Below are 72,089 nucleotides of genomic sequence, written 5' to 3' on the forward strand. Positions count from 1 at the left end.
TTATTGACTCCTGTCTTTACCACCAGTTAGACTTGAGGACATTATTTCTCTTGGGGTGCTCATATTGACACACTTCCCTGCCTCCGCCCAATGTATACATCACCATTTAAACACCCTTTTCTGTACGGCGCCCCCCTCCCCATCCATGGCTCGCACCACCAAGGCTCTGCGGTAAAACTGGTGCATTGAGGCAGTGGGGAAATAAGGACCAGAGCAGACAAAAGACGTGAGTGAGGTGTCGAGCGTGCTGCTTCCTAATTAAACATGTTGACCAAACATGTGCATCACCGGTCACTTCACTCTAATGAAGGTCATTACACAAAATAAACGATACTAGACGGTCAGATAGCTTTGACGCTTTTTACGAATTATTAAGACCTTGATCACTCTTTTTTGCAGAATCGCAAACACATTCCCAAGTATTATTTGCCTAACACATCACATGCTTACCCCTACATTATTTATATGCGAAAAAAGGAAATCTTCCTTAATCCTATTCTCTGTGTCTATTAATGATCATTCATTGACATTTATTCCATTTAGGATATAAGGATAGGATAGACCAGTGATTCTCAAACTGGTACGCCAAAGAAGTCTGTAAATATGTACTGCATAAAGAGTGTCATTGTTGATGTTTGTGCATTGTGTGTCATGTTCCAGTGGCCAAAAACATTGTTCATGGCCTACTGAAATGAGATTTTCTTATTCAAACGGGGATAGCAGATCCATTCTATGTGTCATACTTGATCATTTCGCGATATTGCCATATTTTTGCTGAAAGGATTTAATAGAGAACATTGACGATAAAATTCGCAACTTTTGGTCGCTGATGAAAAAAGCCTTGCCTGTACCGGAAGTAGCGTGACGTCACAGGTTGAAGAGCTCCTCACATCTGCACATTGTTTTCAATCATGGACGCCAGCAGCGTGAGCGATTCGGACCGAGAAAGCGACGATTAACCCATTAATTTGAGCGAGGATGAAAGATTTGTGGATGAAGAAAGTGAAAGTGAAGGATTAGAGGGCAGTGGAAGCGATTCAGATAGGGAAGATGCTGTGAGAGGCGGGTGGGACCTGATATTCAGCTGTGAATGACTAAAACAGTAAATAAACACAAGACATATATATACTCTATTAGCCACAACACAACCAGGCTTATATTTAATATGCCACAAATTAATCCCGCATAACAAACACCTCCCCCCTCCCGTCCATATAACCCACCAATACAACTCAAACACCCGCACAACACGCTCAATCCCACAGCCCAAAGTACCGTTCACTTCCGCAAAGTTCATACTGCACATATATTTCCCCAAAGTTACGTACGTGACATGCACATAGCGGCACGCACGGACGGGCAAGCGATCAAATGTTTGGAAGAAAGCTGCGTACTCACGGTAGCGCGTCTGCTATCCAACTCAAAGTCCTCCTGGTTGTGTTGCTGCAGCCAGCCGCTAATACACCGATCCCACCTACAGCTGTCTTCTTTGCTGTCTTCATTGTCCATTAAACAAATTGCAAAAGATTCACCAACACAGATGTCCAGAATACTGTGGAATTTTGCGATGAAAACAGAGCTGTTTCTATTGGGACACAATGGTGTCCCAATACTTCCGAACAATCCGTGACGTCACGCACAAACGTCATCATACCGAGACGTTTTTAGCCGGATATTTCCCGGGAAATTTAAAATTGCACTTTATAAGTTAACCCGGCCGTATTGGCATGTGTTGCAATGTTAAGATTTCATCATTGATATATAAACTATCAGACTGCGTGGTCGGTAGTAGTGGGTTTCAGTAGGCCTTTAAATAAAACCTCTGCCCTGCTTTTAATGAATACTTAGGCCTACTACGCTACTGTATTTTAATGTTGGTCATAATCAATCAATCAAAGTTTATTTATATACCCCTAAATCACGAGTGTCTCAAAGGGCTGCACACGCCACAATGACATCCTCGGCTAGGATCCCACATCGGGGCAAGAAAAAACTCAACCCAATGGGATACAATGAGAAACCTTGGTGGTACTTGGGGGCCAAGTGTTTCCTGAGGGGGTACTTGGTGGAAAAAAGTTTGAGAACCACTGGGATAGACTTTTATTTGCCCCACAATGGGGAAATGGTGAGGTTGCAGTGCAGATTTCTTCATACAGCAAAAAAGTAAAACTTGAGGAAAAACAATACAATTGTAATATGACATACGTGTACAAAAGACTATCTTAACACCCATATTGCACACCGATAATTTAGTCAAATATAAATACAAGTCCACAACAGATTTCATTTGTAATACAACTTTAATCAAATTAATCCATTATTATTATTATTTTCTGATGGAGAAATTAAATCTACCTAACCCATTGACAGCACAGAATGACTCAACATCCTAGAAACGTCTCTGGCAATGCATTTTAGGCAGTTTATCCAAATTGTATTACCGTGACGCATGTGCAAGTGGTCAGTTGATGCGGTAGTTACAGGCTGCAGAACCAAACAAGCCGCTTTAGAAGAAGAAGTTGACCCTCATGACCCTATTTGCCTTAGTTGACATAAAGTATCAATACGCACATTTTTATTTTTAGCGCAGCACTTTTTTCTCTAGCAAAAACCACATTACTATAACAAAAAGAGTAACATATTAATGTGGATGTTACGGTTCAAACACCTGCTGCCTTTCACTCTGCTGTGCGCTCCGCTGAGCGCACTTCGGGACACGCCCACGGGTGCTCCTCTCCTGCAGCAGCCGAGCCTCAGCGCAGCTGCGTTCACTCTACAATCAACACACCTGATGCTGATGAGAGCTCCCCTGCCTTCTTAAACCAGCGTGTCCTGCGTTCCAGTGCCAGAACGTAGCTACTTGTACCAGTACAGTAAGCCTTACACATCTTAGCTTCCTTGCCTATGTGCTTTCTCGCTGTTTGTGGTTCCCCTCCTTTGTGCTCATTGTGTCTTGTTCTGTGTCGTCATCCAGCAGCCCCTCGTCATTCCCTGGTTTCGAGGGGTGTGTCTTGTCTTCCCGGATCCCCTCTGGACTTCCTGCTGCCTTCCCGGATTTCGACCTCACGCCTGCCCCCGGACAAGTACGCCTCGCTCCAGCCAATGACCACCTGCCTGTCCCCGACCTCCGAGCCTGCCTTGCTCTTTCTGGACTTCCGCATCAATCTCAGACACATTAAAACAAAAATCTCCACAAGCCTCTCAATTATAAACAAAGCAAAACTATACCTCAATGAAATTGCACTCCGTACTCTACACTGCACCTTGGTACTCCCATACCTTACATAATGTGTTGAAGTATGGGGGAATACTTACCACTACACAATTCATCCTCTGATCATATTACAGAAAAGAGCAGTGCGGATCATTCACAACGTTGGTTATTTAGAACATACTCATAATCTGTTTATGCAATCAAAGTTGCTCAAATTTGATGACCTTGTTAAATATAATACACGAATAATCTTATATAAAGCATTTAACAAATTACTGCCGCCTAATCTACAACGTTTTTTTTATAAGACGAGTGCAGGCTCATAATTTGAGAGGCTTTGGATATTTCTTATTGCTGAGAGCTCAAACCACTCGTAAACGTTTTTGTGTGTCTGTATCCGGAGTAAAACTATGGAACAAACTGGACTTACAACACAAGCAATGCCAAACTATTAATCGATTTAAACTATTATACAAACATGGGGTCTGGTTCAAATATAGAGATGAGGGTCTTTAATTTGACCTGCTGCTGTACTCTGTCTCAAATTGTTAACATGTGCTCAATGTTTCCTAACCATTATTGCTATGTTGTCTATTACCATTATTGCTATGTTGTCTATTACCATTATTGCTGTTGTCTATTACCATTGTTGTTATATTCATTATTCCTACATTGTTGATCGAATTATTGTTACAGTGTAATAATTATTGTTACCTGTGGTAATGCCACTATGATACAACATCTGTATTATAATCCTTGAACAAAGTAAGAGTGAAACTCATGTGAATAATCACTGAATGGAGAACTGGGGGTGGGATTAAATAAATTATCTTCTTCCCACTCCCTTTCAGGCAAAACTGGACAAACATGCATTACATACTATACATTACCTTTTGCACTATATTAATTTATATTATTATGTATTGTCAACTTTGTACTTTTTTATGTCATTACCTGAAATAAATAAATAAATGAAATGAATGAATCCCAACACGCACCTTCAACACCACCCAGTAACACTCTACATGTAGACGCTTCACATAGGCACACTACCGGTATATATATTTAGATTAATTACACACATCACTCTTGTATATCAATGAACACGCTGCAAGCTAAACGACGTCCCTGCCTCCGTGCCGTCTCCTTCTCCACTGTACCGTTACAGTGGACAAACGTTTGTTTGTCACTAGCTCAAAATATTAAACTAAAAATTAAAGAACACCCCCCTAGACTACATTGTAGTCTATGTTACTACTAGTGTTTTATAGAAACGTATTGAACAACTAAATGTCTATATTTGTCACAATTAGGAGTTAACCTTAGTAAACACTTCCACACAGACTGAATTCAATTTGGGCTTTCATAGCTGTCAATCACGGTTGTCTTGTACACACAAACATACACAGGAAAAATCTTTGCGATTAAAGGATTTTTAACGGATGCAATTAATTACAGCTGTTAAACACAGCTATTGTGATATGGCATTGTCATTTTTCTCAGTGCTTAAGTTTAGGAGGGGCTTATCTTCGTTGGTTCGATGGCGGTGCGAGGCCAGCAGTGGAGCGTGTGACCCCGGGGAACATGTTTTATCAGTACCATACAGTATCGTGCCTCAAACTACGTTTCGAAAAGCAGTGTGCTACAAAACGTGCCCACTTTTTGGCAATAATCTTGACATCCTTATTTTGATTCATTAAAAAAAAGTTAAAGTGTTTGTAGGTTAAAAGTGTTGCTGATCAATTTAAATGTAATATTGTTTATTGAGTTTATTTAATTTTATTCTTCATCAAATGGCTCGGTCAAAAAATGTTTAGTTTAAATAGGGATTTTTATTTTTATTTTTTTAATACACTTTTAATATGTTCTGTTACAGACAAAAACAATGTTACAGTTATAAAGGTATTCTTCGTTGTAAGTTGATGTAAATTTATTTTTTCCTTCTTCAATGTTAATGAGGATACAATGTTATGCAGAGGTATACTTGGAACAGTTTTATAAACAAATGCAGTGGCGAGCCGTATGTTTCCCACCTAGGCCTTCAGTGATGTCCGACTTCAAAGATTACCTCTCAAAATACCATAATTGGTGTCAACACATGACCATTGCTGGAGAAATACTATACAGGAACACATTTACGCCCTAATCACCTCAACAGTATACAAAACAGGTTATTTTCTGGGGCATTTAAAAATCTATTAAAATGCATCAGCAATTAAAACATTTCTTATGTGGTACTGTCAAAATTAAAATTGAAAAAAACATGTTAAAAGTGAAAAAAAATTGTATTTGAACTCACAATTAGTAGGACCTATTAGACGCCGTATAAGCCAGCGATACCCCTCGTCGTCGGCTTGTTTGAGTGGAAATGGCAAGCATTTCATCGCCAGAACAGCTGAGCTAGCTTCCGGGGTTGGCCGACATCTTCTCACAAGATGTAGTTTCTCTTTAAATATAGAGCGGCTAGAGATATAGAGCGTTTTCTATTCGGGCTCCAGTACTATGGAATGCCCTCCCGGTAACAGTTAGAGATGCTACCTCAGTAGAAGCATTTAAGTCCCATCTTAAAACTCATTTGTATACTCTAGCCTTTAAATAGACCCCCTTTTTAGACCAGTTGATCTGCACTTTTCTTTTCTCCTCTGCCCCCCTCTCCCTTGTGGAGGGGGGCACAGGTCCGGTGGCCATGGATGAAGTGCTGGCTGTCCAAAGTCGGGACCCGGGGTGGACCGCTCGCCGTGCATCAGTTGGGGACATCTCTGCGCTGCTGACCCGTCTCCGCTCGGGATGGTCTCCTGATGGCCCCACTATGGACTGGACTCCCACTATTATGTTAGATCCACTATGGACTGGAGTTTCACAATATTATGCTAGACCCACTCGACGTCCATTGCATCCGGTCTCCCCTACAGGGGGAGGTCACCCACATCTTCGGTCCTCTCCAAGGTTTCTCATAGTCATTCACATTGACATCCCACTGGGTTGTAAGTTTTTCCTTGCCCTTATGTGGGCTCTGAACCGAGGATGTCGTTGTGGCTTTGAGACACTTGTGATTTAAGGCTATATAAATAAACATTGATTGATTGACATTAAATATCCTTCTTGAAAATGGCCTTGCAAATACATATATGCCACCTAATCAACGTTTTGTTCTCCTTCTCTGCTATCCCGGTCTGGCTACGGCGCAACACTTCCCGCTTCCTGCTAAAATGAAACTTGTGAATGGATACTCACTTTGGAATGACAAGTGAGTATCCAATCACAGTCTTGTTAACATCAGGCTACTTGGATAGACTACTGTCAACAACTTCTGATCTGATTGGCTATCGCAACTGTCTCCCAACTCTGTGTTCTCAAATTCATCCGCTAAAGGTCCCGATGAGGATCCAATCACAGGATGCGTAAACGTCACTAGAAGGCTTTACTGACAACAACTCGTGATCTGATTTGGCTATCGCAACTGTCTATCTTGTCGTACAGCATGGCAACATAAACAAGCTGAATTCTGATTGGATACAAACTCAAACTAAAAACAACAGCACTGGAACGGGCATAATATGACATGAAGAGAATATGAATACTTTTAGATATTAAAGGAAAGTAAATAAAAAAATAATTTTATCTTTAGTTATGATCATGATTTTTGGTTGTTAGGCCAGGAGAGAAGGCCTTTCTGGCCCTGAAGGCACACCACTGGACAAATTATACTATTTATAGTTGTGGTGGATATTGGGGGGTGCATGAAATTATTTGTCTTTCCTGGGGGGGGGGGGGGGACTCAACAGAAAATAATTGAGAAGCACAGCTGTATGACATTTTGACAATAAAAGTGCATTGGTGTCCAAATATTGGGTCTTTTTTTAAGTTAAGCAAGAAAGTAACTTGTGATTAATCATGATTAATCCAAATTCAATTGTGTGACTAATCTGATTTTTTTAATTGACAGCATTAATATATATATTAATTCAAAGACAAAGCTTTGTGTTATAAGCAGTGTTGGGTTAGTTACTGAAAACCAGTAACTACTTACAGTTACTAGTTACTTTATTTCAAAAGTAACTCAGTTACTAACTCAGTTACTTACACCAAAAAGTAATGCGTTACGGTGAAAAGTAACTATTTAGTTACTTATTTTTTTATTTTTATTTTTTTTAAGGCTCCCATTAATGCCGTTTTAGCCTTCATTTCAGTACTGTTATTGCACTGGAGAATAACACAATCTATTGATCAACTTGACATGCATTTGCATCACTGAACTCTGCTAATGTGGTCTACAACACACAAAGACAAAGATATGTTTCAAAGGGCCAATTTATTTTGGGCCAGAACAAATTGACAAAACAATTTTAAATAGCTGCAATTTAACATACAAAAGTAACAAATCGCATAATAACAACATGTCACAACATAGCTGTAAACCTGGCTTCACCCAAGGAAGGCACACATGACATGATTATGTCATGTCACTATATACTGCACACACACTGCTATTCACACGTCTAACCAGACGTTTTTCTCTCTCAAGGAATTGTGAAATAAAATCATGTCTTCAGGAGATTAACACTGTACTGAAGCCCATAACACTCTATGCATTTCCCCACTTTTAGTTTAGAGAAAAGGAAAGACTGGCCTGGCCCACTAGGATCCCTCTTTTTGTTTGTGAACTATATAGTCTATACATTTAGAGTGATGTGATAATCAAACACTCTAGAAGTCTAGAACAAAAGAGTATTTAAGAGAATTGACAGAGTGTGTGTACCTTCAGTGCTGAATGATGAGCAGAGGCAGAGTTTGTAGTGTCTTCTTTAGCTTGCTTTCCATGTTTATGTACTCACTGTCCACTGTGTCCAGGAACTTCGATAATGTTTTCGTGTCATTTGCCGTTTGACGCCCGATATCATGCTAATTAGCTGCCTGAAAGCATGTGACCCCACTGTAGAAATAGCCTGCATGTCTTCTTGCACATACGCTGCAATGGCTCTATCAATGTTGTCCTGGCTAGCAGTCCCTCCGTTAAAATCCTTAGGTGGAGGTGGAGGTGAAGTGGCATCGGAGTCTGTGTCTCTCTTTACTAGCTTCGTCGAAGCGTGTTGCTTTTGTAGCTGTTTCAGCAGATTTGACTTGCTGTTTCGGGCAGTAAATAGGATCTTTGATCCAAGACACAACTTACATTTAACTAAAATGTTCTTTTCTTTGTGCTAGACAAAAGAAAAGTAGTAAGAATATCTCCATTATAAGAAACTCGGCTTCGGCTCCGCCATGATGTCCTGTTAGTAAACACAGACACGCCCCCCCGCCCCACACACACCCACACACAGCGCGCCTCTTCTCCCCCTTGTGACACAGGAAGAATCAGAAGGACGACACCGCAGCTCTCCAATAAAACACACTCAGATCTTCTCAGTTTCTAGCCGATGCTATTAAAAAAAAAAAAAGTAAAATAACGCAGTAACGCATCATGTAGTAGCGGTAACTGAGTTACTGAATATAAAAAATAACGCATTAGGCTATATTATATCAGTCTGTGGGTAAAAGGACTTGAAAGGACTCGAAACTCAAAATGCAGGACTTGGGACTTGACTTGAGACTTTACAGTCTTGACTACTTTGGACTTGAATCGGGACTTGCCTGTCTTGACTCGGGCGAGACTTGAGGGCAAAGACTTGAGACTTACTTGTGACTTGCAAAACAATGACTTGGTCCCACCTCTGGTGTATACATATGTAGTATATTACTTATAAGTAATACACTCAGAGGGACAAGCGGCAGAAATGGATGGATGAGTAATTATTAGTGTAAGTTTTTTTTTCTTTACTTTGTGCCTTTTTTGCTCTATTTTCTAAATTGTTGCAGTTTTTGGCGTAAACCAAACTTGTCACGCATACAAAATAAACAAATCTCATTTTTCCCAACCCTGCAAAATGAATACGAACGCGTCACTTAGTGACGTCACTGCAACGTTACTGTGCCTCGTCAGTCATCAGAGTGAACGGACGCCGTGTTGAAGTACAACAGATTGTTTGTTTGTTTGTTCGATTAGACTCACTATGAGCTCAAAACAAAATGTATTCTCCGTTAGCTTTGTGGCTGCTGTGTGTTGGTGTTGTTTTCAGGGAGTCTCTGGGCTGCATTACGTGTTTAGTGGATGTAAACCAAAGAACTCGCCTGTGTTGGGGCTACACGATCAGCGAAAACAAAGTCCAGAGTATGGACGCGTGCTTCAATACACTCAAACGTCTTTTCGACGACAACGCCCAAGTCCTCCAGGCTGGCAGAGTAGGTATGAACGGACGCTTTTTCTTCATACACAAACCTCCAATATAAATGAAGTTTAGAAGAGCAATATCCAAAAAAAATCAATATACTAAACAGTTTTGATTGACATATACACATATACCACAAACCTGTTTCACACCACTAAAGAATTAAGATACTGTATTTACCTGAATATACCTGTTTATAATTTTAAATACAAAAATAAGCTTTGTTTCAATATTAGTTATATGTCACATATTGTTCATTACTCCCAAAAGGGTTATATCAATCTATACTAGTGGTTCTTAACCTATTTGGAGGTACTGAACCCCACCACTTTCATATACACATTCACCGAACCCTACTTTGGTGAAAAATAAAACGTTTGATTTTTTTTTTTCAAATTCAAGACAAAGTTATATGTTTTTTTTTTTTTATTAGTGCACAACATGAACCGTGCATGAACATCACCTTGTTCAAAGAACAAAACCAACACAGTGCATGAACTCACAACAAATTACACACTTGCAAATCAGATGGAAAATTAGAGGGAACATTGTTTGGGGTATCCATAATACTTAGACTTAGATTTCCTTTTTATTGTCATTCAAATTTTAACTTTACAGTACAGATACGACGATAGGGAGAAATTTTTATTTACACGATTGATTGATTGATTGACTGAATGAAACTTCTACTGGTAGATTGCACAGTATAGTACATATTCCGTACAATTGACCACTAAATGGTAACACCCGAATAAGACGTGTTTACTTATGTCGGGGCCCACGTTAATCAATTCATGAATCTGGTGTGTCTTGACCACTGCGGCGGGGACTCTGCCGAACCCCTGAGGCCGACTCACCGAACCCCTAGGGTTCCATCGAACCCAGGTTAAGAACCACTGATCTATACCGCTTGTCTTTAGTGTGGTCATGGGTTAGTTGTAGCCTATACTAGCTGACTTCGGGCAAGAGGCAGACTACACCCTAGACCAGGGGTCTCCCAACATTTTCCACTCAAAGACCCCCATATATATATATATATATATATATATATATATATATATATATATATATATATATATATATATATATATATATATATATATATATATATATATATATACATATACATATACATATACATATGTATGTATGTATGTATGTATATATATATATATATATATATATATATATATATATATATATATATATATATATATATATGTATGTATGTATGTATGTATGTATGTATGTATGTATGTATGTATGTATGTATGTATGTATGTATGTATGTATGTATGTATGTATGTATGTATGTATGTATGTATATATATATATATACTTAGTAAGAACCTTTAATCTCACAGGACAATTAATAGGTTTCGTGTGTGTGTGTGTGTGTGTGTGTGTGTGTGTGTGTGTGTGTGTGTGTGTGTGTGTGTGTGTGTGTGTGTGTGTGTGTGTGTGTGTGAAATGACAGGTAAAGCCTATGGAAAAAAACTGGCCGACATCATGAAAGCAGAGATCCAGCTCCTCGTGGACGAGTTTGACAAAAAACAAAATCCTGGTAATGTTCCACCTAACATACACATCACTCCTAACTGACAGTTTATTGTGGCCCTGTGATGACATTTTAATGTTTATCCTAGATGATATCCCAAGGTAATTTTTAAAAGATATTTGAACATTGTTTCTTAAAGGCATTTTGAATCAGAAAGGAAATTTTAAGATTAATATATTTCTTTAAAAAAAAGTTCATATTTGATGTTGTAATTATCTCTCATCAGTGATATTTTATCGCTATTTTTCCTCCTAAATTATATTTTCATGTCACTGCTATTTTATACAATGTATTTTAACAGTACTCCTAATTGACATTACAACTACTCCTAAATTACAGTTTACAGCACCTCACTTTTCAACATTTTGTTATGCCTTAGTCCAAAATGGAATAAATTCATATTTGTTCACCGACTTTATAGACAATACCCTATAATGACAATGTAAAGTGATTTTTGTAGTTTTTTTTCTTCTTCTAATTTATTAAAAAATAAAAAATCACATGTACAAAAATATTCACAGCCTTTCCTCAATACTTTGTGGGTGCACCTTTGGCGGAAATTACAGCCTTAAGTCTTTTTGAATACGATGCCACAAGCTTGGCACACCTATATTTAAGCAGTTTCGCCCATTCCTCTTTGCAGCACCTTTCAAGCGCCATCATGTTGGATGGGAAGTGTTGGTTTTCATCCAGGATGTCTCTGTACATTGCTGCAGTCATCTTTTCCTCTATCCTAACTAGTCTGCCAGTTCCTGCTGCTAAAAAACATCTCCATAGCATGATGCTGCCACCATCATGCTTCCCTGTATGGATGGTATTGGCCTGGTGCCTGGTTGCCTCCAAACAAGACACCTGGCTTTCACACCAAAGAGTTCAATATTTGTCTCATTAGACCAGAGAGTTTGTTTCTCATGGTCTGAGAGTCTTTCAGGTGCATGTTGGCAAACGTTTTACTAAGAAATGGCTTCCGTCTGGCCACTCTATTATACAGGCCTGAATGGTGGATTGCTGCAGAGATGGTTGTCCTTGAAGGTTCTCCTTTCTCCACAGAGTAATGCGGTTACTCTGACAAAGTGACCATCAGGTTCTTGGTCACTAAGATGAATGCAGGCCAATACCATCCTTACAGTGAAGCACGGTGGTGGCAGCATCATGCCATGGAGATGTTTTTCAGCTGCAAGAACTGGCAGACCAGTTAAGATAGAGGAAAAGATGAATGCGGCAATGTTCAGAGACATCCTGGATGAAAACAAATGCTTTCCATCTAACCTGATGGAGCTTGAGAGGTGCTGCAAAGAGGAATGGGCAAAACTGCCCAAAGATAGGTGTGCCAAGCTTGTGGTATCATATTCAAAAAGACTTGAGGCTGTAAATACTGCCAAAGGTGAATCAACAAAGTATCGAGCAAAAGCTGTGAATAGTTATGGAAATGTGATTTTTGTATTTTTGTATTGTTAATAATGTAGTAAAAAAAATAGATAAATCGCATTGTCATTATTGGATATCGTGTGTAGGATTGAGAAGACAAAGATGGATGTATTCCATTTTGGAATAAGGTTGTATCATAAAAAACGTATAAAAAAAATGAAGCGCTGTGAATACTTACCAGATGCACTGTAAATGATACCTGTATATGAACATTACTCTTAAATAAGGCTGTCCAAAGTATCGATACTTCAATACCAACACACAAAAAAGTGCATCGATACCTGCATTTTTCAGTATCGCCAGTGCCGAATACTGTATAACACTTTGACTCGGCGAGCCGCGTCAATTCTCAGTGTGTGAGCACTGAGTCACCGCCAACGCGTGCTGTCTTAAAAAAAAACTAATCTGTATTTCCATATATTTACTTATTTGTGTAACTCTGTCACCAATGACGATTTGGCGCTTTTGGTTCGCCCTCACTCATAAACACATTATAACGGTAGTGTGGCAGTACAGAATAACTGTAGGTGTGGCGTAATTCCGCTTCACAACACACCTCATATGTGTCTAGTTGGTCAGAGAATAGGATGCAGCAGAAATGATCTATGATGCACTTTAGCCACTTAGTCACTGTATTTAGTGTGTAGAGATACATATTAAAAGTGAAAGAGAGGTATATCTTGTGTCATGTATTTTTTTGGTAATCAAATACAAGTGGTCACGAAAGTATTCACTACGTGTGTGAGGGCGGAGATCCGCCAACACAAGCCCAGGGAGGGTGCAATAACACATATTGCAGAAAACATTAAGACGCTTGCAATATGATTTTTTATCATTTCCTTGAGGGTGTGGGGGTGCATTTGCTGAACACAGCTTTTTTATGGGCCTGTGGCTCATTTTAGAAATAAAATTAAAAAAAAAAAACCAGCAAAAATTTAGCAAAAAAGTAAAACGTACTGGTAATGAGAAAAGGCTGAAATGTTGACTCTAACAAAACACAAAAGATTTGTCTCAAAAAATGTTTCACCCTTTTTACTACCTTATTTCATTACAAATTACATGATTATGTCACACTACTACTACTAAAATAATTATAACAGTATTGTTTGTTTTATATACCTGGAGATGCTACACCACTGCTGTTCTTTTTATCATGTAAAATAGTTCACTAATATTATTTCGGACCATATTTATAAACACAGTATTGTTTTGCTATACTGGGAGGCTTGAGGCCACTTTTGTTCTCCAATGAAAGCTGTTACTGCAATTCAAAATCTCTGCAGAAGCACAGTCATATTAAATACTTGACAATTTGAAACAGTTTTCAATGAAGTAGTAAATTTAAAAGTACATGGGTTCAGTTTTTTTTCTTTTCTTTTTATCACAATACTGAATAAGTGAGTGTCAGGAATTGTAGAAATTCTTAGTTATTGGTATTGACTACAGAAATTCTGGTATTGTGACAACTCCACTCTTGAATAAGCCTTTTAAATATTACCCCTGAATGATATTTTAACCTTACTCTTAAATATTATTTAAATATTAGTGCAAAATAATATTTTAACTTTAGTCATAGATAACATTTGAACATTATTGCTAAATGATATTTGAGCAGTACTCTTACATAAAACACTTAAACATTTCTCCTAAATAACATTAACCTTAAATAACATTCTAACACACCTCTTGAATGATATTTGAACATTACTTTTGATTGACATTATTACATTGCCTGTTTATAATATTCATCCTTGCTCATGTATGATGTTCAATCATTACCTTTAAACACCCTTTGAGTGTTGCAGCTTCATGCTATTTTAGACATCTGAATTATGCCAGCTCACAAAATGAGATGTGAAAATTTCGCAGTATGAGAAATGTTGAGATGTGTGTGTGTGTGTGTGTGTGTGTGTGTGTGTGTGTGTGTGTGTGTGTGCGCGTTCCTCCTGGCTCAACAGACACACTGTATGAGACTAGGTTGCAGACAGCCGCAGACAATTTCATCGCTAAAGCCCACAAACTGCCTCGAGGTGAGATGTGGTCTCCTCCCCTTCCCTTCATCTTTTCATCCATAGTGAAGCCCACATTGAGTCATTATAGCTCCCTCTGATCTCTGTGCACTCACTGTATTAAGCTAGTTATGTTATCACAGCTTTCCATGCGCTGTAGAGAAGACAAGAAACCATCAGGTTGAGCAACTTGTGAATACTTACTGTGCTAATCCCGATGAACTGTGTCCTTTGTTTCAGACAATGGATGCGTCCCCCCGTGCGGTTAGTGGCTCATATCCTCTTAAAACCTTCACTTTGCAGAATGCCTCATGATTGATCATGTAACACTGCAATGCTTCCGCTAGGTTTTCAGGTTGAAGGTGCCATTTATAGCTGTATTAGCTGCAAGTACGATTCCTGCGCATTCCCACTTGACTGTCCAGGTGAGCTGTTCTAACATTACAATGTTTAACTTCTGAGGCTGGGGGGTTGTCGCAATCCAAGCTTGACAGATTCTTACATAAGTCTGATTTCACTCTCACAAGCACCCATTGATCCAAGACATTATCCGCTTTTGATCCTTGAAATGCTCTTAGCACAAAATCAGGATTTGGAGCAAGAGACTGAGGCAAGGTTTAATTTCCACACATCTTTTGCACATAGCCTCCTCGGTTCCACTTTAAGTCCTCGGCTTCTTTATTCTAGGTGACAAGTTGACTCCCACACACTATGGCATCGTCTGAAGCCCGTACAGCACAGCTTCTGTTACTTTGACTCCACTCAGAGACTCGCCTTTAGTCAAATCATTAAAAGGGGCTCAGTCTGCAAAGGTTGCCTGCTGCAGCGTGTATGTATATGGGCCATTTCTCAGAATCGGTGTCATTTGCTTGCTGTAATGCTCTTTTTTCAACTCCTAAATCTTCTAAGTCACATATTGAAGTACTCCAAATGTGCAATAGCCCATCTCAGGCAACTCCATTTCATTTTTGACTAGGTACCAACGGCGAAAATGACTCATTTGAGTAACAGGACGAAAAGTAACAGGAATAAGTTCTAGCATAGAATGATATTTGAGCAATACTCTTAAATAAACATTTCTCCTAAATAACATTAATCTTAAATAACATTCTAACATAGCTCTTGAATGATATTTGAACATTATTCTTGAGTAACATTTTAACATTACCTCTTGATAACATTTTGAACTTGCTCATGAATTATGTTCAATCATTACTTTTAAACACCATTTGAGCATAGCTATTTTAGATGTCCTAATAGCATGCTGACACTATGCATATGCCAGTTATTCTACATTTTAAAAAATGTATATGTATACAAAACCCAAAACCAATGAAGTTGGCACGTTGTGTAAATCGTAAATAAAAACAAAATATAATGATTTGCAAATCCTTTTCAACTTATATTCAATTGAATACACTGCAAAGACAAGATACTTAACGTTTGATCTGGTTTTTGCAAATATTAGCTCATTTGGAATTTGATGCCTGCAACATCTCTAAAAAAAAGCTTGCACAAGTGGCAAAAAAGATTGAGAAAGTTGAGGAGTGCTCATCAAAAACTTAATTGGAACATCCCACAGGTGAACAGGCTAATTGGTAACAGGTGGGTGCCATGATTGGGTATAAAAGCAGCTTCCATGAAATGCTCAGTCATTCACAAACAAGGATGTGGCGAGGGTCACCACTTTGTCAACAAATGCGTAAGCAAATTGTCCAACCGTTTAAGAACAGCATTTCTCAATAAGGTATTGCAAGGAATTTAGGGATTTCACCATCTACGGTCCGTAATATCATCAAAAGGTTCAGAGAATCTGGAGAAATCACAGCACGTAAGCAGCAAGACCGACATTGAATGCCCGTGACCTTCGATCCCTCAGGCGATACTCCATCAAAAACCAGTGTGTAAAGGATATCACCACATGGGCTCAGGAACACTTCAGAAAACCGCTGTCAGTAACTACAGTTTGTCACTACATCTGTAAGTGCAAGTTAAAACTCTACTATGCAATACTAAAGCCATTTATCAACATTACACTTACAAACGCTTCGCTGCTCATCTAAGATAGACTGATTCAAAGTGGAAAAGTGTTCTGTGGTCTGACGAGTCCACATTTTAAATTGTTTTTGGAAACTGGACGTCGTGTCCTCCGGACCAAAGCGGAAAAGAACCATCCGGACTGTTCTAGGCGCAAAGGTCAAAAGCCAGCATCTGTGATGGTATGGGGGTGTATTAGTGCCCAAGACATGGGTAACTTACACATCTGTGAAGGCGCCATTAATGCTGAAAGGTACATACAGCTTTTGGAGCAACATACGTTGCCATGTAAGCAAGGTCTTTTTCATGGACACATTCTGCACGTGTTACAACAGCGTGGCTTCGTAGTAAAAGAGTGCGGGTACTAGACTGGCCAGCCTGTACTCCAGACCTGTCTCCCATCGAAAATGTGTGGCGCATTATGAAGTGTAAAATACCACAACGGAGACCCTGGACTGTTAAACAACTTAAGCTGTACATCAAGCAAGAATTGGAAATAATTCCACCTGAAAAGCTTCAAAAATTGGTCTCATTTCCCAAACGTTTACGGAGTGTTGTTAAAAAGGAAAGGCCTTGTAACACAGTGGTAAAAATACACCTGTGCCAACTTTTTTGCAATTTGTTGCTGCCATTAAATTATAAGTTAATGATTATTTGCAAAAGAAAATTAAGTTTCTCAGTTTGAACATTTTGCAATGTATTCAGTTGAATATAGGTTGAAAAGGATTTGCAAATCATTGTATTCTGTTTTTATTTACGATTTACACAACGTGTCAACTTCACTGGTTTGGGGTTTTGTGTATATATATATATATATATATATATATATATATATATATATATACTGTGTATATAAAGTTAATAATTTTGTACATTTTTAAATGTAGAATAACTGTTAGAAAATTACCATGCACTATGACCATGTTACACTTATTTTTATTTATAAAGAATAAATCATTAAAAGTTAGTTGCGATAAGGAGCAACATAAATGTGTGAAAAAAAGGACTTTTGTGAAATCTATTTTATCGGAAGCAGGGACATGCAACAAATGCTACTTTTCCAGTGTTTAAACTCATCTTTTGAATTGGATTAATAATTTTGAAGTCAGATTAGTCTGCAGCACACTACGTAGTGAATACATTTATTTTACAGTTCATTTTATCATCCATCTCTAAATATTTATTCTGGTGCTGCAAATTCAACCGATTTGGTGGAATGGGCTACATCAGGGGTCTTCAATGTTTTCCAGGCTGAGGACACCCAAACTGAAGTAAAGATTGAGAGGGGACTCCCTACTTATAAAAAAATTGTGTTTTAAACTTGATTAGCTGAATATGTTATTGACCTTGTTATTGTGCAATATTCACGATAGGCAATATTCTCCCGTATGCACGTACGTTTTTTTACATGTTCTTGCAGGCACGCACAATCCTCTTCGGCCCCATTTACGCTGCACACCAAATCTGATTTTTTTTTAGTCTCAAGTGACACAGATCGGATTATATTTTGCCAGTCTAAACGCTCCAAAGTGCTTCAGATCTGATCTTTTCGCATCAGATTCAGGCCACACCAGGAGGTAGTCCAAATCCGATTGAAATCTGGTCAATTTAAATGTGACTTCAGTCTAAACGCAATGCGACCCGTATGTGACTTTTTTCCGTCAGCTTTGGGTGAGCTATAGGCAGCCTGCTAGCAGAAGTAGGATATTTTATCACAACATCCGGTTTTGTCTATTTTTGAGGGCCGAATTTTCGGTGCATCACTGGTCAATAGTGCGCAAATAATAGGCTATATGTAATACGTCAATATATTTTTTGATTCCAAAGAAATAGCGATTGTTGAAGGAGCGTAATTTCTTACTGTCTCTTCAGGATGCGCCGTTTTGTGGGCGGTCTTATTTACGTGCCAAAGCCCTCCTTGACTAGGAATGGCCACATTTAGGGCTTGCTTCACTCAAAGCGTGCATCTTGAAGACAGACTTAAAGGCCTACTGAAACCCACTACTACCGACCACGCAGTCTGATAGTTTATATATCAATGATGAAATCTTAACATTGCAACACATGCCAATACGGCCGGGTTAACTTATAAAGTGCAATTTAAATTTCCCGCTAAACTTCCGGTTGAAAACGTCTATGTATGATGACATATGCACGTAACGTCAATTGTTGAAACGGGAAGTATGCGGACACATTGAATCCTATACAAAAAACTCTGTTTTCATCTCAAAATTCCACAGTATTCTGGACATCTGTGTTGGTGAATCTTTTGCAATTTGTTTAATGAACAATGGAGACTGCAAAGAAGAAAGTTGTAGGTGGGATCGGTGTATTAGCGGCGGACTACAGCAACACAACCAGGAGGACAGAGATGGATAGCAGACGCGCTAGCCGCCGAACTCACCTTAACTTCCTCCGCCTCGGCGACCGCATCTGTGATCGGGTGAAGTCCTTCGTCGCACCGTCGATTGCTGGAACGCAGGTGAGCACAGGTGTTGATGAGCAGATGAGGGCTGGCTGGCGTAGGTGGATAGCTAATGTTTTTAGCATAGCTCTGTGAGGTCCGGTTGCTAAGTTAGCTTCAATGGCGTCGTTAGCAACAGCATTGTTAACCTTCACCAGGCTGGAAAGTATTAACCGTGTAGTTACATGTCCATGGTTTAATAGTATTGTTGATCTTCTGTCTATCCTTCCAGTTAGGTCAGGGATTTATTCATTTTGTTTCTATCTGCATTTGAGCCCGATGCTATCACGTTAGCTCAGTAGCTAAAGAGCTTCGCCGATGTATTGTCGTGGAGATAAAAGTCACTGTGAATGTCCATTTCGCGTTCTCGACTCTCATTTTCAAGAGGATATAGTATCCGAGGTGGTTTAAAATACAAATCCGTGATCCACAATAGAAAAGGAGAAAGTGTGGAATCCAATGAGCCAGCTTGTACCTAAGTTACGGTCAGAGCGAAAAAAGATGTCTTTCACTGCAATCTAGTCCTTCCCTCTAACGTTCCTCATCCACGAATCTTTCATCCTTGCTCAAATTAATGGGGTAATCGTCGCTTTCTCGGTCCAAATCGCTCTAGCTGCATTGAAAACAATAGGAAAATGTGAGGACCCTTTCAACTGTTGACGTCACGCTACTTCCGGTACAGGCAAGGCTTTTTTATCAGCGACCAAAAGTTGCAACTTTATCGTCGATGTTCTCTACTAAATCCTTTCAGCCTAAAATATGGCAATATCGCGAAATAATCAAGTATGACACATAGAATGGATCTGCTATCCCCGTTTAAATAAAAAAAATCATTTCAGTAGGCCTTTAAAGTTAATGTTGATTTTAACTTTCATGTCACGCTGCTGCATGGGAGACATATAGAATAAAGTAACTATAATGTTACTCTAATAACGACTTCTTTATCTGTTCACTGAAGTGTGTTGAATCAGTGTTAATTGTATCTAAAGATGTTTTATGTTACAAAAAAAATCTAAAATTGCAGGGGGAATATAAAAAAAAAGTAAAAAATAAAATACAACTCAGTGCCATAACACCTCTGCAGTTCCCCTTTTTGGTCTATACAAAATATACTGTACACTGCAATATGTGTTAAGGAGTGTATTTATGTCGATTTTCTTATGTTATCATTTCAGCTGAGAATATGACGGTTGCAGAGAACAACAAGACTCAAATGCTATGCAAAGTGTCATTTCCGTTACCAAGCAGCATTGGGATAGTATGGAGGTTTGCAGAGCAGGTAAGTGACTTCTACTGTAAAGAACACTTTTACTAGTTTACATACTAGTCATATTAGGCTGCCATTTTTTTTTTTTTTGCGTAAAATTTTACAGCATATGGAAAAACAATGACTATTTTTTTACGGTAAAATTCTGGCAATTGAGCTGACAGTTTTGACTGTAAAAAAGTTTAGTACTGTTTTTCCCTTTGCAGTAATACACCGTTTAAACTACCATAGACATACCTGCCGTATAGCTATTGAAAATAGAATAAATGGTGAGCCCCTTAAGTTGATACACAATTCAAGAGCATCCGCTAATATAAACAAATTTCTCAACAAAACTTTGTGTGTGTTGGCCTTTCATTTCCTTTATTTGTTTTTTCAAAATCGCTAGCGTGTACATTAATACTACATCTGTAAATGTGCCAGTTTTAGCTGCAAAGCTGTATTGACATTCTGCAACCTCTGCTATCCTATTAAAATTGGCATATGCCAGACAAGGTCAAGATTATGTTCCTGTGGTGACTTTAAAAAAAGCCCCAAAGAGCAATTGCAACAAGACAGAGTCAGTAGGAATGGGAAATCAGACGCAAAACACAAAAACCTGCAGGGCTTTTTCCTCACCATTGAAGAGTCAAAGCTATAGTAATGTTTGTTCTTTGGCAGGTGAAAACTCAGGAGGTGGATCAGTTTAGAGAAATGACAATGGGGGAGGACAATCTTTATTCCATCCCTTCCACCAGGAAGTATCATCAGGGCACTTACCAGTGTGAGATATACTCAGAGAAAACATCTATTGTCAGACTTTACTTCTATCTCACAGGTACTTCATTCTTAACATGCTGGTAAAACTTTTAAAAAAGTTATTAAAGGTGGGAATCTTTGGCCACCTCATGATTCGATCGGTTTCAGATTATTGGGGTGACCATTCAGTTTAGAATCGATTCTCAATTGAAACCAATTCTTGCAATGTATCCATCCATCCATCCATTTTCTACAGCTTATTCCATTCGGGGTCGCGGGGGGTGCTGGAACCTATCTCAGCTATTTGCTATTATATTTATATTAAAACCTTTTCAAAACAGCTTACAGGCTACAAAACCTCCTTTTGGTTGCTGACGTATGACCTATTACTGAGCGACTAATCATGGAGATGCTCAAATTGTTTAGTTTTTTATTTATCCTTGGAAAAAAATTACATAGAAAAATTATGAATACATTTAAAATCAAATTTAATAAGAATCGCAATTCGGTTTTGAATCTATTTTTTGTGCACCCCTACTAGTTATGTTGAAGTGACTACTCTTTTCAAAGTAAAATACAGTATATATAAATATGAAATATAAGGAACTATGTAATCTAAAACCAGACAAAAATGTTAAACGTGCTTCCCATTCTGTATTTTTTCATGTTTTTTCATCGGTTTTGTTAAGAAAGAATATCAGTGACAATAAGCCAAACTGCATACTATTATAATAGTAAATAATAATAGCCATCAACAAGCCTCTAGCATAATTCTGGTTGGATAATTGACCGCTGTTATTGACACACTTGGTAGAGTTTGTTTAAATTGGTTGTGGTGACATATACTGTACATACCCAAGTAATTAACGTATAATTATTTAAACCAGTCTTGGAATTTAAGCATTTTCCCAACTTGTGTGAATATACATTTTTCTGTCTTTCATATTTTGAGTTCCTCGGACATTCCCATTGCTCTGAGTTTTAGTGCCTCCAGTGTGGGCTCTCAAACAAATCATTTCTCTGCCACCAAAGTCAGCCATGCTTACTTACAAGAAGTTAATAGATATTTGTTTTGTCAACTTTGAGCACCGCTTCCTACCACTGACCACAACTGTGTGTGCCGTCACTGGTTGACAAGTTGTATGGATGTTTATGCCATACGCAGGATGTCAAGGTGTTGTGTTTGATGGAGCGTAAAAAAGACAAGTCCATACGGGACGTTAATGCAGAACAAATGCAGACCAAAGTAAAAGAGCTGTAACAAAGTTTAGTAGCAAGCAATGGAAACAGGTGTGTTGAACACATTTTTTTATTATGGTGCTATCTTGGGCAAATGTGTGAATCTAACCATATTTATAGAGCACTATCTCATTTTCCCAGTAGTTCGTTTTGCATGCTACTTGTATGCTCTTCATGTGGCTGTTTTTTCTTCTCCAAGTGACCCCCCATGTTGTAGTCGTACTCGGCCATTCCAGGCTGCAGGAGATATTTGAGCTGTCTCTGCTCCCAGGAGGGAAGTTACACACTGGTGCTCCTCTCCCCTCTCAGCAACACCTCGTGCTCATCGCCATCTGCTTTACATCTTTGCTGCTCCTCCTAATCCTATCCTTAGGGTAAGACCAGGCTATTATTTGCGACTGTGTGTACACTGTACATGCACAATAAATTCCACTTGCCCATGACTGTTTTCCTTCCACACATGTTAGTAGCTGCCATCACCTAATCTTTTTCTTCGCTCTTGCAGGACTCTGTTTTTGTTATCACAGGCAGAAAAAACAACTGTCCCTGAACGCATCAGCGGAATTGAAGATTTAGGATCCATCCATCCATTTTCTACCGCTTGTCCCTTTTTTGGGGTCGCGGGGGGTGCTGGAGCCTTTCTCAGCTGCATTCGGGCGGAAGATGGGGTACACCCTGGACAAGTCGCCACCTCATCACAGGGCCAACACAGATAGACAGACAACATTCACACTCACATTCACTCACAAGGGTCCATCCATCCATTTTCTACCGCTTATTCCCTTCGGGGTCCTGAGAGATATTAGGTACTCTTAACAGCCCTTTCAGATGATGAACAAAGGCTGCAGTTCATTCTTTTTACCACCAGAGAGCGGCAGAGACAATGGAGTAGCGGTTTTTGATCATAGCAAGGTTTATAATAATGATGATGACATTAATGATAGCAAGAGCAATAATCAGACATTTATCTCAACGGGAAAGTCTGTGTACACGCCCTGATTAGAGTTAGAGTTAGAGTTTGAGTTTATTTCGAACATGCAAGCATACAACATAATACATCACAATTTCCAGTTTCTCTTTTCAACATGTTCGAAAAGGAGTAGGAAGAAGCAGAGCTGATTTAATCCTACCCCTTTTCTTTACATAACAGTTGCTGAAACTTTTTTATTCACTTCCTGTTCTCAATTTATTCACAATAACTCCATAGGTAATCACAATAAAAATAAATAAATAAATAATAGTAAGAATTTAATAATAATAATTGGTGAAGTAAGTCATATTTCATGTGATGAGATAAGTAAGATTACTTTAAGAATGAATGAATGGATGGATGAAATAAATTGAGAATGTTTGTCATGGTTCTTTGTACTTTGTAAACACTTTAAGTTTGAAGAGTTTCTTGAAGTGGATCATATTAGTACATTGTTTGATTGCTTTGCTTAATCCATTCCATAATTTAATTCCACATATTGATATACTGAAGGTCTTAAGTGTTGTACGTGCGTACAAATATTTTAAATTAAATTTTTCTCTCAAGATTATATTTCTCTTGTTGAGAATTGTTGTATATTCTTGGGTAGCAGGTTATTGTTTGCTTTGTGCATAATTTTAGCTGTTTACAAATTCACTATGTCGTGGAATTTCAGTATCTTTGATTTGTATGGATTTGTATGTTCTCTATACCCAACATTATGTATTATTCTAACTGATCTTTTTTGTAACACAGTTAATGAATGAAGTGTACTTTTGTAATTATTTCCCCATATTTCTACACAGTAGCTCAGATATGGTAACACTAGTGAGCAGTAGAGAATATGAAGTGATTTTTTGTGTAGAACATGTTTTGCTTTATTCATTATTGACGAGTTTCTTGCTACTTTATGTTGTATATTTTTTACGTGAGATTTCCAGTTCAATTTATCAGTCATTATACATAGACATTTGGTTTCATTTACTCTTTCAATTTCTTTTCCGTCTATTTGTATTTGTGTTTGACTTTCTCTACTACTGTTACCAAATAGCATTTTAGTTTTGCTGAGATTCAACGATAATCTATTTTTGTCAAACCATATTTTTAATTTGTTAATTTCTTCTGTTATTTGTATTATCTCCTGTGTGTTCTCTCCTGAACAAAACACTGTTGTATCATCCGCAAATAATACTAACTTTAAATCTTTTGTAACTTTACAAATGTCATTTATATAGAGATTGAATAATTTAGGTCCTAATATTGATCCCTGAGGTACACCACAGGATATATTTAGCGTTGTAGACGTGTGTTCGCCTAGCTTCACGTATTGTTTCCTGTTCGTTAGATAACTTCTTATCCAGTTTAAGACTAACCCTCTGATGCCATATCGTTCTAGTTTTTTGATTAAAATATTGTGATTAATTGTGTCAAATGCTTTAGTTAGATCCATAAAAACTGATTACATTCCTAAGTACATTTTATTAAGTTCCAGTCTAGTGAAAATGACTTATTTTTCATTCTAGAATAGTTTATATTTGTAGTTTTATTTGACCAATTCTGTAATGTATTTTTTATGTTCAGGGACATGGATTTTAAAATGTACTTCTGACACAAGAATACATTTTTAGAAACCGGCAAATCTATTTCTAATGTGAAAGTTTGTGTCATTCAAACATTTTAGCTACTGCCCGATACACAATTGATTCAGCGTAACAAATTAATATTTGCATAATTTTTATGATGCAATTTAGTATAAATTATTCGTATTGTGTACTGTCAATGTTCCTTGTAGTATCTCTTGGCCACAGGGAGGCAGAAACATGCGCGAAACTGCCAGTGAGATTCTGTGGGCCAGAGTATATTGGACACTAGATGTTTATATTTTATATCTGTGAACATATCTATCATTAAGTTAAAGCTTTTGTGATAGGTGTCCACCCTAAACACTCAGTGTGCCTTTGAGGTCAGGTCAAGAAATAATTCAGTTACATATACATTCAAAGCTGTCATCATTGAAACATGTATAATTATTATTTAATAACGGTGACGCATAACAAACAAACACTTGAATTTGATTTGACTGGGTATTGACTTAAGTTGTTATTGTTCCCTATTTATTCACAGTGACATAACTTTTAAGGTGTGATCAAACCTCCAGTTCTGAAAATGTATTTTAATCATTAATTTTCAATCAATGAAATCTGGAGTCAATTGACATGGCCACATTCTGAGTTTCCTTTCTTATTAAGTTGCTTTAGTAGAATGTTTAGAGTCATTATCTAACAAACAAAGTTTAGTCGATTACACCTCACATTACATCTTGTTATTTCTGTCAGCACTCACATCATTAATAGGCACCAGTGAACATGTTCTATTAGCAGTCATGCTTGACTGTGCTATAACATGCCGACACCATGTTTGATACATGCTGTGGTCATTTGTGAAATCATACGCTGTTCCTTTTTCCATACTTTAACAGTCTAATGATGGTTTCATCTGTTCGAAGAATCTGATCCCGGAAAATGGGGAGCTTTTGGTGCTTTCTGGCAAAGTGGAATCTGGCTTTCCTGTTCTTGAACACTACTAGTGGTTTGCACCTTATTAATTTTGTAGTTTGAGTTAACGACCTTGCCCTGCAGTATTACCGCTTTGCTTTAACTAGGAAATCTTGAATCACACTAACATGCAGAGGTGTGGACTCGAGTCACATGACTTGGACTCGAGTCAGACTCGAGTCATGAATTTGATGACTTTAGACTCGACTTGACAAAATGTAAAGAGACTTGCAACTCGACTTAGACTTTAACATCAATGACTTGTGACTTCACTTGGACTTGAGCCTTTTGACTTGACATGACTTGCTACTTTCCCCAAAACCTAAAGTTTAAAAAGTTATTTGGGAGCGCTCCGTAGCTTTCATTTTGTACGTGTCTGTCTATCAGCGTGTGTGCTGCGTGTCAGCGTGTGTGCTCTCAGTACAACAGCCAATCAAATTAGATCTACGTTGTTTTCATCACACAGCATTCAGCCAATCAAATTGCAGGACAACCAATGAACAAGAGTTGTCAAACAACGCGCCAGTGAGAAAGATTTATACCAAAGTTGGTTTCTTTCGGGTATAAAAACTACGACTTGGTCAACAAAAAACGAATTGCCGTATGCAAATCACGCAGTTCGAATATTACAGACGGAGACGCAACAACTTCCAACTTCGTTCGACATTTGAAGTTGCACAAACAAGGGTAAGTAATGAATGTAAGATAACGTTTATTGGCTAAGTAACATGACTTTTGTTTGCTGTGTAGTTAAATCAGTGAGGCTGTAAACTCACTGCTAACGTCATAACCATAGACATCTTATAAGTAGACGCAGCATCGAACGCTACTGCTTACTGGCGCAGACGAGACGCGGGGCCGCCATCTTGGAGTGGTGATCCGCTCCACTCAGTGCAATTCATTTGGCAGGAGCAATGAACTGTCAGCGCATTTAATTCATTTTACCTCACTGAATACCACTCATTTTCACGCGCTTTTTTGTCATACGTGTAGCTATGATAACGGACACATGTTTTATTATTCATAGTTTGCTTAACAGTAATAGAATATTCTTATATGCTATAAGTGACCAGACGTCCGAGATCAAAACTGGGAATATAAGCCCAGAGAAGGGGGAAAAAACGGTCAGCTATTTTTTAAATTGAAGAAACAATATGATTACGTTATATATACATGCGTATATCCTACATAAACAATGTATGAATACATTAGATATCTATATATCTTATAGACCGTATCTCTGTTGCTGCAGCAGCAGAGAGTTTATTCTGTCTTGACACTTTGTATTGATATTTTGTATTACATTCTTCCCTTAAATGATCATGTTTACAGTGATTGTTATATATGTATTTTTTATGTATGTCGCTTTGGATAAAAGCGTCTGCCAAATACTTAAACATATATAAACACCTGAAAGTCTTTATATCAGCTAAAACCACCAATCTGTTTCACTGGATTCAGAATAAAACCAAATGCTGTCTTACCCAACAATGTTAGTATTTTAATATTGTTACTTGAAGACTTATTCCTGGTTACGATTATACTGTTAAGAAAGTATTGTCTTATATTTTGCCTAAAATGAGAATGCATCATAATCAGTGGTGGCTGGTGAATTTTGTTTTAGGTGGGGCTGAAAGTTTGTAAACCAAACCCCTGTAGGGGCGTCATCCTCCCCCAGAAGATTTATTTGTGATTTTCACATACAAATATTGAAGATCTTTGCTCCTTCTGAACTCTGTGGTAATGTTATTTTCATAAAATACAACCAATAGTACTTTAATGTTAAATCTTACTTGTGAAAAGTAATCCCCCGATTCCTATTTTCAACGGTCTGCTCATTTGAGCAGGAAAACGCTGAACATCAGCCCGGCATCTTTGTTTTCTACCTGTCAACTGTCAGTTTAGGCTGCTCGCCGGCTCCTCATCACCACTTCAAGATGCAATTTGCTCGCGTCACAGCAACCAATACTGCGTCTACTTAAAAGATGTCTATGGTTATAACATCATTTCAAACACAGCAATATGTTGCGTCCACTGCAGTTTGCTACCTTATTCATACTTTTGGTCAAGTGATTTTTTTAAGCAGGGTTGCATGAGGTACCTACATAATAACGTCACGTTAGTCAATGTATCACACACAGTAACATAACGTTAGACGGCGGTCAGCTGCACCGCGTATTTTAGCCACCTACAAAAAGACAAACATAGTCAAATAAAGGTCAGTTAAAATGTATACTATATTAAGAATATGTGTACATAATGCATAGGGCCCTGACATCTAAAAAGTACAACTCTGTTCATTGTTATGTTCATGTATTTGTTATGTTTTTCATGTGTACGCACACATAAACACACATACAGTATGAGATGAGATCAATGATGTCAAGGTAACGTGCGGAGTTCCCCAGGGTTCGGTTCTTGGCCCTGCACTCTTTAGTATTTACATGCTGCCGCTGGGTGACATCATACGCAAGTACGGTGTTAGCTTTCACTGTTATGCTGATGACACTCAACTCTACATGCCCCTAAAGCTGACCAACACGCCGGACTGTAGTCAGCTGGAGGCGTGTCTTAATGAAATTAAACAATGGATGTCCGCTAACTTTTTGCAACTCAACGCTAAGAAAACGGAAATGCTGATTATCGGTCCTGCTAGACACCAACATCTATTTAATAATACCACCTTAACATTTGACAACCAAACAATTAAACAAGGAGACTCGGTAAAGAATCTGGGTATTATCTTCGACCCAACTCTCTCGTTTGAGTCACACATTAAGAGTGTTACTAAAACGGCCTTCTTTCATCTCCGTAATATCGCTAAAATTCGTTCCATCTTGTCCACTAGCGACGCTGAGATCATTATTCATGCGTTCGTTACATCTCGTCTCGATTACTGTAACGTATTATTTTCAGGCCTCCCTATGTCTAGCATTAAAAGATTACAGTTGGTACAAAATGCGGCTGCAAGGCTTTTGACAAAAACAAGAAAGTTTGATCATATTACGCCTATACTGGCTCACTTGCACTGGCTTCCTGTGCACTTAAGATGCGACTTTAAGGTTTTACTACTTACGTATAAAATACTACACGGTTTAGCTCCAGCCTATCTCGCCGATTGTATTGTACCATATGTCCCGACAAGAAATCTGTGTTCAAAGAACTCCGGCTTATTAGTGATTCCCAGAGCCAAAAAAAAGTCTGCGGGCTATAGAGCGTTTTCTATTCAGGCTCCAGTACTCTGGAATGCCCTCCCGGTAACAGTTAGAGATGCTACCTCAGTAGAAGCATTTAAGTCCCATCTTAAAACTCATTTGTATAATCTAGCCTTTAAATAGACCCCCCCTTTTTTTAGACCAGTTGATCTGCCGTTTCTTTTCTTCTCTCCTCTTCTCCCCTGTCCCTTGCGAGGGGGAGTTGCATAGGTCCGGTGGCCATGGATGAAGTGCTGGCTGTCCAGAGCCGGGACCCCGGGTGGACCACTAGCCTGTGCATCGGTTGGGGACATCTCTGCGCTGCTGACCCGTCTCCGCTCGGGATGGTTTCCTGTTGGCCCCGCTGTGGACTGGACTCCCGCTGATGTGTTGGATCCACTGTGGACTGGACTTTCACAATGTTATGTTAGACCCACTCGACATCCGTTGCTTTCGGTCTCCCCTAGAGGGGGGGGGGTTACCCACATATGCGGTCCTCTCCAAGGTTTCTCATAGTCATTCACCGACGTCCCACTGGGGTGAGTTTTTCCTTGCCCGTATGTGGGCTCTGTACCGAGGATGTCGTTGTGGCTTGTACAGCCCTTTGAGACACTTGTGATTTAGGGCTATATAAATAAACATTGATTGATTGATTGAATGAGATAAGGTAAGAACAGAATAGAGACTGCTGTGGAACTAGTTACAATGCAATATGCCATGGAAATACAATGTTAACACATTTGTACAAATAAGTACAGTTGCACTTGTTTTTGCAAATGTGTTTATTCTGTAAAGGAATGAGTTAAATGTTTAAAATTGTTTAAACTATTAAAATGACTGGTTAATAGTGCTATTATGAATTGCAATGTCAGTACTATTTTTTTTCCTGCAATTTCAAATGCACTTGTTTTAATAAATAAATACAGCGGTTTAAAAGCATATACAATCTGTGTAAAAATATTAGTCTGTGGTTAAAAGGACTTGAAAGGACTCGAAACTCAAAATGCAGGACTTGTGACTTGACTTGAGACTTTCCAGTCTTGACTTTGGACTTGACTCGGGACTTGCCTGTCTTGACTCGGGACTTGACTCGAGACTTGAGGGCAAAGACTTGAGACTTACTTGTGACTTGCAAAGCAATGACTTGGTCCCACCTCTGCTAACATGCAATCTAATGTTTAATTAACACTTGTTTTTAATTATATTCAACAAACTACAATGGCATTTTGGTCAAGGACCTACTTAAATGTGTGGACAATGCTAAAGAAACAAGTCCATGTCAGACAACCAAAAAATTTAGCTGAACTGCACCAATTTTGTCAAGAGGAGTGGTCCAAAACTCAACCAGAAGCTTGTGGATGGCTACCAAAAGCGCCTTATTGCAGTAAAACTTGCCAAGGGACATGTAACCAAATATTAACATTGCTTTATGTATACTTTTGACCTAGCAGATTTGCTCACATTTTCAGTAGACCCATAATAAATTCATAAAAGAACCAAACTTCATGAATGTTTTTTGTGACCAACAAGTATGTGCTCCAATCACTATCACAAAAAAAAAAGAGTTGTAGAAATGATTGGAAACTCAAGACAGCCATGACGTTATGTTCTTTACAAGTGTATGTAAACTTTTGACCACGACTACCTTGCAATGTCAGTGGCATAATGGCTGAATCTTGTCGACTAGGTCGAGTTAGCTCAGCTGTTGTGGCCTTCTTTCCATGCAATAATGTACTATGGAGAAGGGATCAAACAATGTGGAAATTTCATATCATGGTTGTCATTACGGTTTTGTTGAATGTGTTGGAAAAGTACTCATACACACACCGAAATCTTATGACCAAATTATTTTAAATTTTTAAATAACTAAAATAAATAGACACAGTTATAAAAGCCACTATTTTGCATGTTTTGTGTTTTTATGCTTCAATGTTAGTGTTTTAGTCTTAGTATTGTATCTGTTTTAATGGCTAAGCTTTCAATGTTTTAGATTTTGGTTTGTACTCTTGCACTTAAAGATGTATTAAATGAACAGTGCGTAACAAATAAAACTGTTGAGACATTAATGTCTCTTTTTTTATGTTAGCATTTAATCTAGCAAGCTGTCGCCAGTCCATCCGTGAGTTTATGAAAGTACAATCATCAATCACGGTTTTTCGATTATTTTAATTAAAATGGTAATACAGGAGTTTTACGGCGTTTATCACTAATACTGTTTATTGGTACATCCAATTCCTTGCTATGGAGCAATTTAGTTGAGAATGTCTCTCAAACTCCAATTAAATTCCATGAATTTGAATTTACTAACAGGAAATTCAGTAGAAAAATTGCTATTCAAATTTGCCTCGAAGTAAGTAGAATTGCAATTCCGTGAATTTCCAATTGATAATTTTGGTATTGTCCAGAATCATGCTTTACAGTTTACTCAATACTTGACTGTTTTACAAACCCCGTTTCCATATTAGTTGGGAAATTGTGTTAGATGTAAATATAAACGGAATACAATGATTTGCAAATCCTTTTCAACCCATATTCAGTTGAATGTGCTACAAAGACAACATATTTGATGTTCAAACTGATAAACTTTTTTTTTTTTGCATTAACTTTAGAATTTGATGCCAGCAACATGTGACAAAGAAGTTGGGAAAGGTGGCAATAAATACTGATAAAGTTGAGGAATGCTCATCAAACACTTATTTGGAACATCCCACAGGTGAACAGGCAAATTGGGAACAGGTGGGTGCCATGATTGTGTACAAAAGTAGATTCCATGTCAGTCATTCACAAACAAGAATGGGGCGAGGGTCACCACTTTGTCAACAAACGCGTGAGCAAATTGTTGAACAGTTTAAGAAAAACCTTTCTCAACCAGCTATTGCAAGGAATTTAGGGATTTCACCATCTACGGTCCGTAATATCATCAAAGGGTTCAGAGAATCTGGAGAAATCACTGCACGTAAGCAGCTAAGCCCGTGACCTTCGATCCCTCAGGCTGTACTGCATCAACAAGCGACATCAGTGTGTAAAGGATATCACCACATGGGCTCAGGAACACTTCAGAAACCCACTGTCAGTAACTACAGTTGGTCGCTACATCTGTAAGCGCAAGTTAAAACTCTCCTATGCAAGGCGAAAACCGTTTATCAACAACACCCAGAAACGCCGTCGGCTTCGCTGGGCCTGAGCTCATCTAAGATGAACTGATACAAAGTGGAAAAGTGTTCTGTGGTCTGACGAGTCCACATTTCAAATTGTTCTTGGAAACTGTGGACGTCGTGTCCTCTGGACCAAAGGGGAAAAGAACCATCCGGATTGTATAGGCGCAAAGTTGAAAAGCCAGCATCTGTGATGGTATGGGGGTGTATTAGTGCCCAAGACATGGGTAACTTACACATCTGTGAAGGCGCCATTAATGCTGAAAGGTACATACAGGTTTTGGGGCAACATATGTTGCCATCCAAGCAACGTTACCATGGACGCTGTTGGAAGCAGATCAGAATCATATCCATATTTAAGTGTTACTTTCTAAACTCCTATAGTCATATAAAGAATAGCTAGTATTCTTCCTTCTTTTGAGTCTCAAAGTAAGGTGTCGGCCTTCTAGATTGGAATGTGTCAGAGTAGAGATAACTCGTCTAAACAACGGGAGTGGGGGCGAGGGACAGAGGGAAGATCACAGCACTTCCGTGGGTTGGGAGAGACCGAGCTAGACCGGGCGAGGGAACGCTGGTGTACTAGATTGGTCTCACGTTTGTCCTCTAAGCTTGGAGAATAAACCACAAAATACCAACTACTGCCTGGTGATTGAATATAAACATCAGCTTATTGCCATAAAAAGAATCTGGGAGAGACTAGCAATTTGAATTCCCCATTGGAGGAATGCTGGTCAACGCAACAATTTGGGGGCTCGTCCGGGATGGCACGCTGTTGATTGATGACTTCTTGCAATCTTCTGGACAGACTCAAATGGCCAATACAAGGTGAGCAGAGCCTTTTTATATAAAATCTGCTTTAGGAGTCTGTCCTGAAGTCTGTAAGTCAAACACTGTTTTGTAATCCCAGGCACAGATTGATGATTTTGATAGATTGATTGCATTTTTGCAGAGCCTGCCATTGCATTAAAATTGTAAATAAGTGGTCAACTCAGGCCATTGTGTCTCGATTACCGTGACGGGCAGTTTCATTGACGAGTGAACTAATAGTTGGGTGTAGCTTACCCTGGGAATTTGGTCGTCCCTTAATGAGTTCGGGTTGCAAGATCCCAGTGACGATAATAGGACACTAAAATTAAGAAAATATAGACACAATGGCCTTGGAGTGTGACAAACAGAAATGTGATGGCAGCGGAGGAGGAATGTGATGAATCATTACTGTTTAATGATCAATTGAATAGACGGTTGTCGACAATGGAATTAGCAGGTAGAGTTTAAAAAAAAAAGAAGAAAAAAAAGAGAACATTCCTTGAAAGGGTTAAGAGGGAGTTTACAATACTCGAAAAGTCGTAAACTCAAAACGTCTGGTAAATTAAGAAAAGTAACTGGAAGTTTTATGGTAAAGTGAAACACAGAGATAAGGGTAGGTGGAGCTTTTTCTTGTGTGTGTGTGTGTGTGTGTGTGTGTGTGTGTGTGTGTGTGTGTGTGTGTGTGTATGATTGTTAAATTGTCTAATCTGTACTGTTAAACTGCTCACACAAAATGGTTGATGGTTGATTATATGACCAAAATAAACTTATTTCATTTATTCATTCATTATCTATCGCACTCATAGTTTTATTCCATTTTGCATCTAATTATTCCTATTGATTTCTTCCCATTTCACTCAAACAAATAAACAAACAAATAAACAAACTTGCAGGTAACCACAATCAACAGCATACCATTTACGAATACCTTCATTTGTCACTTTCTCATCTTTCCTTCCCTTTCGTTTTCCTTTACAACCAACCTCCTGTACCCTAACTCTTCCTTCACCTGCTCTCTTTTTCTCTCTCTCTCCTTCTCACTGGAGTAGGGGGCGGTGGCCTAGTCAAAGTCTGGGCGGGTCGTTTGAATTGTCTTGCGCATGCGCGGCGGGCAAAACACCAATCAGTCTATTCTGTCCTATTTGTCTAATTAATCATCGGTTCTTTTGTTGCATTTCGTTTTTCCACGTAATCCCCGTTTACTTTTATCATACTTTTTTTTTATCATACTTTTATCATTACTTTCACCATATTGAATAAGTTACATAAAAGTTAGAGTTTAGTTGAGTTTGAGTTATTTGTGATATCGCTAAGGGGTCCCCTACCCTAACAACACCCCCCAGTGGACCATAGAGGCTAAAGAGACAATCATTGACCTCAAACATGAACTGTCCTGCGCTACTTGACTATTAGCTGACCTTTTCTTAGATGTTTCTGAAAGTGATAGTATGACTAACACAGTCCTTTTTTCAGAAACAGAAGGGGGTGAGTGAGGGTGGATACAGACTCCTTGGAACAAAATCGACAATCATCCGACTCTGACACATTCCATAGTTTTAACATTTTTCCCGTGGGTAAGAAGTTATAACTAATTTTAATTTGAAAATAACGATTTTACACATCGATAGTAGTTTAGTAGATCAAATTTAGAATATGGAGGAGGTGAGGGTGAACCATGTATAGTCTTTGATTTCACTGATATGATCAATACGGTACAAGGGAAAGGTACGTACTGACTTGTGTTGACAATCCCAGTGGTTGGCCGGAATCAACAAAAACCTCAAAAGAGGATGCAATATCAGTAATTAAATGACTTGTGAATGATCTAGTACCCCGACATGGTTTCCCCAAAAAGATTAGGTCAGACAACGTCAACCATTTAAAATAAATACTCACTTAGCCTTGGTCGAAAAGGCTTTCGGACTAGAACACAGGTTTGGGGTACCATCGTCAGTCCCAAGGTAAGGTTGAAAGGATGGACCAGAACATCAAAAACTAATTGGCTAAAATCTGTGCACAGACCAAATTTAATTGGATTGACATGTTGCAATTAGCGTTAATGATCATTCGAAGGTCCGTGAATAAAACTGTTTTACTGCCCTTAGAGTTTTTCACCCTATGAGCTACATACAGGTCAGCGCTTCCCAGGACCAGCAGCCCCATGGAAGGAGCAATCAGCGTAAAACCAAAATGGTATTTTACACAAAAAATTGCAGAATTTGTGTGCCAGTTCTTCTGTACAGATTCCCTTCCGCCCGCTGAGAGGGTCAAGATCAAGGTCATCAAACGCAAGTGGACGGAGCCCAGGTGGACTGGTCCCTTCAAGGTCGTGGAACGGACGTCCCACGCCCTTCGACTGGCTGGTAAAGGGGACACCTGGTACCACCTCTCCCTCTGCACTACTGCTGAAGAACCTGACAGATTACCAGCGGATGTCATTGCTGACATCGCCACAACATCTGCCCCTCTTGACCCCCTCGCCACATCATCTGCCCCACAGCCCAGGAGACGAGAGAGATTTTCTACCTACATTACTCTTTTCAACTTCTATATTGTATATCCTTGGGTGAGACCAATCCAGTATGCTAAATGTTTCTTAGTTTTTCTTGCTAGTTTTCAGCATAACTATATGTGTCGTTACATTAAGTGAAATGTTTGATGTTTATCCCCGTTTTGTTACCTAAATTACTCTGATATTGATAGACGAAAGGCAGGATGTTACACCCGACTAGTATTCCCTGACAGACTGGTGCTTGGGCGTGTTCTACTGTCTTTGTGTCTCAGTTCATCCTTCCTGACGACAGTGACTGACAAGTGTCTAAGAACATACAGCGGACTTTAAATAGACTGGGTCAAAGGGGATAGCAAGACTTATTTTTTGACCTGTGCAGTGTGATTAAGTACGGGGGACACAATAGCTATTACCGTGGTAATAACCTCTATATTTGTTACGACCCAACCCTGAACCATTGGTGTCGGATGCAGACAACATACTATGGTAAGTGGTGCCCATCGTCCCTTTTATGTTGTTTTGGGGGTTGACCTGACTGATACAGACTCTAAAGGAATTATTAAAATTAATGTCTTTGAGAGGGCTTTAACTGCCTCTACACCCTCTGTAGCACCTAAAGTACCACCCCACCTCGGTGGTATTTCAAAGGCTCTCACATCTGGGCGTGCTAATGACATCACCCCCGAAGGCCTGGTAACTTTGACCTTAGGAGCGGATGCAGACAACCTGTGGCTCAGGTGGATGCCAAAACCTGGGTGACTGTGTTGCTTCTTCCGCTGGACGTCCCTTTTCCCACACTTACCCGCCCCTTTTAAGTTGACTGACATGTGTACCCTTCTGTTGACAATGCCACCCGACTTCTTTCCTTTGTGGCCCAAAAGCTGAATTACACGCGTTTTCAAATTACAGGACCCTCTTCGTCCCCCAACAAATTGGGTGACATTAACCGTTACTGGTGCACCACACTGATAGATGGCTCTAGGATAGGCCCTTGGGCACGAGCTGACTTATTCTGGTGTTGTGGGGAGCACAGATTGTACATTAGAATCCCGACGTCAGCCGTTGGGCTTTGTGCTATGGTTAGACTGGTGACCCTAGTCACCAAATTAACACCCCTGGGAACTCCTGTTTCAGCGGCCTCTCTAACTCCCCGCCGCCGTAGAGACTAACCAACTTGACTCGTGACGCAGTTGAGGGACTTGCTGAACAACTTGCCCCGACCTCCCTCAAGACCATCCAGAACCGCACAGCCCCTTGTGCTAAGTGTCACTAAAGGGGGTCTAGCAAAGTGGTAACTTTAAGACTTTAATGTGGGGCATGCTTTATAAGTTTTGTACAAGTAATAAAGATCTTATTAGAAGATCTTAAAGGGGGACTTGTTGGAAGCAGATCAGAATCATATCCATATTTAAGTGTTACTTCTTTCTAAACTCCTATAGTCATATAAAGAATAGCTAGTATTCTTCCTTTTTTTGAGTCTCATAGTAAGGTGTCGGCCTTCTAGATTGGAATGTGTCAGAGTAGAGATAACTCGGAGTAGTCTAAACAACGGGAGTGGGGGCGAGGGACAGAGGGAAGATCACAGCACTTCCGTGGGTTGGGAGAGACCGAGCTAGACCGGGCGAGGGAACGCTGGTGTACTAGATTGGTCTCACGTTTGTCCTCTAAGCTTGGAGAATAAACCACAAAATACCAACTACTGCCTGGTGATTGAATATAAACATCAGCTTATTGCCATAAAAAGAATCTGGGAGAGACTAGCAATTTGAATTCCCCATTGGAGGAATGCTGGTCAACGCAACAACGCCCCTGCTTATTTCAGCAAGACAATGCCAAGCCACGTGTTACATCAACGTGGCTTCATAGTAAAAGAGTGCGGGTACTAGACTGGCCTGCCTGTAGTCCAGACCTGTCTCCCATTGAAAATGTGTGGCGCATTATGAAGCCTAAAATACCACAACGGAGACCCCCGGACTGTTGAACAACTTAAACTGTACATCAAGCAAGAATGGGAAAGAATTCCACCTGAGAAGCTTCAAAAATGTGTCTCCTCAGTTCCCAAACGTTTACTGAGTGTTGTTAAAAGGAAAGGCCATGTAACACAGTGGTGAACATGCCCTTTCCCAACTACTTTGGCACGTGTTGCAGCCATGAAATTCTAAGTTAATTATTTGCAAAAAAAAAATAAAGTTTATGAGTTTGAGCATCAAATATCTTGTCTTTGTAGTGCATTCAATTGAATATGGGTTAAAAAGGATTTGCAAATCATTGTATTCCGTTTATATTTACATCAAACAGTTTCCCAACTCATATGGAAACAGTGTTTGTACATAGTCCCTAGAACAGTGGTTCTTAACCTGGGTTCGATCGAACCCTAGGGGTTCGGTGAGTCGGTCTCGGGTTCGGCGGAGGTTAAGACACACCCGACTCATCGTGTAAATAAAAACTTCTCCCTATCAGCGTATTACGGATACGGCAACAGCAGAAGTCACACTGTTTTGCAGGTGTGTAATTTGTTGTGAGTTTATGCACTGTGTTGGTTTTGTTCTTTGAACAAGGTGATGTTCATGCACAGTTCATTTTGTGTACCAGTAATAAAACATGGTAACACTTTAGTATGGGGAACATATTCACCATTAATTAGTTGCTTATTAACATGCACATTAGTCACATATTGGCTCTTAACTAGTCATTATGAAGTACTTATTAATGCCTTATTCGGCATGACCTTATTATAACCCTAACCCTCTAACCCTGGCCCTAACCCTCTAACCCTAACCCTAACCCGAACCCGAACCCTAACCAAATGACTCTAAATTAAGAGTTGGTTACTTAGAATATGTTCCCCTAGTGTCCAGAAAACTCTAAATTAAGTCTTTGTTACTTATAATATGTTTCCCATACTAAAGTGTTACCAAAAACATATAATAACTTTGTCTTGAATTTTTAAAAAAAGGAGGGTTCGGTCAATGCGCATATGAAACTGGTGGGGTTCGGTACCTCCAACAAGGTTAAGAACCACTGCCCTAGAAACATAACTATGAACCTCATGTACACATATGTTCAGTTTCAAACAATCAGACAAGTTTTAGGTATAATGATGTTTGTTTGTTTTTACCTCACGTACACATTTTAAGCCTATTTCAATCACAGCAAATGTTTTTCTTCAACAATTAGAAATAAAATAATCTTTAAAACCTAAAAAAATCTTTAAAAAAAATAGAATAAAATACTTAATTTACCCAAATGCTTTACTTTGTCTAAGTCTTCACTTTGAGAAGCAATTTGTGTTTATTTCAGTGTTTTTTAGTATTCAAGCCAAAACATTTGTTCTAAATTGCAATTAATTCAAATTCAACACCATGTGAAGTGGAGCCAATTCAAATTAAAGTTCTTCAAATGGCTTTAATAAAAGTTCGCAACAGAGTGAGTGAGTGAGTCTTTCTATTAATTTATATCAAGAAGGTCCTCCGTCAACTGTCATTCCAATACCTCCTATGAAGGATGTCAGACCATTGAAAGTGTCTAAGCAGAAGATAAGGTAGTTAAATAGTAATGGTTATGATAATACAAAAGTGTGACTATTTTACAGTGTTAGCATATGGCCCTTAGAATGGTGTGGGTGTGTGTGTGCCCTGTCATTTGTTGTACCAGCGAATCGCAATCTCAATTACTAGCAAGAAAATGATTGATATTTTTTGCAGAATAGTGCAGTCCCACTTCGGACCATTGAATCACTAGAAACGTACTAGGGTGTCCACATTCCTGTTTATTGTGCTTGAACTGTTTGAATACCATAAATTAGCTTGTCATGTTTTCCTGTCGTGTCCTGTGATTGACTGGTGACCAGTCCAGGGTGTGTCCGGCCTCTCACCCAAAGGCTGCAGGGATAGGCTAAACATTCTTGCTTCATTTTTTACTGAATATGAGATGCTGAAATATGCTGTTTAAAGCTTAAATACCAAAGAAATATAGACTTCAACACTAGTAACACATCATCACATACAGCCATGGTTGGATGTTTACTTTAAAAATGTAATCCAGTACGACTACAAGTTACCTGCTAAAAACGTAATCAGTACCTTACTCTAGTTACACAATAGCAAAGCAACGTAAGTTACTTTTGGGTTACTTCAATACCAAACATGCAAATTAGTAAAAAATAATAATTGTAACAATTATTGTTATAGTTATTATTAGGTGTAAAAACAAATTCACTACCTGCTCCAACTTTCCCCATGTTGTCTACAAAAATAAATGAAACTAAAAATCACCACCTGAAAGAAGTGTGTTAGATATTAAGATGCTCCAAAGTTACTTGCATGTATTTTTTCTGTGCTGGCCTCTTCATTGCCTGGGACATAAAATACAAGGGCTGGCTTTAATTTCAGGTGTGCCAAACATGATTCTCTGCCCACGCTGATGTCCTATGCACACTGAAGCAGTTATCGTTGGTGGAGTTGTCACAAAGCCCTTTTCTGGCAGAAATCTTGCTCATATCACTAAAAAACCTGATTTGTTTACCCATCTAAAGTTACCCCAGAAGGACTTTCTAAGGGGAACTGGATTTTTTTTTGCCCGTCTGTATGTGAGACAAGAACACACACATCTTACTCTTTTCTATGTGTCTACGTAGTGAAACTCTGATACAGTAGGATTTGGATTATTTGGCCCCCTTTGTCAAGATTTACCTGACATATGAAATGTGACACTGACTGAATACCACTCATTTTCACGCGCTTTTTTGTCATACGTGTAGCTATGATAACGGACACATGTTTTATTATTCATAGTTTGCTTAACAGTAATAGAATATTCTTATACGCTATAAATGACCAGACGTCCAAGATTAAAACTGGGAATATAATCCCAGAGAAGGGGGAAAAAAACGGTCAGGTATTTTTAAATTGAAGAAACAATATGATTACGTTATATATACATGCTACATAAACAATGTATGAATACATTAGATATCTATATATCTTATAGACCGTATCTCTGTTGCTGCAGCAGCAGAGAGTTTATTCTGTCGTGACACTTTGTATTGATATTTTGTATTACATTCTTCCCTTAAATGATCATGTTTACAGTGATTGTTATATATGTATTTTTTATGTATGTCGCTTTGGATAAAAGCGTCTGCCAAATACTTAAACATATATAAACACCTGAAAGTCTTTATATCAGCTAAAACCACCAATCTGTTTCACTGGATTCAGAATAAAACCAAATTCTGTTTTACCCAACAATATTAGTATTTGAATATTGTTACTTGAAGACTTATTCCTGGTTACAATTATACTGTTAAGAAAGTATTGTCTTATATTTTGCCTAAAATGAGAATGCATTATAATCAATGGTGGCTGGTGAATTTTGTTTTAGGTGGGGCAGAAAGTTTGTAAACCAAACCCCTTTAGGGGCGTCATCCTCCCCCAGAAGATTTATTTGTGATTTTCACATACAAATATTGAAGATCTTTGCTCCTTCTCAACTCTGTGGTAATGTTATTTTCATAAAATACAACCAATTAATGTTAAATCTTACTTGTGAAAAGTAATCCCCCGATTCCTATTTTCAACAGTCCGCTCATTTGAGCAGGAAAACGCTGAACACCAGCCTGGCATCTTTGTTTTCTACCTGTCAACGATCAGTTTAGGCTGCTCGCCGGCTCCTCATCACCACTTCAAGATGCAAATTGCTCGCGTCACAGCAACCAATATTGCGTCTACTTATAAGATGTTTATGGTTATAACGTCATTTCAAACACAGCAATATGTTGCGTCCACTGCAGTTTGCTACCTTATTCATACTTTTTGTCAAGTGATTTTTTAAGCAGGGTTGCATGAGGTACCTACACTTAACGTTACGTTAGTCAATGTATCACACACAGTAACGTAACGTTAGACGGCGGTCAGCAGCACCGCGTATTTTAGCCACCTACAAAAAGACAAACATAGTCAAATAAAGGTCAGTTAAAATATATACTATATTAAGAATATGTGTACATATTGCATAGGGCCCTGACATCTAAAAAGTACAACTCTGTTCATTGTTATGTTCATGTATTTGTTATGTTTTTCAAGTGTACGCACACATCAACACACATACAGTATGAGATGAGATCAATGAGATAAGGTAAGAACAGAATAGAAACTGCTGTGGAACTAGTTACAATGCAATATGCCATGGAAATACAATGTTAACACTTTTGTACAAATAAGTACAGTTGCACTTGTTTTTGCAAATGTGTTTATTCTGTAAAGGAATGAGTTAAATGTTTAAAATTGTTTAAACTATTAAAATGACTGGTTAATAGTGCTATTATGAATTGCAATGTCAGTACTATTTTCTTTCCTGCTATTTCAAATGCACTTGTTTTAATAAATAAATACAGCGGTTTAAAAGCATACACAATCTGTGTAAAAATATTAGTCTGTGGTCAAAAGGACTTGAAAGGACTCGAAACTCAAAATGCAGGACTTGTGACTTGACTTGAGACTTTCCAGTCTTGACTTTGGACTTGACTCGGGACTTGCCTGTCTTGACTCGGGACTTGACTCGAGACTTGAGGGCAAAGACTTGAGACTTACTTGTGACTTGCAAAGCAATGACTTGGTCCCACCTCTGCCGATTGGTACCGGGCCAGATAAGAAATTTAAAAAAAATGTTTTTAATTTTTTTTTATGAAATCAACATAAAAAACACAATATATACATTATATATCAATATAGATCAATACAGTCTGCAAGGATACAGTCCGTAAGCACACATGATTGTATTTATTTATGTAAAAAAAAAAAAAAAATTGTCCGTGGGACACATTTTCAAGCGTTGACCGGTCCGCAGCTACAAAAAGGTTGGGGACCACTGCTCTAAAGTAAGCTTTTATTTACTAATATTTTTATTATACAGTCAACTGAAATGCTTTTGAGGGCTTTAGTACACTCAAAAACATATCATGTCTCACAAGAAGTTTGTACACTTTTTCACGGAGTAAGACACTCAGGTTGTTGGCCATTTTGGTTTTCAGGTCCAAAATGGGGGGTTTGGTCCCGTTGAATTTTTCATAGTTTTTGTTCTAATTTGATTGAGTTATTTGTTCTAATTTGGGACCTGTTTAGTTTGTCTATAGAATGTGTCGCGGGCCAATAAAAATCGCTCTGCGGGCCGCAAATGGACCCCCCGGGCCGCACTTTGGACACCACTGCATTACAGTGTGTTTAATCAATGTTGATGTAAATTTAAAAAACATTTACATTTTGGGAAAATGTGCAGGGGGAATACAGAGAAATATGTTTTCTAAAAATTTAATAAACCAAACATTTCAGGACCCCCCTTGTGTACCTCTACGGACCCCCGAGGGGTTACGGACCCCCTGTTGAAGACCTCTGACCTTTACAGCACAGAGCAGATTCATTAATGCAACAGGACATGACGTCATGTTGTTGCACGACATGACTTAACCAGACAAATGCAGCTGTTACGCCAATAGATGTAGCTCCACGGTATAAACTGGGTCATTCAGTTTTTGCCATTTAGATCAGTGGTCCACAACCTTTTTGTGGCTGCGGACCGGTCAACGCTTGAAAACTTGTCCCACGGACCAGGGGGGGAGGGGGTAATTTTTTAAAAATTTTTATTTTTTTTTGTCATAAAGAAATACAATCATGTGTGCTTACGGAGTGTATCCCTGCAGACTGTATTGATCTATATTTATATATAATGTATATATTGTGTTTTTTATGTTGATTTAATACAAAATAAAAAATTAAAAAATTAAAATTATTTATTTTTTTATTTTTTTTATTTCTTGTGCGGTTACTTACCAATCGGTCCACAGACCGGTACCGGGCCGTGGCCCGGTGGTTGGGGTTAGTTTACTTGATTTGTGTGTATGTCAGCAAACGTATCTTAGAGACATGGAGTCCCTGAATGATGATAACAAAAGTTTGACAGCTGAGAGGCATCATTTGCACTGTACTGTAATGTTGTTCCACTTGTCTGATTCAAAGCGCACTGTGTTTTAAAATGTAATCCTTGTAAGTAATCCCAATTTTTATCAAATATACCAGTAATCTGCATGCATATTTTTTTTCTGTATTTCACCAGATAAGAGTAACCTTTTTTATGCCTTAATAATTTAACGCCGTCACATGTAATCAATTACTTTGCTAGCCTGAACATGTAATTGCAGTATTAGGACTGCAATACATTTCTGGAAGTGCTTTAATCACTCCAAAATCCCATGAGAATAATTCTGCGTCATGACTCCGCGTACGAATTTAATCGGTAATGTTCTGAACTATTTCACAATATGTTTCAATTTGTGGTTTACGCTGGAAAAAACAAAAAACAAAAGCACTTGGCTGAAATCAGTTCCACATTATTGTTTTGAAATAGTTGCAAAACTGGGAAACTATTGCACACATAAAAGTAGTGGATATGTTAGTGTTAGTGTTTGCACATTTGGGATGCAACATAGCATTGGAAGCCACAGATTAGCATGTTGGACTTTTTGCATTTACATAGTAATGAGATGATATTGTTGGGTGTTGAGTTTTATGCTTCAAACACTTAGCATTAATCACAATCAGCATTGATGGCTCTCACACTTTTCTGCGTATGCCAACTCCTCTGTGGCGGCATTAAAAAGAAGAAAAACACACAGACAGAAAAGCCAAAGAAAAAGCAAAATGCTCTCATGGAGATACCTTTTATAACTGCAGTCTTACAAGACTTGTTGACACAGAATAGATCTCGTAAAGTAAATGTTGACTATTGCACTATACTGTATCTGATATGTAATTAATGGTATTGCTCATATTGTGTCTTATGTCAAAATGAGTTTCAATACAGATGTTTTTCCTCCATATATCTATAAGTATCCAGTAGTATATCCATAAGTGTAACCTTCTATTGCAGCGTTATTATGTTTTTCCTGCGCACTTTTCCAGCGGATGTGACATAGGGATATTACAATAAACGGTGTAAATGATAACAGTGGTAACACTCCCGACTGTGAGTATTACCGATGTAAATTTAAATGATCGCAAAACCACGATTGATAACTGTACTTTGATAAACTCATGGACTGACTGCTAACATGAAAACGAGACGTTATCGTCTTTCCCCATTACGAAACGACATACTCAAATCTAAACTGATATACACACATTGATGTCTGATCAACTAAGATATTCAATTGTGTACATTAAACCTACAAGTTGTGCTCTCTTAGAACATAGTGATCGCTCTATACTCGCTCTCGGAAAAAAGACGAGGTGTTTTTATGGTGCCTTCAAGGACCGCTGAACAAAGTAAAATGCCACAACGCCAGCCAGAAATAATAAATAATATTAGTAGATTTGATTTGTTACGCAATTTATTTAAACACATCTAAAAGTAAACCAATATTTAAAACAATAAAAGCTTAGCCATTAAAACAGATAAAGTACTAAGACTAAAACACTATCAGTGAAGCTTAAGAAACACAAAACATGCAAAATAGCGGCTTTTCTACAGATAAACAGTGTGTCCATTTATTTTATTTATTTGAAAAAAATAATAATTTGCTCAAAATATTTCAGTGTGTATAAGTCAGTGGCGGATGCTGGTCTCTCGAGGAGGGGAAGCTCAATTTCAGCCTACATCATAAAATGTGTTGGTTTATTTATACGTAAATTCTCCCCTCTGTTCCTTTGTAATGAAGTGATCTGTGACCCTGTCGTATCAAGAAGGCGTCTTTTCCAGGGATTTGACAAGTGTCCTCTCAATGGCCAGGCCTTGGCCCATGGTGTTGCGGGTGTAAGACTTCCATCCATTCATCCATTTTCTACCGCTTGTCCCTTTCGGGGTCGCGGGGTGTGTGTGTGTGTGTGTGTGTGTGTGATGCTGGAGGCCTATCTCAGCTGCATTCGAGCGGAAGGCGGGGTACACCCTGGACAAGTTGCCACCTCATCGCAGGTAGACAACAGACAACATTCACACTCACATTCACACACTAGGGCCCATTTAGTGTTGCCAATCAACCTATCCCCAGGTGCATGTCTTTGGATTGAGCTGCTTTAAACAGGAGAAGCTCCTCTCTACACCTGCAGATGTAGCTTCAATCGTTGCCACTAATGACAATAGTTTGTACACTTGTGTGCATTATAAATGTATGTTTGTTGTTCAATAAAAAAAAACATTCAAATTATCTGCCATTATGGACTGGCGCGAGGCTAGTGCGACGTGTGTCCGCCTGTGAGTGCTTTGAGACGATGGAGGGGCTCAGCAGCACCCGCTGCTCGGTAAGAACAGAAACTGCAGAGTGAAAGAAGTCAGTCTCCAAACAAAACAGAACACCAGAAATAGAAGCTCTATTTGTCGCTAGTTGTTTTTAACAAAGAAAATGTCGCTAAGAGGATCAGGAAAGTCTCCGGTTCAACTCAGAACAACAGAATGAATGTTGAAAAATGCTCACACAGGAGTTTACAACACAAGATCGCTGATTCGCTCATTTCGCTGTCAATCAAAAAGGGAATCAGCCTTAGACAGATCATCTAATCATCATGCAGAAGTTGAGCGTCCTGGCCAGCCGAGGCCAGCCCACTGCCACATAGACCTCCAGAGACGCCGAGCGTCCGATGGGCGGGATAAAGCCCAGCATTAATCTCCTACCCACTTCTCCAAAGTGGGCTGGCTCAGGGTGGAGGACAGAGTTAAACAACTTGCACTGAGCCTAGTCTAAAAAATCCACTACACCTCCCTGATACCGAAGTACATGTCAAACTACTTCCTTAACGTAAATGACCGCCATAACCACAACACCAGGGGGAGCTCCACTAACCACGTTAAACCCAGATTCCGATCTAACAAAGGTCTTAACTCATTCTCTTTCTATGCCACATTAATGTGGAATGCGCTCCCAACAGGTGTAAAATAAAGGGCATCCCTATCCTCCCTATGTCCATTACTTGCTGTACATATCCTGTACATATCAAGTCAGACCTACACTGCTTCAATATCCATTTCTCTGTTCTCAATTGTTGATGACTGATGATAACAACCAAACCTAACCACCCCCCCTCCACACCCCGGATTGTAAATAATGTAAATAATTCAATGTGATTATTTTGTGTGATGACTGTATTATGATGATAGTATATATCTGATAGTATATATCTGTATAATGAATCAATTTAAGTGGACCCCGACTTAAACAAGTTGAAAAACTTATTCGGGTGTTACCATTTAGTGGTCAATTGTACGGAATATGTACTTCACTGTGCAACCTACTAATAAAAGTCTCAATCAATCAATCAATCAATCAATCAATCAATCAATCAATCAATCAATCAATCAATCAATCATGGGCTCGTCTCGTTTCGCAGCAGTGTTTGCTTTCACATTGAAGTCTGTGGACGGCCAGCGTCTACACTGTTTAAAGCACCGTGAAGCTGCAGGAATGAGAGAGAGGAAAGCCGCATCGTTACCAGTGATGAGAAGCTGATTCTGAACAAAAGAGCGCGTTGTAGTGCATATTTAGTCAATAACATGTACACACAACACTATATATTTAATCACTTATTTTTTGACATTTTAGGGGAAGCTGAGCTTCCACTGGTGTAAGTACTTTTTGAGCACAATGAATACCGCAATAATATTGATAACCATGATAAGACATTTTTATATTGTTACATTCTTAATTTGGCACCACCAGCAGGAAGATCTTAGCCCTTAAAGAAACCCCACGGCAAAATGTAATTTATGCTGTATTATAATGTGATTATGTATTATGCGGACATTTTGAGGTTTAATATCACATGGTGGTACCTCAGCTTTTCATAGTAATCCGTTCCAACAAAAGACAACATTGTACGAAAACTGAATCTATATCTACTGTAAGAAATTATGTAAATCCAATTATTCTTTCCATACAGCCATGGGTGTCAAAGTGGAAAGGTAAAATGGGGAAGTAAATATTACCATATTTAAGTGAATAATGACAGGTTAAGTTATATGATTATTTCATTTCATGTTCTGGCCACTTTATGTTGAATTTGTTGGCACTTTGTTTGATATAAAAAAAAAAAAGTTATTTAGAGCAGTGGTTCTCAAACTTTTTTCACCAAGTACTACCTCAGAAAACACTTGACTCTCCAAGTACCACCATAATGACCAACATTAAAATACAGTAGCGTAGTAGGCCTAAGTATTCATTAATAACAAGACATACTGTCACACCGCGGTGAGGGATGTCTTGTCTTGGTTTTTTCTGTCTTAGTTTGAAAAGTAACTTTCCTCTCGTTTCAGGTCACTTGCCCTTCCTTTTGTGTCATCAGTCTGACGTCATCCCTGTTCCCTGATTGTTTCCACCTGTTCCCTATTACCCTCATGTGTCTTATAAGCCCACTCCTCCCTTTGTTCTGTGCCAGATTGTCTCGTTCATTCGTACTATCTAGCATCCATGCCCATGTCCATGCCTTGCCTTGTCTCCTGCTTATGTTCCTTGTTCTTGAATCCCTTCGTGGCTATTTTGAGTTTTCCTTTATTCCTCCTCAGCAGAGTGATTTTTTGTTATAGACTTTATTCAGCCGAAGTGGTAAGTTATCAGTTATTTTACTCAATTTTTTGAGTGACTATTTTTGTTAAACTTTATTAGATAAGATAGTGTAGAATTTTTTCATAGCTGTTGTTTCTTCCTCCTGTTGGAGCGTTTTTTGTTAATACATTTTATAGCATATACTGCGCCAATTATAGTTTCTCTTTGGTTTTGTGTTTTCCTCCGTTCGGAGTGATTTTCAGTTGTTCCTATTTTTTGGAACCTTTTTTCGTTGATTAGTTTTTTGGTTGAATATAGATTTGTATTCCTTGACTTTGGAGGTGAAAGGAAGCAGCCAAAATAAAAGCCTGTCAAGTTCCCTACTCTGCATCTGAGTCCAATCCTTTTACCAAGCCGTGACACATAGGTTTTATTTAGCAAGTATATTTCATAGTTTTGGCCACTGTAACTTTACACACAGTTTGAGCAGTAACACTGTGTTTGAATTTCGGAAAATAAAACACTGATCACTTACCGTCGTGGGAATCATTGATTTAGAGGGTTCATCTAGATATGATGTAGATATGTCAACCCCATCTTCAAAAAGTCAAAAACCTAATTAAGGTTTCAACATGTGTTTTAAACAGCTGGTTTCCACCAAATCCATGCAACAATTAGTTTTTAGTGTATGTAAACATGCCAAGTGTGTGGGTATGTATGGCGCAGCGACCTTTGGTTTAGGGTGCTTTGGGGGGCCCAGGATTTTGGTGCATAAACCCCAAAAAATATTACCGCAACACATTTTGTGGAGAATAGTTATAGTTTTATGTGGCGCAAACAATCAAAATACATACGAATAGCGGTTGAAGTTGATAAATGAACATTTAACATCACATTTAACTTTATTGGAGACTTGTGTTGAAAAACATGGCGATGAGGGATGGGAAAACACTTAGCAACACTTCAACAAGTACCTTCAACAAAGTTACAACAAGTACCTTTGTACTTGTTGTACTCCATAGTGTTCTTGTTGTATTCCATAGTGTTCCTCACCTTTTTTTTCATCAAAGTGATAATACTTGCAACTTTCCGTGGCTTCATGTTGGATTATTTGGTAGTCATACTCTATTAAAAAGTTAAAGTTTAAAGTACCAATGATTGTCACACACACACTAGGTGTGGTGAATCATTTTTGGTGATTTAACCCCCAATTCCAACCCTTGATGCTGAGTGCCAAGCAGCGAGGTAATGGGTCCCATTTTTATAATCCTTGGTATGACTCGGCCGGGGTTTGAACTCACGACCTACCGATCTCAGGGCGGACACTCTAACCACAAATAAAGAAAAATCAAAGACTGTCTGAAAGCCTTTCTGCCTACAACTTAGAGTTACGCAGTGTGCTTGAACGCCTCGTAATGGGCCCCATTGATCCGTTTGTGTTTAATTGTTTTCTTAACGCACTTTCAAGTTATGCATGTTTCTCTTGTTAATGTTCTCCCGTCCAGCCTGCGGACACGCCCACCCTGCGTAAGGGAGGTCCAAGTGCTTTCATGAAAGCGGGCTCATCACTAACGAGGCGGAACAAAAACAGTTTTACGGACACATGTGTATGTCATTAAAATCCATGTATAAGATAACACTTTAAATTTGTGTCTTCTTCTGGATAGATGTGACTTCATAGATGTTTCACCTCTTACTATAGCCTCTCTAATGTTATGTGTTCTGTTTAGTACAACTTTTTGTGAAGCAGTGACTCACCAGGTTGGGCTCAGATAGCTTTTTGGGTCTGTTTGTGCGTGCGTGCGAATGTGTGTGTGTGTGTGTGTGTGTGTGTGTTCTTGTATTTCTACCCTTCTTGAGACACCAACACGGAAAAGTACCTTCCATATGAGGACCGGTGAACAAGTTAGGACCGAAATCATGGTCCCAATACGGAAAACCATGGCATTTAATAGAGAGCCAAATACTAGAGTCTGTGTACATTGCTCCAAAGTCAGGATTTTTTGTTGATTTCATATGCATACAAAAATAAACATTGACAGGTGCAAAGGCAGCAATATATGATAAAACAAGCTAGAGAAGGACTTCCCTATTCGTCCCCAAAAAAAACCCGCCAGGTGAACAGCTGATTTTATGACTTCAGGTGCTGACGTAAGACAACCCGCGTCCCATATATGACCATAGGATGAACAAATACACTACAGTACTAAGACTATAGTGGTCATTAACAGTAAGCTTCTACAGCTGGGTTTCCCAAAGTGTGGCACAGGGGCCATCTGTGGTCTGTGACTCGTTTGTCATCGGCCTTAAGCACATTACAAAAAAACAAAAACTAGAGATCTTATTTGCACCCCTGGTGGTGAAATCTATCAAAATTAGGGTGATCCCAAAAAGGAGGGATTTTTCAAATTGACTGTGTCGGTTTTAAAAGTGTGTGTAAAAGTGCTCCCCTTTTGGTCAACATATAAAATAACAAGTGTGTGTCAAAATTGGAAGTGATCCCCCTCTGGCCAAAATATGTAATAACAAGTGTGTGTAAGAATTTGAAATGTGCCCACTTCGGCCAAAATTAATTAAAAAACAACAACAATAAATAGGTATATAGAGACATACTGTAATAACTTGAAGTAAATAATGAAGATTAAAAACCAATTATAAACGAAAAATTCCCCCCCAAAAAATGAACTAAAGCAGTCTTTCTCACAATGTGTCAACTTTTTTTTCTTATAAAATTGGGAACAATTTCTCATATTCTTTCTGTTTCTGTAATATTGCAATATTTTCTCGTAAGATTATGACTTTTTTATGTAAAATTATTATTTTTTAATGCAAAATGGTGACATTTATCATATAAAATTCTGACTATTATCACAATATTGCCAATTGTTTTGTTGTTCTTGTGAAACGGTGACATTTTTGGAGTAAAATTATGACTTTTGTCATAATTTTGCCAAGTAAAATTCCGATTATTACCAAAAATTTTAAGTTTTCTTATAAAATGTTGACTTTTTTTCGAGTATAATTATGACTCTTTTCATAAAATTGCCAATATGTTAAGCTTTTCTTGTAAAATTGCGGCTGCTATTGAGTAAAATTCCAACTTTTATCATAACATTGCACAAATGTTCAGTTTTCCTTGTGAAATTGCGACCTTTTTCTTATGAAATTCCAACTCATTTTTCACAACAAGCTTTTTTATATTTGCATAGTATGTACGCTACCGTTCAAAAGTTTGGGGTCATATTGAAATGTCCTTATTTTTTAAGGAAAAGCACTGTACTTTTCAATGAAGATAACTTTAAACTAGTCTTAACTTTAAAGAAATACACTCTATACATTGCTAACGTGGTAAATGACTTTTCTAGCTGCAAATGTCTGGTTTTTGGTGCAATATCTACATAGGTGTATAGAGGCCCATTTCCAGCAACTATCACTCCAGTGTTCTAATGGTACAATGTGTTTGCTCATTGGCTCAGAAGGCTAATTGATGATTAGAAAACCCTTGTGCAATCATGTTCACACATCTGAAAACAGTTTAGCTCGTTACAGAAGCTACAAAACTGACCTTCCTTTGAGCAGATTGAGTTTCTGGAGCATCACATTAGTGGGGTCAATTAAACGCTCAAACTGGCCAGAAAAAGAGAACTTTCATCTGAAACTCGACAGTCTATTCTTGTTCTTAGAAATGAAGGCTATTCCACAAAATTGTTTGGGTGACCCCAAACTTTTGAACGGTAGTGTATATATTATTAATGTTGTAGATACAACTCTTTATATATCTAGAAAGGGTGGTCCTAAAGAGGTAGGCATTTTTCGGAGGTCCCAAGAAGGTAACAAATACAAGAATGTGTGTGTGGGTATGTGTGTGTGTGTGTGTGTGTGTGTGTGTGTGTGTGTGTGTGTGTGTGTGTGTGTGTGTGTGTGTGTGTGTGTGTGTGTGTGTGTGTGTGCTTGCAAAGGGGAGTGTGACAGCTGACAGTGTGAAATTAACTGTCAAAAAATCACTTGAGTCAAATGAGACACTTCATTATATATTAGGGCTGTGAATCTTTGGGCAGCGCATGATTCCGATTCAATTTAATTCTTGGGGGTAACGATTCAATTCAGAATCGATTCTTGTTTCAAAACGATTCTCGATTCAAAATCATTAAGTATAAAATCATTGGGTGCCGGTTCTATAACTTTGATTATAATATATATATATATATATATATATATATATATATATATATATATATATATATATATATATATATATATATATATATATATATATATATATATGCATACTTCTTTTTTTTTAATCTGTCATGTCCAGCCAGTAAGGCAAATCATATTGTTGATGTAGATGCCCATATCTGCTGTACATATTTACTTTAGAGAAGAGAAGTGTGGGATATTTCTCTTGTTGCCTTATCTTTATTTGAATTTATTAAATGTTTGGGTAGAATTGTATTAAACAAAACCAGTTTTCTTTTAAGTAATATAGAACTGTATCACAGCTGTTTATCTATTTTATGCTGGAATGTTGTAATGTAATCATAGAACTGGCACCCAATGTTTTTAAAAGGTATTGATTTTGAATTGAGAATCGTTTTTTAATCGAATCGTTACCCCCAAAATTGAATCAAATCGTGCGGCGCCCAAAGATTCACGGCCCTATAATGTAGTAACAAGCACATTCATAATAACATTTACTATTTATGTAATTTTCTCATTTCAAGCATACGGCATATCGCATCACAACGTTTGCTATTTCCTCAGACAAAATACAACTATTACTAATCATGGCAGACTTCATGAGATCCAACAACTACTACTTTGGGACAAATGACGATGCAGAACCAGGGGCGTAACTAGAATTTGACAAATACAGAGGTCAAAAATTGGTGGTCCAAGAGGAACTTTGAAAGGCTGAAATCATGGGTATCCCAGCACCACATCAATTATATTACCTTGAGCAACACAATGAATTTCCAGAATAACAACCGCTTTCATTGAGGTACAACTCTCACATGTTATTTTATCAAGCATCTTTGACAAATAACATGCTTTTGTAACAGTTCACTTTTTTATTAATATGCTGAAGTTTTAGCGTATTAAACAATTTTAACATAATTAAAACACAAATTATAAACCTTACTATAGATTCAACTATGAGCGAGGTTTGAAACCCACAACCTTCTCTTTTGCACCTGGGTATTATTGACCGGCGCTACAAGAGCTACCAGAAGTTAAGCTGGGAAATGTGATCAAGGGTGATGGGTCAAATGCAGATAATAATTTCGGCACACTAAGTGTGTGGGTGACAATCATTGGTACTTTAACTTTTTTACTTTTTTGTTATCATATTCTCATCAGTGACAAAGCACAATGTGGCCAGGAGTACGCTCGGGGGAAAATTGTATATGAAGCGCCTTGTCATCCAATAATTTACATTTGACATGTGCTTCTTTATGCAAAATGCCCCCCCCAGTCATATCAACTTCTTTAAAAAAAATACTGAGGACATGACCTCGGTGTCCTCTATGGTAGTTACGGCCATGTCCAGAACCTTATCTTTTTGAGCCTGAATATAAAGAGGATGAACTACAAGTTTTAGAAGCTGAGTGATAAGTGGATCCACGAAGCATCAAGTAGCACTATTGCTAAGTGCTGAACAACAAATACTAACTACCAACATAGTAAAACAATCACTTACTGTACAGTGTCTGTTTTATGGATTCGTGTTTTTGGTTTACATGGTGAATTCAGCATAAATCCTCAATGAGATAAAAAAAACAGTTAAAAAGGTGACGCAATCAACGTATGATCATATTTTTGTGTCGATCCTTGCAAAGTTTCTTGGGCTAAACTGAATGTCCAAGTTGACCAACTTCTGGATTTATGGCCAGAACCTTCTACTATACAAGTGAGATGCATGATTTATAATCTAGCACAAACTTTTACCAACTCAGAGGCGATGCAGCAGCTCACCGGCTCAGTATGTCAATAGCTGCATCAGCCAGTTACCTCTCTGTGATCATGGCGGCGCTAAAAGTTGTTCCTCTGTATTAGCTTTTATAAGAATGTCGCTAATACTTGTTTATCATGCAGGTCACGACATGTAAATTCACTATTGTTGGCGAGTTTTTTTTAGAGGACTTTATGAGCAAGATGGATTAATCCCATTAGCTACATGGTTAGCCGTGTAGCACAAGCCGAATATTACAAATTACAATGCATAAAACATACACTATATTGCCAAAAGTATTTGGCCACCTGCCTTGACTCACATATGAACATGAAGTGCCATCCCATTCCGAACCCATAGGGTTCAATATGATGTCGGTCCACCTTTTGCAGCTATTACAGCTTCAACTCTTCTGGGAAGGCTGTTCACAAGGTTGCGGAGTGTGTTTATAGGAATTTTCAACCAAACAGTGCATTGGTGAGGTCACACACTGATATTGGTCGAGAAGGCCTGGCTCTCAGTCTCCGTTGTAATTCATACCAAAGGTGTTCTTTTGGGTTCAAGTCAGGACTCTGTGCAGGCCAGTCAAGTTCATCCACACCAGACTCTGGCATCCATGTCTTTATAGACCTCGCTTTGTGCACTGGTGCACAGCCATGCTGGAAGAGGAAGGGGCCCGCTTTAAACTGTTCCCACAAGGTTGGGAGGATGGAATTGTCCAAAATGTTTTGGTATCCTGGAGCATTCAAATTTTATTTTACTGGAACGAAGGGGCCAAGCCCAACTCCTGAAAAACAACCCCACACCATAATTCCTCCTCCACCAAATTTCACACACGGCACAATGCAGTCCGAAATGTACCGTTCTCCTGGCAACCTCCAAACCCAGACTCGTCCATCAGATTGCCAGATGGAAAAGTGCGATTCATCACTCCAGAGAACACGTCTCCACTGCTCTAGAGTCCAGTGGCGACGGGCTTTACACCACTGCATCCAACGCTTTGCATTGGACTTGGTGATGTATGGCTTAGATGCAGCTGCTCGGCCAAGGAAACTCTTTCCATGAAGGTCTCTGCGTACTGTACGTGGGCTAATTGGAAGCTCACATGAAGTTTGGAGCTTTGTAGCAACTGACTGTGCAGAAAGTCGGCGACCTCTTTGCACTATGCCCTTCAGCATCCGCTGACCCCTCTCTGTCAGTTTACGTGGTCTACCACTTAGTGGCTAAATTGCTGTTATTCCCAAACTCTTTACTTTTCTTATAATAAAGCCTACAGTTGACTTTGGAATATGTAGGAGTGAGGAAATTTCACAACTGGATTTGTTGCACATTTGGCATCCAATGACAGTTCTATGCTGGAAATCACTGAGCTCCTGAGAGCGGCCCATTCTTTCACAAATGTTTGTAGGAACAGTCTCCATGCCTAAGTGCTTGATTTTATACACCTGTGGCCGGGCCAAGTGATTAGGACACCTGATTCTCATCATTTGGATGGGTGGCCAATTACTTTTGGCAATACCTTTTGGGGTATTGCCTAAGGGATTGTCTAAGGGAGAGCCCCGCCGGGTAGCGGGGCTCTCCCTTAGAGATAGGGTGAGAAGCTCTGCCATCCGGGGGGAGCTCAAAGTAAAGCCGCTGCTCCTCCACATCGAGAGGAGCCAGTTGAGGTGGTTCGGGCATCTGGTCAGGATGCCACCCGAACGCCTCCCTAAGGAGGTGTTTAGGGCACGTCCAACCGGTAGGAGGCCACGGGGAAGACCCAGGACACGTTGGGAAGACTATGTCTCCCGGCTGGCCTGGGAACGCCTCGGGATCCCCCGGGATGAGCTGGACGAAGTGGCTGGGGAGAGGAAAGTCTGGGTTTCCCTGCTTAGGCTGCTGCCCCCGCGACCCGATCTCGGATAAGCGGAAGAAGATGGATGGATGGATGGAATATAGTGTATAAAAACATGTGTTCTTGTGTCACATAAGGATTGTGAAGCATGGCAAAATTCCCCAAAAAGTGCAGTTCCCTTGTAAGTTCATTATCAAAATACAGATTGGACAGGTAGCGCCCACATTTAAAGGCTGCCCTACCCAGGGTGTGCGTCTTGTATTGTGCAGCTTTTTTCACACAAGACAGTATAACTATGTTTTCAATTTGGGAACCCACACTTTTCCTTGCCGAATATGGCCACTTTGATGCCCTAACTCGAAAACAACCACTGTTGATTTGTCAATGAGATTGTGTCACCAACGCGGCGGGTCGTTCTGGCACCAAATCCAGCAGGGCAAAAGTTAGTCTGTTAAGTGCAAAGTTTACAATACAAAAATAGATACGACATATCAAAACCAGGACAAACTGGTAATAATTGTGCAAAAAGTGTTTCTGTTTTATCTATTTTACCTTCTGATGGTTTAAACTGAACTGAAAGCAGAATAAAATGCATTGCGTGCTTTACAAGTGACATGGGTGGAAACATTTAGCTGAATCGATTCACAGCTGGCTTTTACAAGCAGTGTCTTGTGGTCACAGTTGTTCATTAACATCTTGTCTTTGGAGCTGGGAGGGCAAATACAGTGGAAGTAAAAGTGTGTGTCTAAAAAAAAATTAAAACAACTGCCATGTTTTGGATGAAATTATTGAGCCCCTAACAGGGCTTGTTAAGAACATCTTGTTTTGTACTTAAGGCCTGCACGGTGCAAGGTTGTGTCAGCACATCACACTCTGCTATGTCAATTAAACCTTTTTAGTTATTTTTATCCCTTGTAATCTTAACTCGTATGTTGGAGGAAAAGGTATTACTTGGATAGGGAAATTGGTGGGAAAAGGTGACAACACCACAGTTAACAGCAGTTACTGATTAATACAGTGATGCCCTATAGTTGATAACGTGTATCTGATGGTGGGAAAAAAAGACTTTTTGATGTACTCGTTACATTTAGATCATGTGATAAACAGAATAGGGTTTATGTTATCAATGTACAGACACACTGACTTACAGACTAATAAACCCTCATATCTCCTTGTCGTTTCTTACTGAAATGATAAGGACTTTTTAGTTATCATGCCTTTAAAGCTGATTTGACATTGCATAAAAACGACACACCTGCTCCACATGTTAACATTACGTAAGCGGTGTGTGCGTGCATCTGTGCTTACTGTTCATATTAAGTTAACTAAAGTGTGTGACTTGGGACACGAACATGGTAAACATTGCTTGGCCGTCACATTTAGTTGTTTTTTGTAGACTTAACACAAACTATTTTACAAAACGCAAACCAGTGATGTTGGCACGTTGTGTAAATCGTAAATAAAAACACAATACATTGATTTGCAAATCCTTTTCAACTTATATTCAATTGAATAGATTGTGAAAACAATATATTTAATGTTCGAACTGAGAAACGTAATTTTTTTTTTGCAAATAATCATTAACTTAGAATTGAATGGCAGTAACACATTGCAAAAACTTTGTCACTGGGGCATTTTTACCCCTGTGTTACATGGCCTTTCCTTTTAACAACACAGTAAATGTTTGGGAACTGAGGAGACCAATTTTTGAAACTTTTCAGATGGAATTATTTCCCATTTTTGCTTGATGTACACCTTAAGTTGTTCAACAGTCTGGGGTCTCTGTTGTGGTATTTTACGCTTCGTAATGCGCCACACATTTTCAATGGGAGACAGGTCTGGACTACAGGCAGGTCAGTACCCGCACTCTTTTATTATGAAGCCACGCTGTTGTAACACGTGGCTTGGCATTGTCTTGCTGAAATAAGCAGGGGCGTCCATGACAACGTTGCTAGGATGGCAACACATGTTGCTCCAAAACCTGTATGTACCTTTCAGCATTAATGTTGCCTTCACAGATGTGTAAGTTACCCATGCCTTGGGCACTAATACACCCCCATACAATCACAGATGCTGACTTTTGAACGTTGCGCTTATAACAATCCAGATGGTTCTTTTCCTCTTTGTTCCGGAGGAAACAACGTCCACAGTTTCCAAAAAAAATGTGAAATGTGGACTCGTCAGACCACAGAACACTTATCCACTTTGCATCAGTCCATCTTAGATGAACTCGGGCCCAGCAAAGCTGGCGGCGTTTCTGGGTGTTGTTGATAAATGGCTTTCGCTTTGCATAGTAGAGTTTCAACTTGCACTTACAGATGTAGCGACAAACTGTAGTTACTGACAGTGGTTTTCTGAAGTGTTCCTGAGCCCATGTGGTGATATCTTTTACACACTGATGTCGCTTTTTGATGCAGTACCGCCTGAGGGATCGAAGGTCACGGGCATTCAACTTGGTTTTCAGCCTTGCTGCTTACGTGCAGTGGTTTCTCCAGATTCTCTGAACCTTTTGATGATATTACGGACCGTAGATGGGGAAATCCCTAAATTCTTTGCAATAGCTCGTTGATAAATGTTGTTCATAAACAATTTACTCACGCATTTGTTCACAAAGTGGTGACCCTCGCCCCATCCTTGTTTGTGCATGGAAGCTGCTTTTATACCCAATCATGGCACCCACTTGTTCCCAATTAGTCTGTTCACCTGTGGGATGTTCCAAATAAGTGTTTGATGAGCATTCCTCAACTTTCTCAGTCTTTATGCCACTTGTACCAGCTTTTTTGAAACATGTTGCAGGCATCAAATTCTAAATGAGCTAATATTTGAAAAAAAATAACAACGTTTTATAGTTCGAACGTTAAGTATCTTGTCTTTGCAGTCTATTCAATTGAATATAAGTTGAAAAGGATTTGCAAATCATTATATTCTGTTTTTATTTATGATTTACACAACTTCACTGGTTTTGGACATTAAAACGGACCCATTAACTTTTCTTACCTATTGATCCCTGCTTTTGTGTATTTGGGATCTGCATTAGTCCCAAACATTTCAAACCAAACCATGGAGGCATGGCAGAGATATTTATAAACTAATCTGGCTTTCCTTCATACTTCCTCCAAACGAACCGTTTGTAATTTGCCCCAATTGTGACGTTTTTCCCAAGTGTGACGTCAGCGGATTATCCATATATGGTAGAAATTTACCAGAAGTGCTTTTAAAGTTGAAGTCAATAAGTTCCTCCTTTTTCTCTATTCTCCTGTTGCGGGGCAGACTGGCACATGCATCCTCCACTGTTGCCATTTCTAATAAAAAGTAGAGTATAGTTCTAACTTATATCTGTCAGTAGACTCCATCTGGAAGCGCTAAAAACCACAACATGGCTGACAGGGAGAAGACACAGTCAAAGTGGAGGCACATAAATAAGACTGCCCACAATACGGCGCATCCTGTTGAGAGGGTCAGAAAGCCACTTGAAGATGGTCTGTAAAACATAATCTATGCAGAATTTTGACCAAATAACCATTTGAACCATGTTATGTAGATCACAAGGAAGTGTTTTAATTGTAGAAAAAATATCTTACTACGACCCCTTTAATGAACACATAACTAGAAAATCACGAGACAAAAATTGTGTGTGTTCATCTTTTGGTAGTTAGAAGGTACAGTGCATTCGGAAAGTATTCACAGCGCTTCACTTTTTCCGCATTCTTTTATTTTACAGCATTTTTTCAAAATGGAATACATTATTTGTTGTCCTTAAAATTCTACACACGATACCCCATAAAGACAATGTGAAAAAGTTATTTTTTATACATTTTTAAAAAAAACTTGGAAATCACATGTAAATAAGTATTTACAGCCTTTGCTCAATACGTTGTTGATGCACTTTTGGCAGCAATTACAGCCTCAAGTCTTTTTGAGTATGATGCCACAAGCTTGTTTTTCAGTTTCGCCCATTCCTTTTTGCAGCACTTATTGCACCCTTAAAAATGACCAGACGTCATCTCTACGGTGCAATATTTATTAAGAAACCCACGATTCATATTACAGGCATTTTCTGATGTCCTTTTCACCCCGCTATCACTGTTCTACTTCCTGTTTCCTTCTCGAGCATGCATTACACACATAACTTAAAGGCCTACTGAAATGAATTGTTTTTATTTAAACGGGGATAGCAGATCTATTCTATGTGTCATACTTGATCATTTCGCGATATTGCCATATTTTTGCTGAAAGGATTTAGTATAGAACAACGACGATAAAGATCGCAACTTTTGGTATATGATAAAAAAAAGGCTTGCCCCTACCGGAAGTAGCGTGACGTAGTCAATTGAACATATACGCAAAGTTCCCTATTGTTTACAATGATGGCCGCATGAAGTGAGAGAGATTCGGACCGAGAAAGCGACGATTTCCCCATTAATTTGAGCGAGGATGAAGAAAGATTTGTGGATGAGTAAAGTGCAAGTGAAGGACTAGTGGGGAGTGGAAGTGATTCAGATAGGGAAGATGCTGTGAGAGCCGGGGGTGACCTGATATTCAGCTGGAAATGACTAAAACAGTAAATAAACACAAGACATATATATACTCTATTAGCCACAACACAACCAGGCTTATATTTAATATGCCACAAATTAATCCCACATAAAAACACCTACGTGTTTGTTATGCTAGCTCCTAGCTACTAGCTACTAGCTCGAGCTAGTTATAGCTCGAGCGGGTAATATGGACGGGATCCCGTATATATAACCAGCCAATACAATTCAAACACCTGCACAACACACACACTCACTCAGCCCAAAGAACCGTTCACCTAACCCAAGGTTCATAAAGCTTATATATTTAACCAAAGTTACGTACATGACACGCACGTACGGGCAAGCAATCAAATGTTTGGAAGCGCGCGGGTGGGACCTGATATTCAGCTGGGAATGACTACAACAGTAAATAAACACAAGACATATATATACTGTATTAGCCACAACACAACCAGGCTTATATTTAATATGCCACAAATGCATAACAAACACCTAGGTGTTTGTTATGCTAGCTCCTAGCTCCTAGCTACTAGCTACTAGCTACTAGCTCGAGCTAGTTATAGCAAGCGATCAAATGTTTGGAAGCGTACTCACGGTATCGCGTCTGCGTCTGTTAACGAAGTCAAAGTCCTCCTGGTAAGAGTCTCTGTTGTCCGAGTTCTTCGATCTTGACTGCATCTTTCGGGAATGTAAACAATGAAACACCGACTGTGTTGTGTTGCTGACTTCCCTCGCAAAATACTCCGCTTCGCACCGACTTTCTTCTTTGCTTGCTCAGCTTCTTTCTCCATAATGCAATGAACAAATTGCAACAGATTCACCAACACAGATGTCCAGAATACTGTGGAATAATGAGATGAAAACAGCTATTTCGTATTGGCTTCAATGGGGAAGCCATACCTGTGTTCTACTGGCTACGTCACGCGCATACGTCATCCTCAAAGGCGTTTTGAACCGGAAGTTCCCCGGGAAATTTAAAATTGCACTTTATAAGTTAACCCGGCCGTATTGGCATGTGCTGCAATGTTAAGATTTCATCATTGATATATAAACTATCAGACTGCGTGGTCGGTAGTAGTGGGTTTCAGTAGGCCTTTAAGAAATGACGCAGCTCACTTTCCCAATAACCATAACCAATCATACATGGAGGTGAATATAAAAATAAAAAAACATTGCATAATAAATTTAACAAAAACAGAATAAGTATTATTTTCTTTCTGCATCATAATACATCTTTAGATTTTAAATCCAACTCTAGTTTCAGGGTGCTACACTCTCTCCCACTAAAAAAAGATATGTTCCCATATGCCTGCCTGTCTAACTCAACCTCTTTCACAACCCATGAATGACTTACCAACACACAACACAAACACACTCACATCCCCATGACTGCACTTTGACTACACAGCATGGCCACAGTATAAATAAACACATATTTGTCACTGCGTTTGATGTAATGTCCTTATTCACGGTTCGTTGGTAGGCCTCCCATGTCCATTAAGTCATATATAGCAATCTACTATTTCACCATACTTATTGCTTCTTCACATTATACATGCTTTCAGTGTAGGTCAGAAAAGTCCATTACTTGTCACTCGAACCTGGTGACTCTTTTTTAACTCATCACATTCAATGTAGTCTCTGACTTAGTCTAATGTAAGGCTTTACATGTAAAGACTGGTGATAATTTGAGTATTGTGTGAAGTACTCACTCATTATTGAACAAATTTACAAAAACATGAACTATGTCAATTTAGATTCTAAATTTTTTGGTTACTATACCACTAACACATTACATTTAGACTAATTAATTACTAGGTTGTTCTAATTTGGCATATGAAAGGATATGTCTTGGTCGGCGTGTTGTTGTAGACAGTCTTAGTCTCTCGGCATCTTCACTGTCCTCTCAGAATGTGGAATCTGAAGATAGGACACCATCTTCATCCTGAAGCTATGGTGCTGAGATGTCAGGGTCCATGTCTTGGTCTTCGCTCCCTTGCATGTCCTTGGTCCCGTCATCTCGTGTTCGCTGTCCCTACTGCATGGCATTGTCTCCATCTTGTTGCTGACTCCTGTAGTTAAAATTTTCTATTTCAGGTTCCAGTGTGCAGTGGTTCTCTCACACAGATTTGAAGACTGGTGCGTGTGGATTTAAGTGAGTGTCCTGAGACTGCCTTGGGTTCCACAATTTATTCTCATCCTCACTTGAGCTCTCGCCTCTCTAGGGATCTGACACACATTGGTCCTTGTGTTGGGTCTGCATTTCTTCTCTGGCTTACCAAGATGTTTGTTGGTTGGGCCATCAATGAGGTAAGAACAGGGTAGCAGAAGATTATGGTTAAGAACCCTTTCTCTTACTTCTCCATTTAGCTGAGAGCGAGGGACGCAAACAGGCTGGACAAGTTGGTAGAAAAGGCCAGTAACGTGGTGGGAGTGGAGCTAGACTCTCTGGCGGTGGTGTCAGAGAGGAGAAGTCTAGCAAAACTCCTAGCCATTATGGACAACACCTCCCACCCACTACACTCGGACCTTGCGGGGAGAATGAGCACGTTCAGTGGAAGGCTCAGACTCCCAAAATGCAACACGGAACGACACAGGAGGTCCTTCATACCAACAGCCATCAGACTGTATAATGCATATGTTCCTTCTTGACTGCACTTAAATGTAGAGTATATGTAGTATATGTAGAATAGATTTATAGTATTTATATATTATATATATAATATATTATATATATTATATTATTTATTAATATTCTTGTCTATTGTGAGCGAACTGTGGTGCTGAATTTCCAACAGGGATCAATAAAGTACTTTCTATTCTATTCTATTTCTATACACTGGACTTTCAGCGCCTCTGCGTTCTTTGACGACATGAACCTTGTCCTCCCAGTACGCACAGATCTTCCCTGGTCCTCCTCTTCGTGATGAGTTCTGGATGAGTACGTGGTCACCAGGTTGAAGAACAGCACTCCGCGCTCTCTGGTTGTAGTACTTCCGTCCTCTTTCACTGGATTTTCTCAGGTATTCCTGGGCGATATTATAGGCTTCTTGCATTGACACTTTCCATTTCTCAGCATAGGCTGCATGAGATTGAGATTGTGGTGGTTCCCTCGGGAACATGAGGTCAATTGGCAAAGTTGGTTCCTTCCCAAAGAGCAAGAAGTATGGGGTAAACCCTGTGGCTTCCTTTACGTTGGACTTGTAGGCATGAACCACTTTATTCAAGTAGTCCTTACAGTTGGGTTTCTGGGTCTCCTCCAATGTCTGTAGCATACCAAGTAATGTTCTGTTATAGCGTTCTGCTGGGTTGGACTGCGGGTGATATGGTGTTGTTCTTTTTTTTTTTTTTGTCCTGTCCAGCTTCTCAGGCAAATCATATTGTTGATGTAAATGCCCTTATCGGCTGTTCAGATTTACTTTACAAAAGAGAAGTGTAGGATACTTCTCTTGTTGCCTTATTTGTATTTGACTTTATTAAATGTATTTATATTATCATTTGGTGCAGCCGGGCCGGAGCAGGAGGGGATAGAAAGAGAAAAAAAGGAAGACAGAGGGGGGAATTGTGGGGACAAGAGGGGGATTAGACAGAGAGACAAAAACAACAACAGCAAACACAACAACAACAACAACAACAACAACAACAACAACAACAGAGCAACATCAGCAAATACGACATGTACAAATATGATGGTAAAAGTAATAGCAAATAAGCAGTTAGCGAAAATAAAAAATAATACAGAAATGACAATGAGCATTATTACACTAAAAATGGAGCAATACAAATACCAATAGAAATAGCGCTATTGATAATGAACAATACCAATACTTTACCTTTATTATCAACAATACAGTTGTTCAAATGCAACAATACATATACGTAATGATAACTTGAGATACGAAAGAATGCAGAAAAATGGAGGGGAAGAAAGAGAATCAACCTACATTAACCTTGTAGATTGTTATAGTAACAATAGGTTAAGCTTTGTCAGTGTGCCATGTGTTATATCCAGTTTACCCTAGGGCAACAACATTAATATATGTTTGATGAAACGTGATTATATGCATGAGTGTATGTATGCATATGTACTTGTATATGTACAGAATGTGTATATGTGTTTGTACAGTGAATGTATATGTACAGTATGTGTATAAGTGTTTGTACAGTGAGTGTATACTGTATATACAGTAAGTGTATATGTATGTTTGTACAGTGAATGTATATGTACAGTATGTGTATGTGTATGTTTGTATAATGAATGTGCGTATGGATGTACGAACTTTGAGTATGTAAATATGTACTGTATTTGTATATGTATGTGGGAGCGTAGGTACCTATGTATGTGTGTATGTATGTATGTGAGTATATGTGAATTTGCATGTACAATACATATCAGACTGCCGATATTATCGGCCGATAAATGCTTTAAAATGTAATATCGGAAATTATCGGTATCGGCTTCAAAAAGTAAAATGTATGACTTTTTAAAACGCTGCTGTATGGAGTGGTACACGGTAGGGATGGGCGATACCACACTTTTAGGATTCGATACGATACCGATACTTTTTCTTGCATTTTCATCGATACCGATATCGATACCATTAATTTTTTATTGGCAATTTTTGTCAGTCAAAAATATTATTACTATTGTTATTATTTAAGACAAATCACAAGACAAATACAGACCATTTATACCACATTCATTATGGTCAATATATAATAAAAGTAAAATTAAAATAAATAACATAAACATGAAAAATAAATTAAATATAAACAAAAATATACACATTTTCACTTTTCTTATTTCTCAAAAAAAAGTCTTGGTAGAAAAAGCTTAAAAAAACATTTATTCATAACAATGTTATGTTTCAAACCTCTTTGTGGAAGTAAACTTATAACACTTCTCTGAAGCAAAGTCAATAATTTCCTTATCACAATAAACTAGGATTTCCTTGTCCTATAAACCTGCATACGAAAGACAGTTCCCTGAGAAAATGAACTTGGAAAAATTGTCTACAAAAATGTCTGACACGTTTAGTGTACTCGAGATATGTCGTCACACGTCACACTTTACTGAAGTCTCAGATTGCTGTTCAGGAAAAGTAACAACGCTGTCGGCTGGCTGTGTGTGTGTTGCACGTTGACGACGCTCATTCGCTGTCTCCTGTGACGTGACTGGGCCAGCTCTATACTCTGCCAGGTACAGGGGTGTCCCAGCACATAGTAAGTTAAGTAAGTAATCAAAAACATCTGAAAGTGATGCTTGCACCCCCCACACGCCGTTTTTTGGTTTATATCGATACTTTTTTCAGAAAAGTGATGCCAAATGAGTAGCGTGTGAGTATCGATACCACAGGATCGATTCCCACATCCCTAGTACACGGATGTAGGGAGAAGTACAGAGTAGTTGCGTCTCCCAGTCATACTTGCCAACCCTCCCGATTTTCCCGGGAGACTCCCGAATTTCAGTGCCCCTCCTGAAAATCTCCCGGGGCAACCATTCTCCCGAATTTCTCCCGATTTCCACCCGGGCAACAATATTGGGGACGTGCCTTAAAGGCACTGCCTTTGCGTGCCGGCCCAGTCACATAATATCTACGGCTTTTCACACACACAAGTGAATGCAAAGCATACTTGGTCAACAGCCATACAGGTCACACTGAGGGTAGCCGTATAAACAACTTTAACACTGTTACAAATATGCGCCACACTGTGAACTCACACCAAACAAGAATGACAAACACATTTTGGGAGAACATCCGCACCGTAACACAACATAAACACAACATAAACACAACAGAACAAATACCCAGAACCCCTTGCAGCACTAACTCTTCCGGGACGCTACATTATACACCCCCCCCCCCCCCGCTACCCCCTACCACCCACCCCCACTTCAACCTCCTCATGCTCTCTCAGGGAGAGCATGTCCCAAATTCAAAGCTGCGGTTTTGAGGCATGTTAAAAAAAATAATGCACTTTGTGACTTCAATAATAAATATGGCAGTGCCATGTTGGCATTTGTTTCCATAACTTGAGTTGATTTATTTTGGAAAACCTTGTTACATTGTTTAATGTATCCAGTGGGGCATCACAACAAAATTAGGCATAGTAATGTGTTAATTCCACGACTGTATATATCGGTATCGGTTGATATCGGAATCGGTAATTAAGAGTTGGACAATATCGGAATATCGGATATCGGCGAAAAAGCCATTATCGGACATCTCTAGTTACAATACAAGTTAATATTAATGTGATTTATATCTAAGCTAGTTATTTATTAATATGCATTTGTAACCACATAATCAATCAACTGCATTTATATAATAATTGACAACAATACTACCTTATCTTTTTACCTTCTGACACTATGAAGGCAACCACAGTGCTGGGTAAAAAAGCCCGCCCTATAAATTACCATTACATAATCTATTTGTGTGAAAGTAAATACATTATTGTATGCATGTATGCAGTATGTGCTCGACCCTTGATCTTGATTGAGTGGCGCACACAAAAATGTTCCCTCTAACTCTTGTGTAGTGTGCTATATTTAAATGACATTATTGCCTGAAACTTTACTTAACGTCATAACTCCCACACCCATCCAACTCTCACCAGTACTCCCCCCACAAACACTCACACACTTGACTGAGCCAAGTTTGGGATCACTGCATGGTGCTTCCCACACCCTCTCAGTCTTTTTTTTAACACCTTTAAAATATTCTCTCGTGTTTGTGTCTGCCTTTTTGTCCTTCAATGTGTTGACTGCACAAGAAAGAAGTAGTCCTCAACGCTCCAATGAATGAATATTTTATTCATATGTGGTGTTTCTTTCGTGCCAGGAATGAGGAAATTTGAGGCAAATGTTTAAATAATGGCCCGATTAGAAGCAGGTGATGTGTACAGGTGAAGGTTATCATGAGCAGCTTCCAGTGAACCTTGAGGAGGAGGAAACGATTAGCTGCTTTTTCCCAGAAAAAGACCATAGAAAGTGACAATGTTTCAAAGAAAGTAAGATAGCACATTATGGTGCTGGGATTTGTTCTAATTTATATTCATAGCAGGTCACCCATTGTCATCCCTTAAGTGATCCTAAGGACATTTTGGCTGGCCTAATTTCCCATTGCATGTTGTTTGTTATTATTTATCGTTCTGTTCCTTTAATTTGCCTCAAACACAGAAGCTTCACAAAAACTGAGACATTTGTTGCTAAAGACAAAAATTGAAATGACTAAAAACAAGTATTTTGTATAAAAACTATATACTATATTCCTAATCACAGAAGAACAATTAATAACTAATATATCGAAAACAATCTTTTTAAGATTTGTATTTCTTTTTTATGATGATTTTCTTTATCGAATAGTTCATGTTTTGATGTTAAAGAAAATATCAAAACAAAGTCATAAACTTGAAAAAAAAATCACATAATTGTAATATATACACGTTGTAATGATATGCACAGCAAATGTGTGCAAATTTCTAACTTGTAATAAACTGTATATACAATATGTAAAATGACATTTTGATTAAATGTATAGTCTCATTTGTTTTATCCAGGTTTTTTTGACAGTTTGGATTTAAAGTGGTATCACTACCACACATGCTCATGTCTGTATGTTTACTAACTTAACTGTATGTTATGAACTTATAAGTAAAGGTCAAAGTGAAGAATTAACACACAATTTATGTTTCAATAAATCCAACTCTTCACTACTTTGACAAAAAGAGAGAATTCTTTCAGTTGCTATTATCTTTATGGTGGTGTAATTAGGGTGTGCGAACCTTAAAAAGGAGTAGTGGAGTTTCTAAATATAGTCAGACGTGACTCAACTGTTACTGCAACATCTCATAGGCTGATTGCACGGGTGTTTTCCAATGACTTTCTCTGTCGCTCTGGCAACCGTTGATGCACATTGAGCGGAGAAGTGTAAACTGCATATGTCATGGTCGACACCAGAATGGTGCCATGTACTTTGTTCTTCTGTAATCAACAACAGGGAAGGTGTGACCTTAAATGCAGTGTCCAAAGAAAAGATTTTAATAGCAGATCTTACCGTTGACTCAGCTGTACATCTTACATTTGTTTTGTGTAAAGGGGTGAAAAATGTGCCTTTCATACACGTGTTTATCTGAAAGTGGCCTACACTTTTGCTAAATTTCAAACTGGTATGCATTATCCGTTATTATGAATATTATTATTACCAATGTTGTTATTTGGAGTAAAAGACTGCTTTTGACGTCATCAGCTTATTTTCACAGGACATTTAGGTATTTTGTGTGGCAGCTGAATTGTCACTTTGCTGAGTTTTTCCAGAGGGGACCGTCATGCACAATGTGATTGAAGTTTTACGCTGGTGTCACACCCACAGCTGTTATACAGCCTTTCATGACGCACACCAGCCATGTGTTTTCACAAAAACGCTGTATACAAAATGCTTTTTTAATTAGACTACAGTGGAACACAATGTGTCGTGTTCCCAATCGGCAACTATGGCAATAGAAATCATCTGTTCCAGGAGCCAACCTTTGTTTTATATAGTAGTAATACTTTTTTCTACTAAGGACAGCCATTATTTACATAATTTATTAGACAGGCTTACAACGGAGTTCGTAACTCAAAATAACTACCTTAATGTCCGTAAAATTTATCTGGCAAGATGGCGTCGCGACTAGTCGCAGAGGCTCAACGCTCTCCCGTTCGGTGCTTTTTTATGTTATTTATGTACATCTTTGTTATTTTACTTTTTACATTCTGTCGGGGAAACAACGTCTACACCAGGCAGGATCTCATAGAAGTCGGATCTCCCGGAGAAAACGCCGTCACGGCCGAGTTTATCCGTGTAAACAACATCCCGGAAGAAATTGCGAGACAACCCGGATCTCCATGGTACATCATACCCGGAACAAAGCGCCGCAGGCGGCGTAGAGAACGTAAACAGAAACGAGGCTGCAGAGCTGGTCTGTTGGAGAGGCTAAGACAACGACCGTACAAACCACCACTGCCGAGTATATTTCTCACAAATGCAAGATCACTTGCAAACAAGATGGACGAACTGAGGCTACAGGTAGCAACGAACACCACCGTGAGGAATAGCTGCGTGCTAATAGTCACAGAAACCTGGCTCCATTCATCCATCCCGGACCTAGCTATCGAGCTAACAGGCTACACTCTACACCGCCTGGACAGGACAAAAGAGGCTACAGGGAAATCGCGGGGAGGAGGACTATTAATATTCACAAAGGACACATGGGGAACACACACAAGCATTGTGAGTAGCCACTGTTCCCCTAATCTAGAATATCTGACTATTAAATGTCGGCCCTTTTACCTGCCGAGGGAATACAATGCTGTGTTGCTAACCGCAGTGTACATAGCGCCACATGCTAACGCTAGCACGGCGCTAGGTCAGCTGCATGATACAATCAACCAGCAACAAAGCATGTATCCGGAGGCTGCTCATATCATCGCAGGAGACTTTAACCATGCTAACCTGAAGGTAGTGCTCCCCAAACTACACCAGCATGTAAAATGTGCCTCAAGAGGCAAAAACACACTGGACAAGGTTTACTCGAATATTAAGCTGGGCTACAGAGCTAAACCTTTAGCACACATGGGCCAGTCAGACCACACATCCCTGCTACTCATCCCAGCATACACCCCCACCCGGATAAGTGCTCCCACCACAACAAAGTCCATCAATACCTGGCCTGAAGGTGCCACTGAAAAGCTGCAAGACTGCTTTGACACCACTGCGTGGGAGGTCTTTGAAGACGAGGACCTGGAGAAATACACATCAGGAGTACTGGGCTACATAAAACACTGCACAGACTCTGTTCCTGTGGATAAGCGCGTCCGAGTCTATTCCAACACAAAGCCGTGGATGACGAGAGAGGTGCAGAGGCTGCTGAGGGAGAGGGACACCGCGTTCAGATCTGGCGACGGGGAGCTCTACAGCACTGCCAGAGCCAGCCTGAAGCGTGGTATCAGGGAGGCTAAGGGGGACTACAAAACAAAGATTGAGGACTGCTTCCAAAGCAACGACTCCAGGAGGGTATGGCAGGGGGTCCAGCACATGACCAACTACAGGCCCAGCAACCCCCCGGCCGGCAGGGGAGACCCCCAGCTGGCAGAGGAGCTGAACTCCTTCTACGCCCGCTTTGAGGTAACACCATTGGAAGCAGTCACACCTCACTCAGGAGCAACACCTCACCCAACAGCCACACCTCAATCAGCAGTCACACCTCACTCGACAGACTACAGCAGCTTCACCCTTTCAGTGACGGAGCACGAGGTCAGACGCACACTGAAAGCCGTGAACCCGAGGAAGGCTGCGGGACCGGACGGCGTCTCCGGACGGGTGCTGAGAGACTGCGCTGATCAGCTGGCTGGTGTCCTCACCAACATCTTCAACCGGTCCCTGTCCCAGGCCACCGTCCCATCCTGCCTGAAAACCTCCACCATCATCCCGGTCCCCAAAAAGAAAAACACTGTCAGCTGTCTGAACGACTACCGGCCAGTGGCACTCACTTCTATCACAATGAAGTGTTTCAAGAAACTGGTCCGGACCCACATCCTCTCATCCCTACCGCCCGCATTGGACCCCCATTAGTTTGCCTACCGAGCCAACAGGTCTACGGAGGACGCCATCGCTACGGCTCTCCACTCCGCCATGTCCCACATGGAGGGGGGGGGGGGGGGGGGGGAGCTATGTACGGCTGCTCTTTGTAGACTTCAGCTCTGCATTTAATACCATCTTACCTGACAGACTGGTGACCAAGCTAGCAGACCTCGGAATATCCAACCCCACCTGTCTCTGGATTAAAGACTTCCTGACTGACCGCCGTCAGAGGGTGAGGATGGGTACCCACACCTCCACAGCCCTCAGCCTCAGCACCGGCTCACCTCAGGGCTGCGTGCTGAGCCCCCTGCTCGACTCACTCTAAACCCACGACTTCACAGCCACCCACCCCGGCAATCACATCATAAAGTTTGCCGATGACACAACGGTGGTGGGCTGCATCTCTGGGGTCGACGAGACGGCATACCGGGACGAGGTGGAGCAGCTGGCAGTGTTGAGCAGGGTGAACAACCTGAAGCTGAACCAGCTCAAGACCCAGGAAGTGATCTTGGACAGCAGGAGGAGAAAAACTACCATACAGCCCCTGTACATCGACGGGGGCTGTGTGGAAAGAGTCTCATCCCTACGCTTCCTGGGAGTTCACCTGGAGGAGGACCTGTCCTGGAGGACCAACACCACGGCTATCGTCAAGAGGGCACAGCAGAGGCTCTACTTCTTGAGAGTACTTAGGAATCTCCACCTGAGACAGGATCTACTGGTGTCCTTCTACCGCTGTTCTGTGGAGAGCATCCTCACATACTGCATCTGCGTATGGTTCTGCAGCTGCACAGCAGCAGAGAGGAAAGCTCTCCAGAGGGTCGTCAAATCGGCCCAAAAAATTATTGGGTGCCCCCTCCCCTCCCTGGAAGAACTGTACAACTCCCGCTGCCTGAAGAAGGCAGCCAACATACTCAAGGACCCGTCCCACCCCGGCAACAGCCACTTTGATCGGCTGCCTTCCGGCAGACGTTTCAGAACCATGCGAACCCGCACAAATAGACTCAAGAACAGTTTCTACCCCCGGGCCATAACTGCACTAAACGCAGCTGGAATGTAAAAATAAAAAATATAAAAAATAAAAATAAAAACTCCCTTACGTGCAACATGAGGAAGCCACCGGTCAATCACGATCCGGGACTGTGCAATCAGCGATTACACGCCAACTGGACAATATTTATCATATTTATTTACATATTAATCCAAAAC

At 39.4% G+C, this 72,089-nt stretch overlaps 1 protein-coding gene across 1 annotated transcript; it reads left to right on the forward strand.

The window, feature by feature from the left end:
- The first annotated feature begins 9,115 nt into the window (after nt 1-9,115).
- spaca6 (sperm acrosome associated 6) lies at nt 9,116-25,869 on the forward strand. The gene is made up of 9 exons (XM_062063206.1): nt 9,116-9,494; nt 10,955-11,041; nt 14,422-14,493; nt 14,713-14,736; nt 14,820-14,897; nt 20,149-20,252; nt 20,901-21,057; nt 22,417-22,591; nt 22,723-25,869. The coding sequence occupies exons 1-9, from the start codon at nt 9,278-9,280 to the stop codon at nt 22,931-22,933; spliced, it is 1,125 nt and encodes a 374-aa protein (XP_061919190.1). The 5' UTR covers nt 9,116-9,277; the 3' UTR covers nt 22,934-25,869.
- Nucleotides 25,870-72,089: the final 46,220 nt, after the last annotated feature.

The sequence above is a fragment of the Entelurus aequoreus genome, linkage group LG11 (genome assembly GCF_033978785.1).
Source record: "Entelurus aequoreus isolate RoL-2023_Sb linkage group LG11, RoL_Eaeq_v1.1, whole genome shotgun sequence".
In the NCBI taxonomy this organism is placed as follows: Eukaryota; Metazoa; Chordata; class Actinopteri; order Syngnathiformes; family Syngnathidae; genus Entelurus; species Entelurus aequoreus.

What these genes read in the sequence shown, in the direction of transcription:
- spaca6 (XM_062063206.1), top strand. Translation starts at nt 9,278, where the DNA reads ATGTATTCTCCGTTAGCTTTGTGGCTGCTGTGTGTTGGTGTTGTTTTC. An exon ending in ATTCCCACTTGACTGTCCAG is followed by an intron (nt 14,898 to 20,148) that starts GTGAGCTGTTCT and finishes TTATCATTTCAG; the next exon opens with CTGAGAATATGACGGTTGCA. An exon ending in CTCCTAATCCTATCCTTAGG is followed by an intron (nt 22,592 to 22,722) that starts GTAAGACCAGGC and finishes TCGCTCTTGCAG; the next exon opens with GACTCTGTTTTTGTTATCAC.